The sequence below is a fragment of the Adiantum capillus-veneris genome, chromosome 18 (assembly GCF_014529385.1).
Source record: "Adiantum capillus-veneris isolate H3 chromosome 18, ASM1452938v2, whole genome shotgun sequence".
NCBI classification, from domain to species: Eukaryota; Viridiplantae; Streptophyta; class Polypodiopsida; order Polypodiales; family Pteridaceae; genus Adiantum; species Adiantum capillus-veneris.
In genome coordinates this window covers 110,830,936-110,903,024 of record NC_140948.1, presented here as the reverse complement: position 1 = coordinate 110,903,024, position 72,089 = coordinate 110,830,936, and the positions used below count along the sequence as shown (strand labels likewise).

General features: G+C 44.0%; 1 protein-coding gene across 1 annotated transcript; it reads left to right on the top strand.

Annotated features, from left to right (window-relative positions):
• The first annotated feature begins 31,040 nt into the window (after nt 1–31,040).
• LOC147436209 (uncharacterized) lies at nt 31,041–71,498 on the top strand. Its single transcript, XM_086488116.1, has 4 exons — nt 31,041–31,499; nt 31,994–32,343; nt 70,317–70,477; nt 70,858–71,498. Exons 1-4 carry the CDS (start codon nt 31,083–31,085, stop codon nt 70,869–70,871), a joined length of 942 nt encoding a protein of 313 aa, XP_086344242.1. The 5' UTR covers nt 31,041–31,082; the 3' UTR covers nt 70,872–71,498.
• Nucleotides 71,499–72,089: the final 591 nt, after the last annotated feature.

Sequence of the window (72,089 nt, the reverse complement as noted above, 5' to 3'; positions counted from 1 at the left end):
CGTTGTCGATTAATCTTTCTACATTGTTAGCTCGCATGGAAAGTTTGATGTACTTCGGTTTGGTCTCATATGTCGTATTTGCCTTTTGAAGACGCATCTCCCCCCCCCCCCTCTCTCTCTCTCTCTCTCTCTCTCTCTCTCTCTCTCTCTCTCTCTCTCTCTCTGCCTTTGAGGTCTTGAGATAGTTTCCACGATGTTAAAACTTCTCTTCCCATGTGTGTGTGTGTGTGTGTGTGTGTGTGTGTGTGTGTGTGTGTGTGTGTGTGTGTGTGTGTGTGTGTGTGTGTGTGTGTGTGTGTGTGTGTGTTTCCCCCTTTTTTTTGGGGGGGGGGGGGGGGGGGGGGGGGGGGATGCACGTGCGCATGCGTGAGTGACTAAGAGGAGGATATCTGAATAACCTTTCTATCACCCAAGTGTGGTACTTTGGTTATCATAATTCCCTCTTCAATAAGAGGTGTTGAGTTCAAGACTTGTCAAATAGATATTTGAGTGTTATATGTCAATTTGGCCTTTTGAAGATGTTTAATATAACATTTCATCTCTCTCTCTCTCTCTCTCTCTCTCTCTCTCTCTCTCTCTCTCTCTCTCTCTCTCTCTCTCTCTCTCACACACACACACACACACACACACACATTAGTACTTATCTTTTTGTTTGTTTCCTAAAAAAACTATAGTACCCCTTACTGCTGTCATCTTTGCTATATATTTCCACTTAAACTATGGCTTAACTTTTGCCTAGCTACACTAGGTTTGTATCCACCGTGGGATGGAACCCCTAATGGGTTATGATGGCTGGGGGTCTTTTAGCTGGCAGCTATTAACTTGGCTTAAATTTTACTCTACAATTGTGCCTCACTTACCCTACCATGCTAATGGCGCGAGGGCTGCTCTACTCTATTGAGCCAGACCTCATCACAGGTGCTACATTTTTGTTTCCCCAGGCGGAACGGCACCTGGCCTACTCAATGCTTGGTGTGATATAGATTCTGCGTGCTACACACCATGGGTGATCGTGATCTACCTTCTTCTATTTAAAGAGGTGAGGGCGCATTCCGCCTCTCACTTAGACTTGTGTGTGTTCTAGTTGCGTAAAAGTGAGGACTGTGTGTGTTCACTCTCTGTTGTACCAATTATAGAGCTTGCAGCGCAACCTACACAGGTCGGTTATTGTTTATTGCGCTTGGTATTTTGGTTTTCTCTCATTTTAACATATTGGTCTAGGGGTGATATAAGCACCCGGGCTTAAAGGTTGGTGTACCTTATCGCTTAGCTTGGTGAGGCCCATTGTGTGGGTGACTATGCTTGACAATTGTGGCATTAATGGTTGTATGGTATAACACTTATGGTTAGGCTGTGGTATTTGATCCCGCTATTGTTTTTCGGTTCTAAGTAGCTCTACGTAAACAGTTCACTGGTTTTGTTTAAAAAAATAGGTAGCACCTAAGGTATTGGGGTATTTTGTATTTGTTGATGCTGCCTGGCTAGTTAAAACACTTTTCTGAAGATTCATAAAGTGGTGATATGTCCCATTGAGAATGCATACTGTTCATCAAAAAATTGGGGGATATATATCGCTCACCTCATGAGCATGAGAGAGAGAGAGGGGGTATATATATAGATATACACACACACACACGTATTTTATATATATATATATATATATATATATTATATATATATATATATATATATTATATATATATATATATATATATATATATATATATATATATATATATATATATATACCCTCTCCCTCTCTCTCTCCCCCCCCCCCCCCCCCATCATGCTCATGAGGTGAGTGATATATATTTAGAACATCTACATCTCTCCTCCTATCTACACACACACATTAGTACTTATCTTTTTGTTTGTTGCCTCTAAAAACTATACTACCCCTTACTACTGTCATCTTTGCTGTATATTTCCACTTAAACTATGGCTTAAAATTTTGCCTAGCTACACTAGGTTTGTATCCTCCATGGGATGGAACCCCTTGTGGGTTATGATGGTTGGGGGTCTTTTAGCTAACAGCCATTAACTTGGCTTAAATTTTTACTCTACAAATGTGACTCACTTACCCTGCCATGCTAATGGCATGTGGGCTGCTTTTGCTCTACAGAGTTGGACCTCATCAGAGGCAGCTACGTTTTTGTTTCCCCAAGAGGAACGGCACCTGGCCTACTCAATGCTTGGTGTGATATGGATTCTGCGTGCTACACGCCATGAGTGATCGTGATCTACTTTCTTCTATTTAAAGAGGTGAGGGCGCATTCCGCCTCTCACTTAGCCTTGTGTGTGTGTGTTCTATTTGCATAAAAGTGAGGACTGTGTGTGTTCACTCTCTATTGTACCAATTATGGAGCTTGCAGTGCAACCTACACAGGTCGGTTATTGTTTACTGGGCTTGGTATTTTGGTTTTCTCTCCTTTTTACATATTGGTCTAGGGGTGATATAAGCACCCGGGCTTACAGGTTGGTGTACCTTGTTGCTTAGCCTGCTGAGGCCCACAATGTGGGTGGATATGCTTGACAGTGTGTGGCATTAATGGTTGTATGGTATAACACTTATGGTTACGCTATGGTATTTGATCCCGCTATTGTTTTTCGGTTCTGAGTAGCTCTGCGTAAACAATTCACTAATTTTTTTTTTTAAGGTAGCACCTAAGGTTTTGGGGTGTTTTGTATTTGTTGATGCCGCCTGGCTTGTTAAAATATTATCTCGGAGATTCATAAAGTGGTGAGATGTCCTGCCGCGAATGCATACTTCTCATTAAAAAATTGGGGGATAGGGGGTTCTGCCCCGGTTTCTTAATGTTGTTGGATTTTTTGATGTTACTAGTTGTCTACATAGTGTTGTTTCCTCTAACATGATATAGGTCCCGTAGTGTTAAACTGGCTCTCCCAAAATGGAGTACCATATCAGGAAGGTTTTTTTTTTGGGCTAATAAATCATGATGGTAAAAATGTATTACTCTTTGGTTTGAGAACCCATGCGTTAACATTCTTTCTGAAAAAACTTGTTGAATGACAGCAACTTTGACGCATGATGATACATGTTAGAACTCTGCCAATAAAGCTCTACAATGCTTGTATACGTTGTTTTGATAGGGTGTTACATTACACCTTTTGGCATTCACAAGTTAGGGTATAGTTTATGAAAATAGCCCCAAAGGGAAACTGTTCTTTATGCTTCATGGTTTGACCTTCGTTCTAGCTAAATAACGTGTTTATACTAGGGGGTTGCCACTTGGTATGCTAATTAGTAAGGCACCATAATTTTTTTGAAACTAAGAGGAGTGTAATTAGTTTATTATTCCCATTTGGCATACAAGCATAGGGAGGTTGGATTCCATAAACCTTAAATGAGCATATACTATTCAAAGTTTGTCTTGATAACAGAAACAAGTTTGATACTCTTAAACTATCAATGGAAGTTTTTAGATATCTAAAGTTTTTTGTTACTTTATGGCTTCATGTACTTAAAAAGCAAGAGGAAGTGGAGCTTGACTAATCTGGCAAAGTAAAACTCAAAAGACTGATGAGTTGTTATAGGGGATAAGACACTTGGATCAAAAGGGGTAGTGGCCTTCTGATCAGAATAATATGTATGCTATTATGATGATAAGGATATTGAGAAATATAATCTTTGGGATAAGAAAACATTTTTACATAAAATCTGGAACACGTGAGTACTTTGGATAGTGCTTTTAAGTTAAAAAAGTTGTAAGATGGACATGGATAACAACTGGTATACTCCATTGATACCTGTAAAACCCATCCAAGGCTAACGTGTTTGTTATCTTTTTTGGATAAATGCAGGTAAGGACTCTATCTTATCTTGGAATTTTTTTGGCTTAAAGCAATCGTCTACACATGATTACACTTACACCTACTACTGGGGAAGTACGTGTGATATCTGTATATTGGAATGAGGCTTCATTCTTATAAGCATTGTACAAAGATAATTCTAAGACTGAGTTGTTTTTTTACTTATCATTACTCTTTCTTTGAAGCCAGTTGTCTTTTGAATGTTAAAGTTCAATTATGTCTTATTATTTAAGTAAAAACAACTACACATACATACATACATATATATAAATATATATTTTCACAGACACCCACACAGTGTATTACTTAAAACCCCTAGTATATTGGGCACATATCTAAGTTTCACTAGGTTGGGTCTCCACCGTGAGACTTGGCCCTTCTGAGATACTAGCATGTTTTAATGAGGGGCAGTTTTACTACCTGGGGTAATAATGGCCGTGAAGGTGCTAGGTAATTCTCTCATACCACTTCATAGGCGGCCTAGCTATCGCAGGAAGGGGTCTCTCCACTCATGGTGCTCTGCTCATTACACAGGATTGGTGGCCTTCCCCCCTCCTCTATTTAATGAGGTGAGGGTGCAACTTTGCCCCTCACTTAGCTTTGGTTGTTGTTTTGCTTGCATTAAGTAGAACTGTGTGTATTTTTTACAATGAAGTATGGAGCTCGCAACACAAGTTACTTAGGTTTGCCACTCTGCCCATGCATATTTCTTTGCGGACCCACTTTTTAAAGGGCAGTTTCACTGTGAGAATGATGTTGTAGCTAATTTTGATAATATGGTTCTTTATATGAATTTTGCTATGTATTAGCAAAACCTGGTTGAGGCCCTTATTGGTCGATAAGTATATATGGTGATGGTATTTTGGCATGGCTTTGACCCTTCCACTGGTTTTTGGGTTGCTATTAACACTACGTAGTTACTGATTTGAGGTAGTTTCATGGTAAATAATTGAACTTTTTACACTCAAAAGAACTTTTTGGTGGTTTGGCATGGCTTTGACCCCTCCATTGGATCGTGGGTGGCTGTTAACACTGCACGGTTACTATTTATGGTGTTTTTGTTGTACAATGTACCAGCTCTTGCCGTTTAAGATCTCGATACAAACTAGGTTTTTTTGGGGGTGGCTGCTCTACGACAGCATTGGTTTCTTTAAGGTTTTTTCTGCCGCTTTGCTTAGCATGGCAGTACTCTGACCGGACATAATATGGGGGCTGACTAAGCATCAATAAGCCTTGTGATTTACTTGATACTGTTGCGTTTGCATAGGTTTTTTTAGAACTTTCATAAGAAGCCTTGTATAGGCCCTGTATATTGCTTGGCTATGGGTACTTACATGGGTGATGGTGTTTTCTATCCTACTGCGCAGTGATATAAAATGGTTTTTAGGGGTGTTGGGCCCTGTTGCACACCGTTACAGTACTTGGTCTTTACTTTATTTATTGAGTTAGGATATACATTACAATATCTACATTCACTTGGGCAGATGTTGCTCCTTTTGTAGCTTTGGGTATTGAGGTGGTACTAGCATTTTTAAGCATGGTATATTTTTACCTTAAAACTTCATGGTTCGACTCAAGGCATGGCTTTTATTAGGGCTCCTTGTTACTTGGATTGCTAAAGAGAAGTATATGGTTAGTAATATACAAATAGTGAGATGATTTAGAGTCCATTTACCATGATGGGAGTTTGACCTAAAAACAAACTTAAAAAAGCTTGATACTTTATGAGAAATGTAAATGGAATTTTTTGAAGAAAAATTCTTGTATAAACTTCATTTTGGTAGAGCTTTCATAACTGATAAAACTGATGAAAATAAGAAAAGGGGTGGATTCAGACACTTGGATTAGAAGGGGTGATGGTCTTCTAATCAAAATGATATTCTTTTACTTGAAACTTTGGGATTTTTATAAGAAAGAGAAAACATCTTTACATAAATACTATGGACTAAGCTTGTAAGGTTAAAAAAAGTTTGTAAGATGGACATGGATAACAACTGGTATAGTCCATTGATGCTTGTAAAACACATCCAAAGCTAACATATTTGTTGTCTTGTTTGGATGGATGCAGGTAAGGATCTATCTTATCTTGGGAAGTTTTTTTGGTTGTAGCGAGCTGTCCAACACTGGGTTACCCATTCACCTACTGCTTGGGAAGTTCTTCTGTTGATTATATATTGGAATGAGGCTTCATTCTTACAATCATTGTACAAAGATAATTCTAAGACTGAGTTATTTTTGTACTTATCATTTCCTTTCTTCTAAAGCCTGCTGTCTTTTGAATGTAAAAAGTTCAGTATGTCATATTATTTATGATAAAACAGATACGTATATATATATTTTTTTTAATATGTATATATGTATGTATATGTGTATATGTATGTATATGTGTGTGTGTGTGTGTACACACACACACACACCCACATTAGTCACTGACAAATAACTATTTTAGCTATTTTTTGCTATGAGCTGGGAACATGGACATACATGCACACAGTTTAGACAGACTAAATGAATTTAAATTCCTCTCTTTGAGAGATTTACTCAAATCACAGCTCGTATGTTTCACAAGGTAAACATCGAATACCTGTCTTTTAAACTTCAAACAGACATTGACTGTTAAAAGTTTTCCTAACTCCCATAGAGGATAGAAAACATCTATGACTACAAGCGTTAAGTGCAACTCCCCTCGTTGGACATATTAACTTGATCTCTAGGATCGAAATATATAATTAAAAAAAGGTCATCTTGCGGTTGTGTCTACAGCATAACTATCAGTGCTCGGGGAAAATCACTCTTCCATACATGATAATTCATATCCTTGAAATTACCAATAGGAACTTTTAGGGAAGGCATACACTAATTTGAAGTGGTATTTCTTCGGTTCCCCTTATCCTCTCTGGCAGTCTGTAGAATACGACACAATATTAGACTGATTTTTTTTTAATAAGAAAATGAAGTGAGAACGCATTCTTAAGGTTCTTTCATACTGCACCGCTTTGGTAAAAAATGTGTACATGCACACACTACAGGTTACGGGTACAACCTGGCATTAGCTTGCGTCGTTCTGCACATAACCGGACAGTAGGAGGAAACTGCCTACATTAGATCTTCTACTGCAAAGTAAACCAAATAAGAAAACGGCCTTCGTCGTTCTCTCTCTCTCTCTCTCTCTCTCTCTCTCTCTCTCTCTCTCTCTCTCTCTCTCTCTCTCTCTCTCTCTCTCTCTCTCTCTCTCTCTCTCTCTCTCTCTCTCTCTCTCTCTCTCTCTCTCTCTCTCTCTCTCTCTCTCTCTCTCTCTCTCTCACAGACGCATACAGGTTGTGATAGCGTTTTTTAGCTATTTAAGGATCATTCCACTGTGCCGAATACTCCACTACTACATTGCCTTTGCGCACCTTGGCTCAAGATTGCTCACAGCAAACCTTTGCCTTACCTTATTCTTCCTGCCTATTCGCATTCCCGGTCTAGCTTCAAACTGATTATACACTCCCAATTAACCTTTATAAGCTCTCTATAGCCTTTATAAGCTTTTCGATACTCAGATAAGGTTTGAGTTTTAAAAAAAAGAGGGCTAGCCTTCTTTCTAAAGTCAAATCACTTAGCAAACAGTACGTATTGATTTAGTTTGCTCAACCAATTGTGGGTTTCATACATATCTGGGGGGCTCAAAGTCATGGAAGCGTACAACTATATTTTACGCTTTCCCTCATGGTGGAAATACGAGTGGATGCCGATGGTGTGATGTCTTCCTCCTCTAATCAGGTGGACAAATGTTCAAATTTTGCATCAATTTAGGTTTTGCTCAGGATTGAGAAAATAAGTTTTGAAACTTAAATGTATCAAACTACACTACTCCGAGAAATATTTAGTATGTTTGGACATAAAATACAAAGTGTTTTTATAAAAAAAAGGGGGGGTTTATTTTGGTCATAACTGTTTGTTTGGACATGGTAAAACTTTTTACTTACATGATATTTTTAAATACTCTACATATTGTTGGGGTATAAAGCCCAATGTGGTCGCCCAGGTAAGTGGGCGGGCCGCCAGGTATGTACACATATTCTTTTGTAAAAACCTAATAAGAAGTCACTATGCTCTACACATTACAATAGATCAAGTTCACCATATCGTCGTGCTCTTCTTCTCGCACTCTCTCTCGCGTCGCACTTCCGCTCGTACTCCTTCAACTGGTATCAGAGCTCAGATCGAGGCTCGGGGCAGCATTGCAAGAAGCTAGAGTCACCTACTCAGATTGGAGTGAGATTCGACAGGGGAAGACATGGCCCCAAATCCTGTGGTAAGCCCGAAGGGCTTGGTGTTCTCAGAATTTCATTCTAAGGTCATCTCGGCCACCATTCGGCTTCAACAAAGTTCTGCCCAGGCCATTTTCGACTACGTGGTCTAGGGGGGTGCGGATCCGACTCTGCAAATTTGGGGTTTCGGCCTACGACTGTAGGTGTTGAGGATATCGGCACTCCCAGAATGCTGATTTGTGGCTGTCTACACATCGAAGGACGGCTCACAGTTCTTGGAGGCGTGTCACATACGACACGGGCGCATCTACACACAGACTATAGGCGACATCCACTAGTTCATCAAGTAGCTTGTGTTTGCTGCTTGATATTCCAGATTTCATCCTGCATTGCAGGTACTTCCACATGGGATGTATTGTCAGAGATGATGTATGTTTGTTGAGGGTTTGCTGGCTGTGAGTCACGCAGCAAACAACCGCCGCAGCGATTATAGCATACAGTGGGAAATTTGTGGATGTATGACTTTGTGAGAAGTCTATGTATTGTCAGATTTACTGCAGCCTTTGTTGAGGGTCGAGTGAGGTTTTATTGAGCTCGGGGATTCTCGAATGTTGAGATCCTTTCGGTGATACAGGTCTTGGAGTGATCCCTCGAGCACCCTTAGCTAGGCAGCTAGGATGTATTGACTGCGAGTTAGACAGTTGGGATTGCATCTTTGCTTTACTGCCGTTGAGGCATTGTCAAAGTCTATGCTTACAAAACAGTGACATGACAGTGAGAGACAGTACAGGTGCAGGACAGGTTTACCCACAGCTTACAGTGTTAGAGAGACAGTGGGTTTTTGAGCTGTTTTTTGGTCTGTTTTTTGAATACACCAGAGCCATTTTACAAAGGAGACTCTGCCAAAATTTCTGCAGAATCTAAAGCTTTCTTGGTTCATTTGATAGGTTGATATTGGTTCAGAGGTCAGTTTACAGGGGAAACTCTGCCGAATTTTTTCCCAGGAAAGTAAACTACTGTGAAGCGTAGCTATGGCCGGATCACAGGACACTGCTCTTTACAATATCAAGAAGCTAGATGGAACCAATTTCCCATTGTGGAAGAAGCAGATTTGGCACGTGTTGGTACAAAAGAAGCAGATAAAACCTATAAAGCTCAAGGGGATAAAACCAGAAGATATGGACGAAGATGAATGGAGCGAAATGGATGAATTGGCACTTTCTACCATTATGCTTACTTTGGCAGAAAGCGTTTACTTCAATGTAGCAGATGAGATGTCGGCTTATGAAGCATGGACAAAGCTGAGTGATCTTTATGAGAAGCAGAGTGCAGCTTCACAGGTATACTGGCTTAAGAAGCTTGTTGATTTGAAGATGAAAGAAGGGACATCTATGTCCAATATCTGAATGAATTCAACACCATTTACAGTTAGTTGTCAGCTCAAGGTGTCAAGTTTGATGAACCTGTTAGAGCTATGTTCCTATTGATCACATTGCCAGAAAGTTGGGACACTTTTTGCACAGCTTTGAGTAATTCTGCACCTCCGGATGGTTTGACCATAGCAAGTGTAGAAGGCAGTCTGCTTACTGAAGAAACCAACAAAAAGACAATGGACAAAGGCAAAGGAACAGCCTTAGTTGTCAGGGGAAGGACCAAAGAAAAGTACAAAGGTGGAAAGAGGAATCAGTCTCGTAGCAAGTCCCGCAGTGCTAAAGGCAAGAGTGACATAGAATGCTACCATTGTGGCAAGAAGGGCCACATGAAAAGAGACTGCAGAGAATGGAAAGAAGAAAAAGGCAAAGAGAAAGTTGAAGACCATGGTGAGAAGAACAAGTCCTCGATGAAGATTCAAGAAATAAATGTGACAAACACTGTTGCAGAGGATGACAGTCTAGTGTCAGGAGACATCTACTTCTTGAAGAATACAATGGACTCAGCTCTTCTTACAACATCTGATGGACATGCACTGAGTGACTGGATTATAGACTCAGGGGCATCACTTCATGTGTCTCCAAACAAGGAGTGGTTTACCTTTTATGTGACCACTAAAGATCATGTTCGACTATGCAATGAGCAGACATGTGAGATCTTAGGTGTTGGAGATGTTCAATTGAAGTTTCAGAATGGCTCTTCTTTCACGCTGAAGAATGTGAGACATGTTCCCACAATTACAAAGAGCTTGATCAACACAGGTTTACTTGATGATGCTGGCTACGTCACCACTTTTGGACAGAACATGTGGAAGATATCCAAGGGTTCTATGACAGTAGCACATGGAGTAAAATCTGGAGGACTTTACATGATTTATGTATCAAATGTCTCTAAAAATGTAATCAATGTAACCGAGCAACCGAACGTTTCCTTGTGGCATAGCCAGTTATGATATATGTCCAAGAAGGGAATGGAAATCTTGTCTCGTTTTGGTTATTTTCCTGGATTTTCATTTAATGATTTTGAATTCTGTGAACATTGTCTGTATGGTAAGCAAACACAGCAGCCACATAAGCATAGAAGCATTAGAAGAGATACACAGTTGGCACTTGTTCATAGTGATTTGTGTGGACCTATGCCTAACCTATCTCTAGGGGGAGCTTCTTACTTTATGACATTTATAGATGATTACTCGAGGAAAGTATGGGTTTACTTTCTCAAGCACAGGGATGAAGCGTTTAGTGTTTTCAAAACGTTTGTGACACTTGTGGAGAATCAAAGTGGCAAGAAGCTTAAATGCTTACGCACTGACAATGGTGGAGAGTATGTTTCAAAGGCCTTTCAGGACTTTTGTGAGTCAAAAGGTATAAAACGTGAACTTACTGCTCCTTACAATCCTCCTCAAAATGGTGTTGCTGAGAGGATGAATATGACCATACAAAAGAAGGTCAGAAGTATGTTGTCTAATGCACAGCTGCCAAATGGGTTTTGGGCTGAAGCTGTATCAACAGATGTTCATCTTATAAATAGATCTCCTAGCAAGGTTTTGTAGAAGGATTCAGTGGTAGAGATGGTATGGTCAGGCAAGGTGCCCTCATACAAGCATCTCAAAGTCTTTGGCTGTGAGGCATATACTCACGTTCCAAAGGAATTTAGGAACAAACTTGAGCCAAAGAGTAGAAAGTGCATCTTTCTAAGCTATGGTAATTCTGGTGAGATGGGGTACAGACTTTGGGATCCCGAATCCAGAAAGGTTATCCGCAACAATGATGTTCACTTTAATGAAGCCAAATATCATTCTAAACCAGAGAGGGTTGAGGAGATTAGAAGAGTTGTCTTCCAAGAAGATGGACCTGCACATGCAAGACAAAATGTCAGGGCTCAAGAGGAGCAAGGACAGGATAGAGTGGAACCACAGGTTGTGGTTGTGGCTGAGCCTGAGCCACCTATTTTGCGTAAATCTGGACGTATCATGCGACCTCCTGATCGGTTTTTTCCATCTATGAACTATGTCATGTTGACTGATTGCAATGAGCCTTCATGTTACAAGGAAGCAGTGCAAATGAAGGACTCCGGGAATTGGCAATTGGCCATGCAGTTAGAGATGACAGCTCTGCATAAAAACCAGACATGGAAGCTAGTTAAATTACCACAGGGCAAAAAGGCTCTACCTTGTAAATGGGTTTACAGGTATAAGATCACCGCTCATGATAGTCAGCCAAAGTACAAAGCAAGGCTTGTTGCCAAGGGCTTTAAGCAAGAACAAGGCATTGACTTTGATGAAGTCTTCTCTTCGGTGGTCAAGATGACTACATTGAGATGCTTTCTTGCATTGGTTGCCATATTAGATTTGGTGTTGCACCAAATGGATGTCAAGACAGCGTTCTTGCATGGTGATTTAGATGTGGAAATTCACATGCAGCAGCCAGAAGGGTTTGTTGAGAAAGGCAAGGAAGATTTGGTATGCCAGTTGTTAAAGAGTCTTTATGGCTTAAAACAATCACCAAGGGCATGGTACCATAAGGTCCACAAGTTTATGCTTTCTCAAGGCTACAAACGTAGTGAGTTCGATCACTGTCTATATACAAAGAAGGCTAAGGATGGCAATTGGCTGATCCTTATTTTGTATGTGGATGACATGTTGATTGCTGGCAAGCACTTGGAAGAAATTTCAGCTTTGAAGTCAAAGATGGCAAAATCGTTTGACATGAAAGACATGGGTGAGGCAAGTCATATACTTGGTATGCGCATTGAGAGAGACAGATCAAAGAAGTTGATTTGGTTATCTCAAACAGAGTATATTGACAAGGTTTTGCAATGTTTCAATATGGAGAAGGGAAAGGCATTGAGTGTTCCATTGCCACCATATGTGAAACTTAGCAAACAAGATTGTCCTGTGTCTGAGGAAGAACAGGCTGAAATGGATAAGATTCCATATGCATCTGCAATGGGTAGTTTGCATTTGCAGTGGGAGTAGTAAGTCAATACATGTCAAACCCAGGCAAGAAACATTGGGAGGCAGTGAAAGGAATATTGAGATACCTGAAAGCTACAAAGAGTATGCGTATATGCTATGGGAGTCAGGAGCTAAGTGTAAAGGGTTTTACAGACTCAGATTATGCAGGTGACTTAGACAACCGAAGGTCTACATCAGGGTATGTCTTTACATTGGCTGGTGGAGCAGTATCATGGCGTTCTAGATTACAAGATTGTGTTACTCAGTCTACTACAGAGGCTGAATATGTTGCAGCATCAGAGGCATGCAAAGAATCAATTTGGCTTAATCGACTAGTAACAGATTTGGGAATCAAAGAAGAGATGCATGTGTTATATTGTGATAGTCAGAGTGCTATACAATTGGCTCACAATCCAGTTTATCACTCAAAGACAAAGCATGTGGATGTGAAGTATCATTTCATCAGGGAAATGCTCGATGATAAGCAAATTCAGCTTGTCAAAGTTCACACCACAAAAAATCATGCTGATCTACTTACAAAAGGACTTCCCTCAGAGAGCTTTGCGCAAGCAGTTAGGTGTAGGGTAGTACATCACTTCTCTACATCTCTTGTATATTAGCTTGTATAGTAGCTTCTCTCACACTTAAAGTACCACATTGGACTTTAAGTGGGAGGTTGTTGGGGTATAAAGCCCAATATGGTCGCGCAGGTAAGTGGGCGGGCCACCAGGTATGTACACAAATTCTTTTGTAAAAACCTAGTAAGAACTCACTATGCTCTACACATTACAATAGAGCGAGTTCACCATATCGTCGTGCTCTTATTCTTGCACTCTCTCTCGCGTCGCACTTCCGCTCATACTCCTTCACATATAGAGTAAAATAAAGCATATTTTTCTATAAAATGATGCATAAACAGATGTAACCCTTGAAAAAATCATTAACCTTACATTAATGTGGCTTTTTAAGAGTTGTTATTAATTCTAAATTATTTGTGCTAATAGGGTTTTTTTTTTAAATACTCTGCTAGACACTACGTTACAAATAATTTTCTTTTGGGATGGGAGGGATGGGTACTTTCTTTATCCTACACTTTGCTATACTGTGAGTGGTAAATTATTTACTTTACTTCTTGAAGTACTTTAAGATTCCTCTCTTTTACATTTTATTCGAACTTGAGAATATTGTCCCTGTTGACATAAGCAAACACTGCTCTAGATAGAAATTTGAACAATCATGAATACTTATATAAAGGGGACATGGATGACAATTGTCGGGTCCGTTCTATACCTATTCCATGACCAAACAAAAATACTGATGATTTTTTTGTTTGCATGATGGCTCCAGGTAAGGATTCCGACTTCTTTTATCTTTGAATTCAAGTATTGTTCGATCAACATTGGGCAGGGAGATCTCTTCTACTGCTGTTACTTCATTTTTATCTCGTAGATGTAATAAAACATCAAACTCCATTTTAAATGTACAAGTTTTTTTTTGGGTAAAAAGTTGTATGTGATCACTTTTATTAAATCTCTGTCATATCTCTTTTTGAATATACTGTTCAAATTGTGAATAAAGTATATAGATTAATACTCCAACACACACACATGTGTATATATATAGGTGTGTGTGTGTGTATACACACACACGTGTATATATGTGTGTGTGTGTGTGTGTACACACACATGCACACACACACACACATACGAGAGAGAGGGAGATATAGAGAGAGAAAGACATGGAGATAGATAGATAGATACACACACAGAGAGAGAGAGAGAGAGAGAGAGAGAGAGAGAAGGGAGAAAGCTCTCCCCACGAGGGAGCTTTTTTGGATTTTTGCTACTACAAGTAAAAATCTGTAAAAAAGCTCCCTCAAAAATCTTTTTCGGTTCCCATCCTCCAGTGATTTCTCTCAAACATAGATCCTTTCATTTATGTTAAAGACAAAAAAGAGTGATGAATGTGTACGCTAATGCCACAACATGAGCCTGCATAATTGGATAATAAGCCTGAAATAACTTCAGATAAGTATTGTGAACAGTGACCTATGCAAATGTATATGGTGTGTGTAGAAAGCAAACCCCTTTCAAGAGACCATACTTAATGGCAAAATAAATTAAAAACCTACGACAAACATCAAATTAGAAAGCATGGAAGACATACATTCCACAGCCATTAGTTTATTAGTTCACATCGAACATTGAGCGTCACATTTTTTGTTCATCAAAAGCCATTCAAAATTTGGTTTTGATGATTTCCCTTCAATGTTAAAACCACCTTTACCAACCACAATTTCTCGTTTGTGCACTCTCTCTCTCTCTCTCTCTCTCTCTCTCTCTCTCTCTCTCTCTCTCTCTCTCTCTCTCTCTCTCTCTCTCTCTCTCTCTCTCTCTCCCTCTCTCTCTCTCTCTCTCTCTCACACACACACACACACACACACACACACACACACACACACACAGGCTACCAATCGTATCTAAAGTACAAATTCAATTTACCATGGGGTGACAAAAGTAGGAGGTACTAGCTGGGATTTATTCAAAAAAGGGAAAGCATCTTTGTTGATGCCTGGCATCAGTGAGGCGAGGGATAGTAGACTGGGAAGGGAGGGGGTGACATGGCGGGCGCCAATAAGGCGACAGACAACACACAAAGAAGGGAGGGATCAATGTGGTGACGCACAATGATGTGGCACAACACATGTGGAAGGGAGGGATCAACGTGGCAATGCGTATCGACGTGGCTACTATTGGCGAAAGTCTAAACCATTTTATGTGTGTGGTTCATACTTTATAATAGCATTGGTTGATTGGTGGGTTGGTTACGCAAATCATAGTCAGATCACTAAAGTCTTCTGTGCTTGCGCGTGTTCAAGTCCTGCCTGCTACCTCTCTCTCTCTCTCTCTCTCTCTCTCTCTCTCTCTCTCTCTCTCTCTCTCTCTCTCTCTCTCTCTCTCTCTCTCTCTCTCTCTCTCTCTCTCTCTCTCTCTCTCTCTGTGCGTCTGTGCACGTGTCAATGCAAGCAACTTGCCGATACACTGTGTGCGAGCCACAAATGGCTCCAAGCACGCAACTAGCCTAAACTAGTAAGCTCAAAGATGGCGATGGTGTGTCACTCACCGCTCTATGCTTGCTGTCATGGAGGATTCCTCGCCACGAAGAAGAGGAAGCCGCCACTACACCGCGCTCAACCGCTTTGCCGCCGTCGTGCCTTCATTGCAATGCTCTCTCTCTCTCTCTCTCTCTCTCTCTCTCTCTCTCTCTCTCTCTCTCTCTCTCTCTCTCTCTCTCTCTCTCTCTCTCTCTCTCTCTCTCTCGCTCGCATACACACACACACACACACACACACACAAAGAGGTGAAGAAGAAGAAGATGGAGATGGAGCAAGAGCACTCTTCAATTGCACAAATGAAAGAATGAGTGAATTTTAGGTTTAGTTGACTTTTATATGAGCTCGCCCCATTCACACTTGGGCGCCCATGCTTAGCCAACTAATCCCTTGAATGTTCCAGTTAGAGTGCGTCTCTCATTGGCGATCACTCTTACCCTTTTCCTATTGGACCAACAAGCCCCGTACCTGACTCTACCAAATAAATAATACAGCACCCATTGTAGGTGATAGGAATGTGCATGAGGGTTAACATGCCCCCCTTCTTGATGTAGATTCCGTCCTCGGAAGCTTTTGAGTTGAAGCTCGTTCGTTAAGGTGGAAGAGCATTTGAGATGAATGTCCTTAGCCTTCTTCAGTCACTACAAAATCAAACAACATTGGCAAAGTAATTGTATTCTCATATACAATTAAAAAGAATATGCAGTTTTCGGCAGACAAATTGATTGGTAGCAAAATTCTAAGCCATTTGTCAGCAATAAACATTAAATTGTAATATAATCAAACGCATAAACAGTTGTAAAGGTAAAAAATTGATTGGTAGCAAAATTCTAAACCATTTGTCAGCAATAAACATTAAATTGTAATATAATCAAACGCATAAACAGTTGTAAAGGTAAAAAATTAAACAAGTCTGGGGTCGCTAATTTAACGGTCGAAAGGCACTAAAGATTGACTATTAATACCATGGGCAAGCTTCTCAATTTTCTCTGGTCAATTAAGTTGTTTAATCGCGAGAGCCAAGTATTTCATGTCCAAGGGCTAACTAGAGGCTATACCTAGAAGACCTTGTAGTTAAGCTACGATAAAAGGAATTGCTCATGAAATCATTGCCTGACTTATTCCTTTTCTTTGACCCCCTAAAGTCTTTTCACAGTGATCCAATTTTGATGTGCGTGCTTATTTTGTATGCCTTGGGTTTTTTGATTTTCAAGGAAAAGCACCCACACTGGGAGCCTCTAGGGCTCTAGTACCATAGGCGATACATGTGAGTGGAGTACCAAATCAAGCTGAGGTTTCTCTTCCAGCTTAAGATTTTACATTGTGGCACTTTGATTTTTTTCTTTGTTCGTTTTCAACATTTTAATTTTGTAACTTTGGGGGGTCATATAACACTGTTACCCTCCCTAGGCTCATCACACTAGTAAATTCCCTTTATAATACTTAAGCTAAAGGTCAATAGGGACTAAGCCCACTAGAAAGCCCTAGTACATTGCACACAATGCTGCCTAAATTGCATTAAGAACCTAAGTAACCATAGATTATTAGGAAGGCATTCCCCATAGTATTAAGAGAAGATCTCTAACACCTAGCTTGGTCAAACCAGCTTAGTCGGACTGCTTGATTTTTAAACCTAGACAAGTGATTATGACAAAAGTTACATTGAATTTAATGTTTGATACTAAGCAAATGCGTTGAATATTATGCTACCAATCACAATTAAAGCAGACAAACATGGATGCAAAAAGATAAGGGACAATGCTAATGGACAAGAAACACTTGTTTGTGTTGATGGTCGTGCTTGATTTGAAGTGTGAACGAGAGAAAGATTCCATGAAGGTCCAAATCCTAACAATAGCAACACGTTCCTGTACACACTAGGAAACACAAAGAATACCTCTAAGAGGCACATCAGTGGAAAAAGGTACCAACACTTATTAAACACAATTAAAAAACATAAGGAGCCCTAACTTAATTATTTGCACTCCCCCTAGAGAGTCAAGGGAATAGGATATTGTAGAGATTGGGGGGAAACCCTAAGGCCAAACCCCTATCCTCGTCGTCGAGAAAAACAAAGTCATCATCCGTGAGACGATATGTGCCATCCGTATAATCATCTTCTTCATCATCAGAGGCACCAATGTTTACTAAGAAGGTCACTAGACGCCTATAGTCATCTTGGTCAAAAGGATAGGCTTGTGCAATGGGAGATACACTCTCTACTAAGTATGGATCAGTCGTGGTCAAGAGACGTATCAGCCATTCTAACTCCTCGAAATTCCTCTCACGTGCTAGCGTACCTACCAAATCCCATTCACAGGCAAGCATCGGAAAGACCATGTGAAACATTTGTGAAAAGTAACGAGGGTACCTCTCACCCAAGGCAGGAGTGGATGACTCTAGAGTACTAGCCATATCTGTACACGCAAATAGATGATGGTTAGAGTGCAAATATTACAAGGGTCGTGTTCTTGTGCATAATGTGTTTTTATGATTTTGTGTTATGGCTCTTGGTCGTTTACTTTTTTATCTTGTTTTTGTGAGTATAAGGCTTTATATATACATTCCCTAAGATTGGAGATTGAGAGGTCGAGGAGGAAGGTTGAGAGGGAAGCAAGTGAAGGATGGATGTCATCAAACACTCCCCCCTTCCTTGGGTAGATCATACCTTTTGGAATGATGTCGTCACCTTTTGAAACCAATTGTTCCAAGTCGTTATGGGTGAAGCTTTAACCAATAGTTTTCAACCCCCTATGCGTTTCATCTAGTTGCAAGGGTGGTAATGTACTCTCCCATGATTTTATTTGCAACATTGTTGTAGGTGGTGAACTTACAACGGTAGGTGCAAACTCTTTCTTGCTTGTATGGGTATGTACAATGGTAGGTGGAGGTTGCGTCGAAGCTTCTATTTCCGTATAATAACTACACGAAGAGCAAGAAGCTTCATTTGATTTCCATGTTCCTGAGCTAGGTGGAACAAACCGTTCTTTCTTTGATACCCAAACTAGCTCTGGAGCAGGTGTGTAGTATTCCGTGATTGTTTTCTTTCCGCGATCTTCAAATTGTTTTGGAGCTACAGGATTGGGCGCACATGGGTCAAGTGACAGGTAAGAACACAATCTACGTTTTGGCACCCAGATTTGATCATTTCCTTGATAGTAGCCTTGGGCTTCCAATAGCTTTTTAGGAATCCAACGCAATGTTTCCTTATATTTCTTGGGGCTAATGGGACGTCTCTTACTAGGCTCCTGTCTTTTAGCACTGGCTATGGTTGCTAAAGAAGCTTTAGGGACCCACTTGTATGTTTTCTTTGTTATAATTGGATGGGTCTCGTGTGTCTCAAGCTTTATTTCAACTACATCGGTTGAAGCTCTAGAGAGTTGGGCTATGGGGACATATGGTTCAACCTCTTGGACATGCAATGTTTTGGGTTTTATTTCCTTAAGAGGCAATATCTTAGGGACTATGGCTTGAGTGGCAGGGCTAAGAGTTAGTTTCTGTGTTGTGACACCCTCTGTCCCCCAATCAATAGTACATTTGGTCGTTATCATCCACGTGCGTCCTAGGTTTATATTACCCTCCATAGTTCCAACAGGCATGACCAAAAAGTCTTGAGCTACAACTCCATTGTCATAACTGACAGAAGTGTGCCAGGCTCCAAAAATAGAAGTTTTTTTCTTGTTGACACCCTTGACTTGGATAATACTCTCAGATAGAGGTGGCTTCCCTAACTGACACCACACCCCATATGATAGTAGCTTATATTTAGCACCCATGTCCAATAAGGCATTATATAACACTTTTCCATAGGTGCTATTTAGCTCAATAGGGTATTGTAGAGGCGTGTCAAAGTCCAACCAATCCTCGTCGATTTCAACGTGGAATGCATGTGTAACTCCAAGGTTAGCCTCTCGTTGGCGACTTATGCGTTGTTGTCGCTCCTTAGCCTCAGCTTGAGCTTGTATCTTATTCAATTTTGTTTGTGCCTTGGCTGCCTTTTTTGTATGGATGGCACGTAGCTCCTCTTGGCTTAAAGGATCATAGTATCTTTTCAATTTGCTCTCATTGAGGAATCCAATGGTTTCAACTCCATCAAGAGTCTCCACACGAATGGTTCCTTGTGGGGTGATCTCACATACTCTATATGGTCCTTTTCCCGCATATTTCAACCTTTTATTTTCGTTACGCACTCCATCCATATGGACTTTATCACCAACATTGATATGTTTGTTCTTTAGATGACGGTCAAACCATTTCTTCCTCCTATCTTTCTTCACAAGTGCATTTTACACAGCTAATTGCCTCTCTTCATCTAGCCTTTCAAGGATATATAATCGCTCAACTAAGGGGTTACCATCCCAACCTTCTTGAGAAGCTACTCGAAGACTAGGAACGACAAACTCCCATGGCATAACCGCTTCTTGTCCATACACTATCTTAAATAATATGCAGTTGATGGCAACTTTGTGCGCAGTAAGATAAGCCCATAGAGTTGATGTAAGATTTAAATCCCAATCTGTGCGATGAGCTTCCACCGTTTTGGTCAAGATAGAGATTAAGGTCTTGTTGGTGCTCTCAGCTTGTCCATTTGCTTGTGGATAATAAGGTGTGGACTTATGGTGAGCTATCATAAAGTTGGTAGTGAGTTCTTTTATTACTCCATTTATAAAATGAGTACCATTGTCACTCACAATATCAAAGGGACAACCAAATCTTGTAATAATGTTCTCAAAGAGAAACTTGGCAGTTGACCTCGCATCGGCCTTACGTGTCGCCCTGGCTTCCGCCCACTTTGTCACATAGTCAGTGGCAACGATAATATATCGAGATTGAGTGCTACGAGCTGCCGGAATAATTGGGCCTACAAAGTCCAAACCTCATTTTTCAAATGGTTGAGTCACTTTAACAGGATGTAAGGGCATCCTATCCTTTCATTGTGTGATCTTGTAACATTGGCCATCACATCCTTTTGCAAAAAGTGATGCATCCTTAAATAAGGTAGGCCACCACTAGCCTGATTGCAACACCTTTCTAGCTGTTAGTTCCTCTGAGAAATGTCCTCCGGCTATACCCATGTGGGCTTCTTGCAGTATGTATAAATACTCATCCTCACGGGCACAACGTCTAAGAATATCATCCTTCCCTAGCCTGTAGAGAGTTCTTGCAATGAGAGAGTAAGGTTCACATTCTTTTAACATTTTTTGAGCTATGTCCTAGCTCTTTGGGTGGAAAACGATTAACTAGAAAGTTCACAATCCTCTCACTCCATTCAGGTATGGTTTTGACTAGGAATAGAGAAGTATCGGGCAACTCATCATCGACTCCAGTAGGGGCTTCACCATTGGGTATGCGAGACAAATGATTCACCATGACATGTCTTTTATCAGGTCTCACCACAACGGTAAAATCAAACTCAAGGAGAATTAACAACATCGTGTAATTCTTCACATGGAACAAGGTTTATTTACTAGATACAACAAGGCTTGATGATCAACATAGAACACAAACTTGTTGACCAGAAGGAAGTATCGAAATTTCTTCACTGCATAAATCATACCTAAACCTTCTTGCTCTGTACTGGTGTAGTTTCTCTCGGCATCATTCAATTGACGACTTGCAAAGCTAATGGGGTAGTCCAGTTTATGTTCTCCTGGTTGAGCTAGAACACACCCAATAGCAAAGTTCGATGCATCAATATGCACATGGAAAATTACATTCCAATCGGACACTCGTAGAATAGGAGCTCTAGTCAAGGTCTTTTTCAATGGCTCATAAGCATGGTCACACTCCTCGGTCCATTGAAACTCAATAAGAAGCTTGTACAAAGGACGAGCTATCTCGGCAAAGTTTAAAATAAACCGTCGGTAATAACCAACATGGCCCATGAACCTTTGAACTCCTTTATAGTTTGTTGGAGGTGGCAATTCAGCAATGGCTTTAATTTTGCTCTCATCTGTGGAAATTCCATTTTTGGACACTAAATGCCCTAAAATGACTCCATGTTTAACCCAAATTTGGCATTTGAAAGGGTTTAAGGAGATGCGATACAATTTGCACTTCTCAAACACTTTTCGTAAGCATGATAGATGTTCTTTCCAAGAGGAATAAACACAAAGGTTATCTAAGAAAGCTTCACAAAACTCCCTCAAATATTCTCTAAAAGCAGTGCTTATTAATCTTTGAAAGGTAGCAGGGCCATTGGTTAAGCCAAAAGCCATAACACGAAATGCGAACACTCCAAATTTGGTTATAAAGGTTGTTTTAGCTTGGTCCTCCAACGCAATTGTGATTTGATTGTAGCCAAAGTACCCATCTAAAAAGCTATAAGCTTCCTTCCTTGCAACTCTTTCAAGCACATGTTCTGAATATGGCAAGGGGTAATGGTCCCTCCTAGTGGCGGCATTGACCTTCTTGAGATCCACGCACACTATGAGTTTCCCATTCTTTTTTGGTACAATCACTATTGGAGACACCCATTCTAAGTGCTCAATGGGGTATTTGAATCCGCATTTCACAAGCTTGTCAATCTCTTCTTGAACGATTTTTGCATATTTAGGATTCATTGGGTAGGGTCGTCGCTGAACTGGTTTAGCCATGCTATTCATGGGGATTGTGTGTTGCACCACAGAAGGTGGAACACCTTTCATATCATGATATGTCCAAGCAAATATATCCCTGAATTCTTTGAGAAGTTCCTTAAGTACACACTCCTCAGTCTCTGTCATATCTTGGGCAATGAAAACATGTTTGGACTCTTCTCTTGGGTCTGCTACTCTATTTCCTTAACTATTGTTGGATCGTCATAGACTCCATTGCTCCCATCGATAGGTTTTCTTTGAGCCTTTGTATACACAACCTTACGTTCCTTTGAAATGTTCAGGTGCAGGGTGTAAGTTTGTGGGTCTTGTTGTTCTGTGGATTGTGATTTCACTTCCGATTCCTTTTGTTGTTGAGCTAACTCTCGATTTTGTCGTCTCCTTATGATACAACCCAACTTTGGCTTCTCTGTAGCCTGTAGTTGTGCGATGTCAATGGGTTGTGGACTACACCACATAACGCTTTGAAGGTATTCACCCTAGTTATCTACCAACTTCCAATGAGCATCACATGCCCCTATATAATTAATCCATTCTGCGGTAGATTTCTTTTCATTTATTCTAGCACGCACATTTTCTCGATACCGTCGCTTCTTATATCTCTTACTCCTCTTGTCTAATTTTTTATTACGGCTGATCTCTAGTGAAGAGTCACTAGATGAATCGCTTCTTGTGTCTTCTGCTCCCTTGGATAGATTGTCTGGTGTACCACTAGGCCCTGAATGGTTTGTCCCCACATTTACACTAAGATTTTAACTCAGATTCTTCGTCCTCAGAGTCAATTTTAATTGATGATTCTGACCCCAAATTGTGTGGGCTATAGTCTTGTGAGGCGCTACTGGTTCCAATGCCAGTCAAACCTTCATCGTGTAGGTCATCAGAAGCTATATGCATTGCTTCTAGCATATTTAAGGGTACGAGTGGTGGCATTTCATCCCCCTCAGGTGTTACCCAGGTCATCCCCCTATTTCCCCAAGTATCTATGGTTGCTGCTAGGTGGACCCAATCCACATTGTCTGACTCAGTCATCCCAGGTAGTACATCCATATAAGGAGAATCTTCCCCAACATCAGTGTCCGCTTTACACGTGTAACAATACTGCAATGGGGCCGAGTGAACTGTGGTGTCAGATATATGATCAATTATAAACCTGTTTCCTAGAGGATGTGCTCGACCAGTTACAAGATCCACTCGAATGACAGAATCTTGGAACTTCAAGTAGACATGGTTTTTAGACCAGTCAAGCACAGGACGTCCTAAGATTATCTCCGATGCCATAGTGTGTTTGGAGAAATCCATAACAATGAAGGTAATCCTTATTTTATGTCCAAAGACCTTGATCTTGAGATCTTCTAGCATCCCAATAGGTTTAACAATACACATTGGCCATCTTCACTACTATGGTTGTGGTCGCAAGGTGAGGTCTTCCCATAGTTTCCCAGCAATTTTTAGTCACAATGCTAACCCCAACGCCACCATCAAGGATTCCCTTCACAGTTAATCCCTTAATAGTGATTGGTATGTTCGCATTGGATTCATCACCCTCAAAGTATTGTCCCAACTTGTTAACATGTATTTCTATAACAAGGTTCTCATCTAGATTGGGTTGTGGATCTAAGAGTTCCTCCTCTATTGGCATCTCCCCAACTCCATCCATCTGTGCAAATTGTGGTAGCCCAAACTTCAGTTCTCCATTGAGGAAGGCTCGAAGAGCTGAGACTAGCTCAGGGTCTTTATATAGTTTGGACATGATGGTGGTTCTAACTTCTGAAGACATGAAATCCATCAATTTGGCAATGTTTAACGGCACGTTTTGGACTTCAGTCCCTTGACGTGGGGAAGATGGGATCTCCATTTCTTCAATAGGATCAGGTAGTCCCTCTGTAAACATTATTTCCATCAAGAAGTGAGTACGCCCACTTTCCCATGACTTTAAGTCACTTTCTTCTTGGATGACACTAGGTATGGCTAAGGGTCTATGGACTTGGTGAGGTTGTTGTTGCGTAGGGAACACGGTGTCTGTAATCTGGATCTGCCTGGGTGCTGGTTCTAGATCCCTTTGGGTATCTTCTACCAAACTTGCTCAAGCTCCTCTGTAGGGTTTGGATAAGTTCCTATCTTCTTCTTGGATCTTGGCCATTGTGGCTCATGAAGATCTTCCTTGTTGATTTCTATCTTAGTGGTCGTTTTGGTCTCCATGGTTTCACCGGAATCAGAACCTCTTCAGCGTCGTTCATATATACGGGGTTGTCACCAGTCCCTATGTTGGTCTTTGAACTGGGGTCTGACTTCGTTGGTTTTTGCAATCTATTCCTTTGTGTTTTCTTCTTTTTCAGAGATTGGGCAATTATTACCGTGTCTCTTTTCTCAAGAATATAATTTTGTTTTTGGAGCATCGATCATGTGAGTACGCTTACTGGTACCATAGATGTACTTTGTGATGGCTCCTCGGTAACCTCAATCAAGTTTAATCGCGTGATCTTTGGTGCATTTGGATTATTTGGACATTGGGCAATCAAATGATCTATGCCACATCGATTACACATGAGTATCGGCATTGTAGACGTGCTCGTTTGATTGGTTTGCATTAGTGTGGCGTTCTTTTGTAGCCTAATAGGACACTCGGCTACACGATGTGGACCTCCACACTCAGAGCATTGAAGAGGTGGTCTCTTAGTAGTGTAATTGATATTTTGGCCTCTTGCCACAAGAGCAGCTACTTGATATACAGGTTTGACTTGTCCCCAATAGTCCTCCATGTAGTATTGTGGACTTTCTTCAAGCACATCCATCCCATAGGCAATATTAGGGTCCATATCTTCTTCACAGCCTTCCAAACAAGCAATAGATGACTCACAACCCACTTGATTCACAGAAGTGATTCTCGGTTGTGGTGGTTGCGGTCCTAGCATTGGAGGTGGTAAGGGTGTTGTTTGAATAACATTTTTGGCCCTAGGGACCATGTGTTGTGCTATTTGTTCAAGAGGTGGGGCCGGCATCAATGCAGGCACTCGAGGTGTGTCAGTCCATGCTAAGGTTGGTCTATTGGCCATCGCGCGCTTAAATACTATGCAATCCTTAGCTTGATGACCATACCTTCCACAGGCATTGCAATTCCCATTGAATTTTACTCTAAAAGTAGGGCATTCACTGGTACTATGCGGTCCATAGCATACTGAGAACCATTGTTGCTCCCTTCTTGGATACATATGATTGTTTTGCAGAGCACGATTGTCTCTAAGACTCTCTTGAATAGCTTTGGTGAGATTTGCTAAAGTCATCTCATATATCTTTGGCTCCTTAGCAATAGGCTTTAGGGTCATTGGCTGATGTCTTGATGCTTGCGAGCTAATAGATTTAGGCTCAACAGACACTCTTTCTCCTTGAATCATTAAATTATCCTCCAATTGGATCACATTGGTGGTGACTGCTTCCCAAGTGGTGATACCTCTAATGACTAGGCCATTGTAGATATCCTCATGTCGTAATCCCCTAATGAATCTATCAAGGAATTGATTATTATTGAAGCGCTCATTTGGATTACAACGAGAATTCAAATGCTTCAAGCGACTCATAAAGTCTCTCACCGACTCTCCTTCCTCTCTTTGGGCTTTCTGGAGCTGAGAGGCTACACCCCAACGCACTCCCTCTCGTATGTATTCTTTCAAGAATAGTCTCCTAAGAGTAGGGTAAATCATTTTTTCTTCCACCCTTAGGGTTCTATACCAATCCCCAGCCTTTCCACTTAAGGTTAGGCTTAAAGCATTACTCTTATGCAGGTCATTGTGTTCTCATAGAGAATCGCATATTTGTTCAAACACTTCGATATGCTTTCTCACATCCCCGTCTCCACTAAATTTTTGTGTGAGCTTGGCTATTTGTACTGCCTTACTTCTAGGCTCTCTATCGGCGTGTTACACATATTCTCAGCAATAGATCGACCAATAGCTTGAGCAAATGTTGTCAAGTCACCTAAGTGAGCAGGCATCGTGGGTGAAGGCGCTCCAGAGACTACATGTGGAGTAGGTATTGGCATTGGGCTTGGCGCATAGAAAGCCCTTGGGTTCCACGTTGGGTACGATGTTGTGCCATGTGGTGGCCCAAGGTTCATATGGGTGGCCCTAGGCATAACCGACGTCGGATGTGACATGCTAATGCTAGCCGGTATAGTCCCATGGAAATAAGAGCTTGGGTCTTGTGGTTGTGGAGCATAGATAGTTTAAACAATGGGAGGGACAGGGACTACATGAGTGCGATGACCCATAGGTGCATACGATAGGTACACACTTGTAGGTACTGTTGCAGGCATTGAGCTACCATGTAGTAGTGCTTTACTAACAAATGAGGTCCATGGCGTGTTTCTCTGCATGCCCATCATTGGGGTAGGCATGGCAGCCGTGGCGTTATCAAGGGAAAGATGAGCTAGACTTGGAAAGGTAAAGCTATCACTTGTGGGCTCAGATTGCACCGAGACCCCTGGCGAAACAACATAAGGGGGATCCATCGGACTTACCGAGGGAGTCTCCATTTGCGATAAGGTCGCTTGTTTAGCCTTTCCTGTATCCAAGAATCTCATGAGACCCGTTGAAGGCATGTTGATCCCCTTGTTCTGTCTCTCTAACTCAATGACCCTATGGATGACCTCACAAACTCTTTGTTGTTGATCCTCCACACTAGTAGCACCCATTGTGGTTTGTAGGACATCTAACCAACCCATGTGATAGGTGTGACTTGTGTATAGGTCGGTTAGAGTTTCCTTTTGTAGTTCATACTCTCAGTTCTCATTTAGGAACGTTCCATCTAAGCTTGAGGTGCTAGGGGTGTCCTTTGAACTAGATGCAATGTTGCTTTCTAGGGGTTTGCCCTTAGCGGTTGCTAAGTCAGGAGCATTCGATTGCTCTCCTAGCAAGGATATTGACATAGGGACTTTCGCTTTTAACTCTCTTCGTTGCTCCGCCTTGCGTAAGCTCTCGATTGCCTTTTCCCTTGTTGCAAGGATATACTGCTCAACCTCTTGCACTTCGGCAAGGCTTCTATCATCAAGTAATATAACCTCAGAGGGGAACAATTCTGAAGAGTCAGGGGGTGCAGTGAATGGAATATTTCACATGCACATTCTCTAAGGGAATAGGGTCTATGTTGTTCATGAATGGAGAATTTACTTCCCCACCCCCCTCATTTACATCATTAGCTCCATGTTCGGAGTGAGTGGCTCTACTAAAGGTTTCCTTCAAGCGGCTAAGCATGCTCGGCCCGGATCGCGGACCCATGGCATGCATGTCTTGGCTTGATCTATTGGGATTAGGCATTGGGAAACCCTCCATGACGTCGTAGTCAGAGGAAGAGTCACTAGCCGCTATGTTCAGGTCTTGGTTTGTACTACCTTGGGTCCCCGCCGTGGGCCCGGAACCTAAGGTAGGTGGATATTGAGAATTCGCTTAATTCGAAATTCTCTCTAGTTGCTCCGTCTCTAGCACACGACCAGAGCACGGATGCATGTGCCTTTGGCACCCTACAAGTGTCGGTGAATAACCTCAAAGGTTAACCGCTTACTTTTTTTGGCGTCCGTTTTCACTCGTTTTTTAATGTTTTTTAATGATCGGTTTTTTGATTAAAGTGTGTGATAGCTCAAAACGAACGTATCACTTAGAGGGTCATGGTGTGCTTTACAGCATAACGTTTGGTCACCTGAAGCTCCGTTGGTCCTCAAAAAAGTCGATTTTTAGCTACGTGTGAGGCTAAAATACGTAAATTTAAGGACGACTGAGGCCTGAGCTTGAGCGCGAGCTTGGGCTTGGGTCTGGGAGACATTCTCGATCCCGGTCCTACCTTTATTATTATTTTTAAATTTTTTTTGGGATAAGGTCGCCGCGGTTGCGCTGTGCGCGTGAGCACACACACACACACACACACACACTCTACCTACCTATTTACAACTAATACACCTACTGTTATACACTAACACACTTCATTAGCTCTAACATATCTACTTCCTACTTACTGTACTTTACACAAAACTAACATTATGGATCTACAACTTTAATACTAACACTTATCACAGAGAAAACAAAACACAGTACCTTTCAACACCTCATTAACAAAGAAATACACAGCATCAAAACAAACTCCCTCTTCTCAACACACACACCTTCCTTCTCTACCTTTTCTACAATTCAAAATGCAACACAAAGAAGCACAGAGTGCCATTCAAGCTTAGTGTATGGCATTTCCCCGGCAGTGGTGCCAAAAATGTGCGCGTCTGTCGCACGTGTCAATGCAAGGAACTTGCCGATACACTGTGTGCGAGCCACAAATGGCTCCAAGCACGCAACTACCCTAAACTAGTAAGCTCAAAGATGGCGATGGTGTGTCCCTCACCGCTCTATGCTTGCTATCGTGGAGGATTCCTCGCCGCGAAGAAGAAGGAGCCGCCGTTGCGCAGTGCTTAACCGCTTCGCCGTCGTCATGCCGTCGTCGCAATGCTCGATCGCACACACTCTCTCTCTCTCACGTATACACACACACACACACAAACAAGTGAAGAAGAAGAAGATGGAGATGGAGCAAGAGCACTCTTCAATTGCACAAATGAAAGAATGAGTGAATTTTAGGTTTAGTTGACTTTTATATGAGCTTGCCCCATTCACACTTGGGCGCCCATGCTTAGCCAACTAATCCCTTGAATGTTCTAGTTAGAGTGCACCTCTCATCAGTGATCACTCTTACCCTTTTCCTATTGGACCGACAAGCCCGGTACCTGACTCTACCAAATAAATAATACAACGCCCTTGTAGGTGATAGGAATGCGCGTGAGGGTTAACACTCTCTCTCTCTCTCTCTCTCTCTTCATTCCCAACTCTTGAGTGATTGACGCAAGGATTCTCTCTCTCTCTCTCTCTCTCTCTCTCTCTCTGTGGCACTACTCTCCGAGACTATTCATCTTCTCAGCTCTCGCAGATTGGAGGTCTCCTATCCACCACCCCATGCATGCCTGCATTCTCTTTCTTGGCCACGTGGCACGCCTGCATGTCGTCCTCCATAATAGAGTAGTAGGATATTTTGGGATGAGCTAGCATGAAAAACCAGCCAATTTCAAACAAGGTGCAACAAAATATCAAGTAATGCATCAGTCCTCTAACTACACCGGTTTGTTTTACTATTTCTATCCGAAGACAAAATTACTTATTGTCTGTTTGATACCACAATCCTAAAATCTAAAGAGTATCCAATTCTAAAACATTCCTCTATATTTTCTTCCTTTGTTCTACTTTCAAATATCTCAATTCTACGATACTCACTATCATGTTTTTCCTATTTAAAAAATCTTGCCGGTGAATTCTTCTCAACTATGCATATTCACATGTACAAATTCAATAAAGCCATACAAAGCCCGAAATGTATATTGCCCCCCAAAACACAAATAAAGATTCTCAAAGTGTACATGTGGAAATGGCCATAGAAATGGTTTCACCATTTACATGAGGATGATTGGCTACCAACTTATAATACCTACAACTTCTTGGATATCTCATTACACAAAATGGAACGACAAGAACACTCGACATTGATGTAAAGTTCCAAATACCTGTCATATCAAGTGCTACCTTGTGATATTCATTCAAACCTTGGATAAACTCAATCTTCTTCTTGTAATCAATTTCAGTTTCATAAACATTCAGTCCTCTTTTTCTAGGGAACAAACCTTGTCTTACATATTCTATCCTATTGTCATTACCTTCAAATCAGCACTATGGTGAAAGAAATTGCAACCCTTTTGCCAACTACTACTATGACAGAAAATCGATCAGACATACTTGTTCATCTTTTAAAAAAACATTTTATTAGGGAGATTTTCCCCCCCAACCAAAACCAATGAAATCCACATTGGCTCGCACGACAGACGAAGGAGAGAGAGAGAGAGAGAGAGAGAGAGAGAGAGAGAGAGAGAGAGAGAGAGAGAGAGAGAGAGATTGTCGTGGGGCGAGCCCTCAGTTGATGTCCGCCTTGCATGCGCGCAGAGAGAGAGAGAGAGAGAGAGAGAGAGAGAGAGAGAGAGAGAGAGAGAGAGAGAGAGAGAGAGAGAGAGAGAGAGAGAACTATCACTGTCGTTTCCTATTTCTAGCAGGACTATTACATCTAGATTCTATTTCATGCAGAACAAACTAGCCAATCGACAGTTTTGGCTTGGAGAATCTTGAATTATTCTCCATTGACTTGTTTTTTTTGAAATTGTACGCCTATAATACATACTACTACTGGCTCTACTTTAAAGAAATTCATTTGTTTTGAATATTCCTCCCTTTATCTTCCAAGATTTTGCTCCAACAATAGCAGCCTCTGTGAACCCCCCCACCCCCTTTCCCAACAAACCAGCATCGCCAAGATTTCTCGAATAGCCCTTGCCAACATCTTTCCTTCCCATGAAGTAAATCGATAACTTGCAGGCTTGCGATGCCACAAACGAGACAGAGAGAGAGAGAGAGAGAGAGAGAGAGAGAGGTAGTATGAGAGAGAGAGAGAGAGAGAGAGAGAGAGAGAGAGAGAGAGAGAGGCGATGACACTGCTCTCGCTGCTCAAGAAGGGAGAGAGAGAGAGAGAGAGAAAGAATTTTGATATTATTCTGAGAGAGAGAGAGAGGCCACGTCTCCTCTTATTTCTTCCACCTCCTATTCGCAACAGTACATTGCCGCCACTGCTTTAACGTTTTATTTTTGAAGACAACATCTCCGCGATTCTCCTCTTTCTTTCTTTTATGAAAATCGTGACCCCTACTACTATGACAGAAAAATAACCAGCAATTTCAATTTTTAATTGGAGGCAGTGCCCTGGTCACCGACCCTTGTTTCTCTCGACACATTTCACATAAAGTAAATTTTTTTGCTTCAAAACCCTGAACCTCGAGCATGGCTGCTCACGCACGAAGCCTCTTGCTGCGTATTGGCAGACTTCCGTGTCACAATGTCTATCGCCACACCTCTTCACAGGAACTCATCGATGCAGGCGTATTCTCTTCATCGTCAGCGTTTTGGAATGCACAGTTCTACTCTTCCGCTCCTGCAAAGATGCAAATGGAACAGCGAAAAGGAGCCACCAACTCTTCCGCTCCTGCAAAGATGAAAATGGAACAGCGGAAAACAGCCTTGGCGGCTCCAAAGTCCGAACCTGATCCTGATTCTAAGCGCAGCAAGAGGTTAAAAACACTAGCTCGCATTCTGGGTCAAGATGACCAGGACCTTGCCTCTCTCAACCCCGACGAGTTCCTCCTTAAAGTCCTCAAGAAAGAATATAAGAAAGCAGACAAGTCCATTGAAAAATACAAGGTGCAGTTTTTTGGGAAATTGCTGTCCACATGCATGCATTTGTTGCCAACATTTGTGGGCGTTCGCCCGCGTGCGTGCGTGCGCGCACACACACACACACACACACACACACACACACACACACACACACACACACACACACACATGTAAACACGTGGTGTCATTGAGCAAGTCCATTTACTTAATAGAAAGTCAGGCTATTTTGAAAACCTGGTCACTACTTGTGAGCTTTCAGGGTAAGCAAGCCAGTGAAGAAACAAATTATTCTCAATTGGGCCGAGTGCATACACTAGTAGAGATTTTTTTAATGGCGTTGGCATCTCATTTCTTAAATTCAACCTCTTTTAGATTGAAGAGGTTCCATTTTTTAGGGTTGCACTTTTTAGAAGAGTGGAAATTCTCGAGGTCTTGTTTCACTTGAGTTGAATATGGGCCATTTTGTAACGAGCCCATAAATCAGCTAAAGTAGTGTCTTTTTCTTTATCTATTGATAGGTTGATATCAAAGGCTCATTTGATCCCTTCGAGATTGTTCCCACAGAGGGTACCAGCCAATTGACCCTTAGAAGGAAAACAGAAGATGAGGAGATTATTGTCAACTGTCTGCTAGAGCTTGAAGAACCAGATGATGAAGAGTATCTAATGGAGGATGATGAGCATGAGCTGAATATACTTCCAAACTTGAAGATGAACATTGAAATAAGGAAAACATCTATGGGTGATGGAGCACGTTTCCAGCTTTTCTGCCATTATTTGACCGAATCCATTACTATTGAAGAGATTGTATACCTTGACAAATCAGCGTACGTTGAGAACGATTATCCATATGCAGGTCCATTTTTCGGGTAGGTATCAATATCAACACAGAGTTTCCACATTTCAAGTTTGTAATGGTAGCAAAGCTTGTGTCATAATAGAATGTGTGTATTGAAAGGAGGGGGGGGGGGGGGGGGGGGGGGGGGGGAGAGGGAGGGAATGCATGTATTTGAACGTTAGCAATATGTCAAAAGGAACTGAGACCAAAGGCTAGAAGCGTTTGATTTGTGAAGCTGAAGCTGGTTGACTGAGCTAAGATGGTCTACCAGTAGGTCTGATATGCTGTGCTGGGTGGTCAATAACGTTGATCAAGGTCAAATTGGCCTTCTCGGCTGGTCTATCAGTGCAAATCACTCTGTTGGGGCTTATGTATGACCCATACTAGGCAGTCTAAGGCCTCCGAGGTGAATATACCGCATTAGGCTTCATCCCTTCATTACTTCATCCTTGCTCAAACAAACCCCCCCCCCCCCCCCCCCCCCCCCCCCCCCCCCCCCCCCCCCCCCCCCCCCCCCCCCCCCCCCCCCCCCCCCCCCCCCCCTCCCTTGTACATTTTCCTCTTACAGCCTATATATTGTTTCCTTCGTAAACACTTTGTGTCACAAGGTGATGATGTGGCACTGCCTGTACGGCAGACGGGCAGAAAGAGAGGGTTGATACAGTGAGCAGACTGATGATATGGAAGTCTATGCAGTTTGTATGAATACAGATGTTGGTGAGTGTATGGGATATGCTGATGTGTTGTATGTATGGATGTTGACATGGCTTGAGCATTTAGATTAATGGCGGGGGCAGCTAGGCACGCAGATGCTCTTCTCAAGAGAATTCTTATTTAGCTTTTTAGTTAGGATGAGGATGTTTTAGACATTGCCTTCGAACCCGTTTTTAGCAGGTTAAGGCCTTATAAATTGGAGGCCTACATGCCATTTGTATCGAGATAAAGTGAGTGGATTCATAGAGCAGTTGCACACGTTTTTCTCATCAATATATTAAAGGAATGTCGCCAAGGGCGCTTATTCAGAGGCTAGTGCTTCTAAGAGGGGAACTCATAAAGCAGTTGTACACACGTTTGCTCACCAATAAACAACAAATATCGATATAATTAAATATCGCTATCAATAAACAACAAATGTCGCTATAATTAAAACAAAGCGGCACCTATTCAGGGGCCAGTACTGAGTAGGGGAGGAACTCCGCCTCTCCATATCTCCCTATCCCACCTCTTATCTCACAGTTTCCTAATTTTTCTGTCTAGTAACTCTTGTTTTGCTGCCCCGCACCGCCTGGATAGTAGGCCACCCGGTAGTTCTTCTTGTGCAAAAGAATTTGGATTGTGGAGAATGTGCATTGATTACAGGGCACACAACACGATTACAATCAAGAATTGATTTCCTATTCCAAGGATTGACGACATTCTTGATAGGCTGCAAGTATCTTCTTGTTTTAGCAGGATTGGTTTAAAGAGTGGTTACTTCCAGATACAGATTGCATGTGTCAATGTCCACAAATCGCTTTTCAAACCACTTTTGGATTATATGAGTTCTTAGTGATACGAAGCATGCTTCGGTTACATTCAACGGAATGATGGATCGCATATTTAAGACACACAAGAAGTTCATGGGGACGTTCTTCGATGACATTGTTGTTTTCTCTCAAGTCGGGAAGCGACCATAGGGAACATTTGGCTCAGGTATTTTTAGCCTTAAAGGACCATTTGCTTGTTCTCAATGCAAAGAAAAGTGAGTTCTTCATGCGAGAGATTCATTTTCTTTGCCATATAATATCTCGATTGTGACGTATTCTTTGTCTTTGTATTACCTTCTTCACTTGATTCTTTTGCAGATACAAAGATGCACTAGATCTGAGACCCCGATTCTTCAAAGGATGTGTCTCTTTGTCCAAGAGTTGCACCTGTTTGGCGAAAGCTGCACCTTTACGCCGAAGGGTCACGACTCTACAGCAGAAGGACACGACTCTACAGCAGAAGGATGTGTCTCTTTGTCCAAGAGTTGCACCTGTTTGGCGAAAGCTGCACCTTTACGCCGAAGGGTCACGACTCTACAGCAGAAGGACACGACTATTGGCCTAGAGTCATGTCTTTTGACCTATGGTCATGTCTCTTCAGTTTCTATATAAGAACACCCTTGTAACACATTTCAATCAATCAAGACACATTCAGTCTCTAGGTCTCTTGTCATCAACTCTGTTAAAAGTTTAGTTTTTCATCTAAGTTTAAGTATGAATACACACACATAGTAAGCGTGTTCTTCACAGTGGTATCATAGCAATTTTTTTTCCTGGGACCTAAAGGTTGTGAGCCTCTCACCCTCGCTGCTACACGCCACGTCTCAACGTTGTATAGAAGCAGAAGAAAGATGGTACTCACACATCACATATTTCCAATTCTATATAAAAGACAGAAGAGAGATGTGGTGTGCGGCATACCCGGAGAACCTTGCGTACCCTACGTATCCCTTCATTGGATTGCACTCCTTCGTACCCGTGTGCTCGCACCCTTTCATGTGAAAGGCCATTGACTTGGTAGAGAGCCCTCTTCCAGAACTGGTTCCGCACACTCCTCTTTCCCAGTAGCTAATGCAACACATAATCAGCAATGGAGGCCTTTCGTCTACTTTTGAAGCCTTCTTCTTCTGTTCTCTCATGCACATCAATCAATGCTCATGTGAAGATTCTTAAACGATAATCTACTGGTGTCCAACACCCTCAACCAGCTTCCCGACAGGAAGTTTCTCAACCAGAAGTTTCTTGTTCTCAGCACAGTTCTTCAGAGATAGCTAAGTATAGATTGTTTTCATTTGAGCATCAATATGTTCGTCAAATTTTTTCTCAAAAGCACGATTCTCTGAACACGATTCATCTCGGAACCATAATCAGCATAATACAAAGCAACAATATGAAGCTTTCAGAAGTTCTCCCCTTGAAGAATCCTCAATCTCTTAAAGTGGGCTCATTTAGTGACACCTTTTTCCGACCCAAGTCAAGTACTGGGTCGTGAATGGCGCGACGTTGGACAGTTTCCAGTCGCGAGCCATGCAATGCACTTTCTCCCATGGAAGCCTTAATACCCGTTGAGAAAGCTGAAGATCCGAGAGATGATTGTTTTTTTTTCCGAGAAAAAGATCCTTCTATTAGTTAATGAAACTGCCCATAGGGCTACAACCACCTCTACAAGAGAGGACTACAACAAACATGATGGGGAGACTCTCCCAATGAAAAGACGTATATGTACAATGAGGCTAAATCAAGAGATGGGAGGAGGGAAGAGCCACACAGGTGGGCGGTAGTGCCATCTGAGCACACCCTGAACCATGGTGAAGAAAGGCCCAAGGCGCCAGAGTCGAAGAAAAGCCTCTCTGAGCTCCCGCATGTGGTCGCAGCTGCCCTGGAGTCTCTCGAACTATCCTCGAGTATGGATCAGCTCTAGCCAAAGATCGCGAACAGCCTCTGCTGGTGGTATAGGGCGAGCCTCAAAGATGCGGAAGCAGCGGGCTCGCCAGATGAACCAGAGTGTCAGGCCACTGATGAGCTCCCAACACTCCTCTCTCTCATTGCACCACTCCTGTGGAGTAAGCTCTGTGGCAGGCTGGAGTGTAGGTCGACCCCCCTGCATCACTATCATCCTGCTAGTGGAAGATAGCTTAAACTGAAGTGCTGGGCCCGTGAGAGTGGACCAAGCAGCTGCCCCCCAAGTGTACTGCTGAGCGGTGGAAAGAGCTGGCATCAGCCGAAGAACACGAAGCCTCACCTGCTGTGCCAAAGGACAGTCCCAAAGAAAGTAGCGCTAACTCTCCACAAGATGGTCGTAAGCTGCACATGCGGCCGAGAGACCACAATGTACAAGCCAACTCCCAAATGCTGTAGCTCTGTGTGCAACCAACCACTGGAACAAAGTGACTCGTCTTGGCTGTCTGGAGTCCCACAACCTCTCCCAAAAAGTTGCAAAGAACTCAGTTGTGAGACCCTCCTCCTGCCAATGAGGTGCTGCAGCAAGACGAGCCTCTCTCTGTGCTGCCAGTATGTGACGTCCCAGTCGAACAATGTACTGAAAGAAAGGGACACCTGGGTGGTATGCAGAGGAGAAAGGGTCCCTCCAAAGTCACTCTTGACGATCCCACTTTACTCGTACCAGTGGACAGCTCTCCCAAGCCCATAGTTTCCAGTGGCCAGACTCAAAGAGCTGTTAGGTCGAGATCTATGACACAAGTCCTCCCACAGATGCCCACCACTCGGATCCTCTGAAAACAACACTGCCACCTGCGGGGCCTCTATTGCAACTCGGTGTAAGTGTCCCTCACCTTGTAGCTCGAAAAATAGGGAGGGTACAATCTCTGAGCAAGCCTGAACTGAGATGAGAACCTCCAGTCGCGTGAAGGCTCCCATCCATCCGGGTGCTGCTGACTCAAGAGGTGTGAGCCACTCGGCTGGTACTACCTCTGAGATGTCCTGACACATGCTTTGCACCCCTCTCATGCCCTGTAGTAAGCTGAAAGCCATGAAGCTCCTCTGACAAGCCTGAAAATTGTAACCAATCACCTAAAGAGCGTGCTGGACCCTCTGCCATGGGACCCCTGGAAACATGAGGCCGACTACCAACCAAGTGGTCTCTCTGAGTGCTAACCATGGGGTTCCAAAAAGGGGCTGTCTTAGGCGCTCCCCCATGCAAGTAGGCTGACGCTGCTCCAGGCCTTGCCGCAGTTGCTCCCAAGATCGGAGCAAACTCACAGCAAAGCGGTCCTCTAGTTTCCTGCTTAAGCCAACTCTGTGCATCTCTGTGAAAATCCATCTGGTCGAAGGTCGCCAAGGGCCTCTAGGCTGAGGCACCCTAGCACGAAGCCGCTGCAACAAGAACTCCTTCCCGGGCTCCTCACCTGGAAGAAGTCCTTTGACAATGAACTTCCCAAGAAGGGCTTTGCTATGCTGTGTTGGGTCTATGATCCCAAGCCCTCCCTGAGAAGTTAGAACAAGGAAGAGTGATGACCTGCCAAGCCACTTTGGCCCAGGCTATCTGAGTGTCAACGCCCTGACCAAAGGAAGTTCCTCATCAGCCTCTCTACCTGGCTGATACAAGAACTCAAGAAGATCCAGCAAGAAGTGATGTACCACATAGTAGCCAACAACACTTGGTTGGCCACTACAACTCTGCCTGCCAGAGAAAGTCGTGCGGAGCTCCAATGTAACAACTTCCTCCTGATAGACAGGAGGAGGGGAGCAATCTGCTGCTCGGGAGACAAGTCCAGACCAACCTGATAGCCCAAGTACCGAACTGCAGTCTGTGGGGGAATCCACTTGAAACCTTCACCTGGTATCCAATCGGGTATAGGAGCACTACCAACCGAGAAAGCCACTGTCTTTCTCCAGTCGATCAATGCGCCAGATGCACAACGAAAGGTCTCAAGAGCTTGCTCACACCTCTGAAGGTTGGCCTCCTGGCCATCCAAGTACAAGGCTGAGTCGTCTGCAAACTTAGCGTCCAGTAGCTCATCTACCCGAATAGGAAGTGCTAAGCCACGTAAACCAACCTGCTGCGACGCCAAAAACCTGCTCATCACCTCAGCATAGAACAGAAAGAGGAAGGGGGCAAGAGAGCAGCCCTATTTGACCAAACGTGTGAGCATGAAGCGATCACCTCTACCTTCTGACAGAAGTACGTGACTGTGTGTCCGTTTGTACAAAGCTGACACCCCTCTGATCCAAGCATCTGAGAAGCCCATCCTGCTTAGAGTGCCCTCTAGAAAGTTCCAATCAACTCTGTCGTAGGCCTTCTCAAAATCAAGAAGAAGAATCACCAGATCCTCGCCACGGAGCCGCGCAAGTGTAGAAGCCTCCCAAAAAGTAAAGATGTTGTCAAGGATACTACGCTCCTTGACAAAACCTGTCCGAGTCCTCGTATAATGCTCTCTAGAAGTGACTGAATCCTCAAACTCAGAGCCTTGGCAAGAATTTTGTAGGCTGAGTTGAGGATGGTGGTGGGGCGCCACTGTCGAATCTCATCCAAGGAGCCACCCTCCTTGGGAATGAGGTAGATTAGACCCTCACTCATGTTGTCAGGCATCTCCTGTGTGCAGGATGTACTGAAAAGCACTACATAGATATGGGCCAAGCAAGTCCCAGTACTCCAAGAAAAAACTGGGAGTCAAGCCATCCTCACGTGGATAGCTACCACAGGGGAGTGCACTACGAGCCGTGTGCAACTCTTCTAGCTGAAGAGGCAGCTCAAGCCTCTGGCGCATCTCCTTAGTCACAAGACAAGGCATCTGTGCCCACATCTGCTCTCTGCATGCATCCTGATGCTCCGATTGAGGCTCTGCACACAGTAAAGTGCGGAAGAAGTCAGTAGCAACTGCACGCATGTCCTTTGGCTCTAAAGCAATTGACCCGTCGGGCCTCCTCAACTGATTGACCTTGGCATGCGAATGCCGAGGTCTCACTGTCTCAAAGAAAGCACCTGTTACCTGGGTCCTCTGAGATGCCTGTCGATGGAAAGCAAACTCATGGCGCCTCTCCTCTGTGCTAACAAGCTCTTGGCGAGCCTGCTGAACTGCTCCTCCAACCAAGGACTGTTTGGATGTTGCTCCTGCATCCTCTGCAAGGAAGCAACGCCTCGTTAGAGACGCTGCTCCTCCTCTCTCGTTGCACCCAGGTGAGCCAAAGACTCCTGAAGAAAGAATTGACTAAGCTGAGCTAGTCCTGAGGCCACTCTGTCAGCAGGAGAGTCCTTCATGTCTAAGCTCTCTGTTCAAAGAGCCTCCACTCGCTCTCTGTGTCACGTGACACATCCAACCCTATGTGTCCGTGGACAAGCTATAGCATGACCAGGGTTCAATTCAGTCAAGTCAGTCTAGAATAGGAAGTGATCTAGCACTTTTGTGAGTCTGTTCACAGACCGTGCATGCCCAGACACTTAGAATAGATGCATATCCTCTGGTTGCACACAACATGATCATCAGATTTCCATCAGAACCCATCAGGAGCATTTTTACAGTGCATAGACCTATTTTCCCTATTTTTGACATTTTTCACTAATTATGTTTTAAGTGACTTTTGTTGGAAAGTACGTAGGGCAATCTTGCTAAGTTTGTATAAATAGAAACCTAGCGCTAGCACTTTCTGGTAGAAGAGGCAACAGGAACTCAATTCAATAGGCACCTTCTCAGCAGGACCCAGCAAGCCTAGCGTTTTTGCATCATAGCAGAAGGCTAGCGTTTTTGGACCATATCAGCCAGCGTTTTTGCATTGGCAACAACTTGGCGACAACAAGAAGCAGAAGACTCCTAGTGTTAGTAGATTTGCACAGCAGAAGACAGATCAGCCCTAGCGTTAGCAGATTTCCACCGCAGAACCCCAAATCAGCCTAGCGATTTTGGATCAGCCAGAGACCTAGCGTTTTTGCAGATCTTCGCGACAGAAGCAACAGTAGCACCAGCGTTTTCAGTTTTCAGCAGTCAAACTCCACAGTAGAACCCCCGAACCTCGCAGATCTCACCTTCCCGCAGCAGATCCTCGCCGCACGGTCAGATCTCGCAAAGTTTGCAGTTTCAGCCCAGAAAACGCAGATTTCAGCATCTGCGTTTTCAGCGCGTCGTCGTCATACCGTTGTCATCGACATCGGCATCGACATAGAGTCATAATTCAGCAGATAGAAGATTTGCAGATTTCAGCCATTAGCACTTTCAGATTTCAGCTCGCCGTCTCGTTGTCGTCACCATCGTCGTCGACATCGTCGGCAAGTCCAAGCATTGTAGAGATTTGTGCAATCATAAGTAGACCGCTCTCACCATAGAGAGTGGGGCCTTCGGAGGAGGGTTTGACAAATTTTCTGGTGTCGTATTCTTCTCTCTCTATCTCTCAGTCTTAGCACCTTCATTCACAGTGTTCATCCACTTTGTTTGTGTCCATTGCACTCTCACACTAAAGGAACGGAAGGTTCTTCCTTCCGTAAGTAAAGGAACCCTTGAGCACAGTTCGGAGCACTCATCTTGAGCAAAGTTCAACATTCACTTCCGCTGCACCTTACATTGGTATCAGAGCTTTGACAGTGTTCTGTATCATCAAGGAAAGAACCACATTTTTTTTCTTTGGCTTGTTGAGGTCACACGAACCCAAGTTCACTTGGGCGTGTCGATTCCTAATCGCGTTTTTGAAGAGTGACAGGAAACCCAAGAAAGAAGGGCTTGTCCAGCCTCCCCTTGTGCCTCTTTTCACTCATTGAGAGCGGACTGTGCACTTAGCGGCCGGCCAATCGATGTGAGGTGGGAAAAAGAAACCTTGGTGTGAGCGCAAGGCCGCCAAGGGGTGCGCCCGCAGAAAAGAGCAGAACTCGGGTGAAGAGAAGATCCTTCTCTAACACAGATTGCAAGCGAAAGAAGAACCTCAAGACCCTCAAGAACTCAAGACCCCCAAGAACCCAAGCTAAGAACTTAAGAACCCAAGACCACAAGAACCCAAGACTTCAATGGATGATCATCACTCGAAGAAGAATGGATACTTCGCTTGGAGGTGATGAGCATGAGAGAGGCAAAGAAGAATTTTCCCCACCAGGAGGTTTTTCTGACCCTCCCTCTTTCCCATCTACGCCACGGATTGCACTTACTCCTATGAAGGAGTTGACGTAGTTGTTTATGGACAACAAATTCAAACGCGAAGCAAGAGAAGCAGAAAGAAAGGCCTACGAAGAAAGTATGGCAATCACAGATCGTGAATACGATGCAAAAATGAAAGCCATAGAGCGTGAGCACGAGCGCGAGAACAAAGAAAGACAAGCAAGAATTGATCGCGAGAACAGAGCAAGAATGCAAGAGATGTTGCGACTCTTTTATCAAGTGCAAGCGCACTTTGCACAGAATCAGGAAAAGGAGACTCTCTCAGTCTCTACTTCTCCCATGGTCCGAAAAGGAAGTCCCTGCCAGAATGTCAACTGTCCTACCCAAATCACAGAAGTGGTCACTAGTGTAGAAGCGATCTATCCGCGATAAACTCACTCCGTCCACTCTGCGGTTCGAACAAGAGAAGGCCAGGCTGTCTGGGGTTCTCACAAAGCTAGAATGCTGCCACACATCCAAAACCCTCAGTCATATAAAACCTCTCCTAAGCTGCCAGCTCAACTCCGTGCACAGTAGCATGGCTACCACCAATCCTGTCAGAGAGGTCCTCCAACATGTTGAAGTCACCCCCTATGCACCATTGCTCCGCCTGCGACAGAGACTCAACAATCTGTGACCAAAACTCTGCTCGTGCACTCGCCACATTGGGCGCATAGATGTTCAGGAAGCCCACAAGACAGCCCTGAACCTGCATAGTGATCCACTGAGCCCTGCCTGGCACAATAATCCCTCTGCCCACAATGGCCTGCTGCAAAGAATCCGCAATAGTCATACATAGCTCGCTCTGGATGCCTCCAGGTCCAAAAGCAGTTGATTCAAAAAGTATCATATCGTCCAGCAAAAGCTGACCACAACGTCTAATGCGGCTCTCACACAGATGATGCTCCTGTAGCATCAGAATGTCAATCTCTCCTTCCACAAGGCATCGCTGAAGCTCTTGACGCAGTCGGCCCCTCTGACGTTGAAACTGGGGCCCACCTAATCCGTGTTCGTTCAATGAGACGATCCTCATGGGGAGCAAGAGAGAACAGCTGCTGCAGCAGCAGGTAAACGTGCTATCTTCGAGCTTGGCTTGGATGGAGAGTAATCCGCATCCGAGCATCCTCGAGATAAGCGTGACTACAAAGATTGCCTAGTCCAAGCCCTAGTAGACCAAGCCGTGCGTAGAGCAACCTCCTCTGTCCGGGAGTCCTCATGTATGTGTACATAGCAAGGTGGGCACTCCATATCAGCAAAAAAGTGAACCACAATGTGTCGACATCCTGCTGCGTTTGGAGGTGTCACAGCAAACTTGGCCAATGGCCAAAGAGTCTGAAGCATGTCTGTAACCCCTAGATCTCCCATGCAATGAGAGAACTCTAGGGCCTGTGTCTGTAGCCACTCCAACACTGAGTCAAAAGTCCACTCAGTCTGGTCCCTACCGCAAAGGGGAAAAGAGAAGCCTCGGAGTTTTTACAACTACCTTAGGTTTTATTTAAATGGGAGGGAATGTTACGATTGTGACGTATTCTTTGTCTTTGCATTACCTTCTTCACTTGATTCTTTTGCAGATACGAAGATGCACCAGATCCAGACCCCATTCTCCAAAGGATGCGTCTCTTTGTCCAAGAGTTGCACCTGTTCGGCGAATAGCCATGCCTCTTCAGTGAATGGCTGCACTTTTACACCGAAGGGTTACGACTCTACAGCAGAACGACACGACTATTGGCCTAGAGTCATGTCTTTTGACCTATGGTCATGTCTCTTCATCGTGTCTCTTCAGTTTCTATATAAGAACGCCCTTGTAACACATTTCAATCAATTAAGACGCATTCAGTCTTTGAGTCTCTTGTCATCAAGTTCTATTAAAAGTTTAGTTTTCATTTAAGTTTAAGTATGAATAAAACACATAGTAAGCGTTCTCTTCACATATAATCTCTTCTTAAAGTGTACAAATGGATCCTACAAAGGTGGCGGCCTTCTACAATTGGCCACCTCTTCGACATATGCATGATGTAGGCAGTTTCTTGGGTTTGTGCTCCTATTATCGATGCTTTATCAAGTCCTTTGCTAAAATTGCAGCTCCACTTCATGCCCTTACCCGCAAAGGAGTTAATTTTACTAGGAGGTCGGTGCCTTTGAACGTGCCAAAGGAGAAGCTTACTTCTGGGCCCATTTTGGTATTACCGGATCTATAAAGTCTTTTGAAGTTCACTGTGATGCTTGTGGGAGTAGTATTTGTCACGAGTCTGTGGCAACTAACTTTACTTGTTGATTTCTTTTTGGGGGAATTTTATTTGACTTGTTTTAAGCACCTCTTTGGAAATGCCAATGCCCGAGTTGCTTGGTGTGAGGCAGACAGTGAGAGTCTAGGCCGGATGGCTAGTGACCACTAAAGTTGGACAAATGGACTAAGGTTAGCTACGGTGGGGCTACGAGTGTAAATCACCTGATAGCTGGCCGACATTGCATTTTTCGATGTGGTTCCTGTGGTGATTGATGGTCACACAACCCGTGTGAGTGCCATGGAAGCATCTCCTAAAATTTAGGGAACTACTATTTTGGACCAGAAAAAGTGTTCGCGTCATTAGCTCTGGAATGTGAAGGGGAACATTTTATTACTCTGCCGCGAAGTCAACTGGGCAATCGATCGGGAGATTTTTAGGCGGCAACCCCGAAACGGGAAAATGCGTGTAATTGTGCCAAGTGGCACATTTCTGTGCACTTTCCTCATGCAAGAGAAGGTAGCGCTGAATTTATAGCTGGGAGGCTCATTTTGGAGTTCTTTGTCACAGGTTAACAGCTATGGAGTGCTTTTTTTCCCTCTTATGTACAGTACGGTGCTAGGAGTGATGCCCTGCACGCTACGCACTGCACTCTCTTCCACCTACGAGCAGTTATGTTATGCCCCTTAAGTGGGCTTCTCATTTGACGAATGTACAGCTGTGGGAATTTTAGCTTTTGTGCCGAGGCAAGAGCCTCACTCAACAGGAACGGGTGTAGCTAACTACTACACCAAAGCAGGCACCGGTGAGGGTGATAACCTCACCACATAGGTGCGTTTTCAGCGCTGCGTATTCGTTGAAATTGGACTATTTTGCAGCCATCATGATGCCGGGAGCATTGGGAACAGTGCCCCACTGATAGACGACAGTTCGGGGGCTGTTTAGGGCTGAAAACACGCTGTAATTACTGTTTTTGGGTACGAAACAAGGGGATCTATGCTATTGGAAACGAGGCGGAGCTTGGGAAACTGTCCAGGGCAAGTTTTGGGGTCGTTATGCTGCCAAAATTTGGCCTGCACAGGTGCCATCTAGCTGGATGCACATGAAAGTCTCAAGGACTTGGGTATTGTAGCTTATTCCTCATTCCTGAAGAGTAATAAAGAAATACCAAAAGGGGCGCCAACCTTTGGGGCCTACAGGTGTCACTGTTTGCTTGGGAGCATTCTAGCTTCTTGGCCGTGCTTTTGTTTTGAAGTGTAATTTTAGTCTTAGTTACAGGTTCCTTTTAAGTCATTGCTTTGTGTCGTAAAGTCCCAAGTGTTAAAGATCGGGTGAAAGCTAAAGTCCACCGCCCCACGGGCCGGTTTCATGGTTCCGTCGTTGGGACAAGATTACTTTTTCCTCAAGAAGTGAGCCTTGGTTGGTTTGCGGCGAAGACACAAAGCACAGGAACTTGGGATTACACTATGGCCAACAAAGGGAAGGGCATTATGGAAGAGGGTTCCTTTTTGAAGGACAAGCAAGAAACTCCTATGGTCTTCGAGATTGGGGAGAGCTCACGGCCACGTTAGTCTGTACGTATTGTTGATATGAATGTCCCTCCAGTAGTACAGGGCTTTATGACTAGGCAACTTGAGGATGATGCGTTCAGAACTCAGTTAGTTGCTGCGGTGAATGTGGTTTCGCAGCTGGTGTAGAACCCTAGGTTTATGGAGTTCTTGCAAGTGCCACTAGTGCAACAGCAAAATAGGCAAACCTACACCGCGTACGGAGCTTGTTGAGGCTCAAGCCCAAGTACTTCATGCGACTCAACAGGATAGGGAACACTCGCATGTTGCGGAGTTGGGCGCTTCAAAACAGGTTCCTCTCGTGCTTGAACAGGTGGCTAGAACGCCTATTCTACAGGTTATGCCAGTTTAGCCCGCCACCTTTTAGAGCCCGCATGTTGTCTTGAATGGACAGGGAACTGGTTACTAGGCAATGCATCCAGTTTTTCCACCACCCACGGTACATCCTGGGTATTTCGGGGGTGGATCCGTGTTCCAAAGCATGGCTGGTTATGTGCCGGGAAGGCAGTCGTACATGCCAGGAACAATGTTTGGGGGTATGCAAGGTATGATGCCCAACCCCATGTATGGTAGTATCGGCATGCAGCAGGGTTTTTAGTGCAACCAGGGCCAGTTTGGGATGCCACAGGGTCATTTTGGCATGGCTGGTTTTTCTGGACAGCAGCCAGATATTGCACCTTTGACGCAAAATGTTAATGGCCAAGATGTGCCGATCATGCCTACTACAGTGCCCATGTTGCAGACCATTCCTTATGACAACTTGGGGGCACTGGAAAAGCCGAAAGCTTACAAAGAAGGTGGTGCAGCTGTAAAGTTTAGCACTTTTAGTGGCTTCGAGGATAAAGCAAAGGCTCTCGCTTTCCTCCAGCAGTTTGATACAGCTTATGCAGGAGGGAATTTTACAGAGGCCTCTAAAGTAAAAAAGTTAAAGGACAATGCGCTTACATGGTGGACGACACTACTAATGCAAGGACAGGCACCCGCCACTTGGGTTTACTTCAAGCAAATGTTTGCATCTGCTTGGCTGTCAAATGAATTTGAAGCCGACGTCATGACAGATTGGCACCAGCTTACTTCGGCTACATGCAAGAGCTTGCTGGAGTACGATAGGAGGTTTTGTAAAGCGTTACTCTCAGTGACCTCCTATAGATTTGTGCCATTGACAGAGCAGATAAGAGTAATGTTGTGGGCTGCCTAAAGGGCTTCGTGATTACTGTACCAAGAACAGAGTGGCTACCCTCACTCAGCTTGTGGAAGTTGCTAACACTGGTCTTGCCTTGTTGAAAGGAGAGGACAATGGGTTTCCGAGCAACGAGAAAGGAGGGCAGCAAAAGAAAAATTCAGCAAAGCAGCCCTTTACCAAAGCGGCTCCTGAAGCGTCTTAGGGGCTAGCGAAGTTTAATAAAGGCAAGGGTTCAGCCGAGACGTCTGGAGCGTAGGCAAAGAAGCAGAAAAGGAAGCCTTTTATGCGTAAGACGCCCGAGGAAAAGAAGGTCTTGATAGCTGAAAACAAGTGCTTTATATGCGAGCAGACTAGTCATTTTGTAGCTGACTATCCACTATCCACAAAAGAAAAGGCCAGTTGACTCAGATGACAAAGAGGACAGGAAAGGAAAGAAGCCTATGCCCTCGGCAGGTTTAGTGCCAGACATGTTGGGCGACAGGCCTAGTACAGATGCCAGTGAGTTATGGAGAGCGTGGGGTAAAGTTAGAGACCAGATGGCACTCATCTTCTTTGATCTAGGTGCCAAAGCGAACTTTATCACGCCAGGATTGGCATGTCCTGGCCACTCAGAGTGCGTCACTCCCATCATTGGAAAGCTGCGTCTGCATATTCAGTCGTATGTGGACATAGAAGAGTTCTACATCATGCCGCTGGAAGGATGTGATGTCTTGTTGGGGATCCCGTGGATGTTCCGAGTGCATGGAGTCTTGGATGCCTACAACAAAAAGATCACTGTATAGCATAGGGGCAAAACTCACATCTTGGATGTAAAGCTAAAAGGAGAGTCAGTCCCTATTGTATCTGCTTCTGCTATCACTTCTGTAATAAAAAATCATCTTTCTGCGTACTTGGTTTTTGTACGTGATGTTTCAGATAGTCGTCAGTCAAATTTATCTGTGTTAGATAAAGACATGTTAGCATTTTTGCAAAAGTTTATTGGCTGTTTTTTTGATTCATTACCGTCTCAACTACCGCCGGAGAGGCCCGAGGATCATGAGATTGATTTGGTGCCAGGTTGTAGCCCACCAAATAGGCCACCGTATAGGGTTAGTGAGGTACAACGGAAAGAGATTATGAGCCAAGTGGAGGAGCTCTTAGGGGAAGGGTTGATTCAGCCTAACTCGTCACCTATTGCTCTCCAGTGCTCTTAGTACAGAAAAAGGATGGCTTGTGGCGCATGTGTATTGACTACTGTGCGCTGAATAAGAATACCATCAAGAATAGGTTTCCTATTCCAAGGATTGATGATATTCTTGACTGCCTAGAGGGCGCAACGATTTTCAACAGGATTGACCTTAAAAGTGGGTACGATCAGATTCGAATTAGGCATGAGGATGTGCACAAGACTGCATTTAGAACGACATTTGGTCTCTACTAGTTCTTAGTGATGCCATTTGGTCTTACGAATGCTCTTGCTACGTTCAATAGTATGATGGATAGGATCTTCCGTCCATATCAAAACTTTGTTGGCACATTCTTTGATGACATGATGACTTCAGTTCCAGTCATTGTTTTGCCAGATCTCAGGAAGTCATTTGTGGTCCAGTGTGACGCTTGTGGCAGTAGCATTGGTGCAGTGCTAATGCAAGATGGCAGGGTAGTAGCCTATGAAAGCAAAATCTTGCAAGGGCCAGAGATGACCATGCAGGTCTATGAAAAAGAGTTACTGGCTGTGAGTCATGCGCTCTTAAGTTGGAAACACTACCTGCTAGGTGCTGATTTTGTTGTCCAAAGGGATCATCAGACCTTGCGATACTTTCTGACACAGTCAAAGCTATCGGAAAAGCATATGCGATGGGCAAACATTCTTTCCATGTTTCACTTCTAGATTGTGCAAGAAGAGCTGATGCGTTATAAAGAAAGCCACAAATTTCAGCCGTGTCAATTTCTTATCATCATGAGCTTGATGACATGAAGGAACAATATGCGAATGACAAAGATTTTGCAAGGATCTTCGAATAGTTACAGGAAGGACAACGTCATGAGCACTACCTCCTCTGAGATGGTTTTATGATGATGCATGGCCGACTCTGTCACTAGGCCATTGTGACATAAGGTCATGGTAGAGAGTCATGTCCCACCGTATGCAGGGCATCGTGGTATAGATGCTACAGTGAAAGCGGTTGAGACATTCTTTTATTGGCCTACCTTGAGGAGAGATGTGGATGCCTTTGTGCGAGCATGCGTGATTTGCCAAAAGGTCAAGTTTGACAAGCAAAAGGCACCAGGGCTGTTATAGCCATTGCCGGTTCCAGATAAACCATGGGAAAGCATAGCTATGGATTTTATCTTTGATCTTCCAAGAACAAAGAATGATGGAATCTGGACCATTATTTGCAAATTCAGCAAGCAAGCTCATTTCATTCCTGTTAGGAAGAAGATAAAACCAGATCATATGGGACGCCTTTTTATGTGCAATGTCTTTAAGTACCATGGTATGCCACAGTCGATTGTCAGTGACCGTGACCCACGGATGACAAGTCTATTCTGGAGAGACATATTTGAGAATATGGGCACTACGCTTAAGTTCTCATCGTAGTTTCATCCACAGACAGATGGGCAATCAAAAGAGGCAAATTCTACTGTCTTGGATCTGCTTAAGTGCTATGTGTCGGCACAAGGCGAAGTGGGAGCAGTATTTGCCGTTGGTTGAGTATGCGTACAATAATACAGTGCATTCTTCAACGGGCAAAGCACCTTTTGAATTTGTCGAAGGTCATGTGAAAGTTCCTCTCATTTTGCATACCAAGGAAAAGATCTTTCAGGCAGATCAATATGTACAGAATATGGATGAAATGACTAGAAGATAAATTTCTGGTAAAGCATGCCCTTGAAAGGACACAAACAAAGCAAAAGAAAGCTGCTTATCTCCACCGTCGTGAATTGCTGTTTTCACTTGGTGATTGGGTAGTGTTGCGGTTTGAAAAGGCACGCTTAAACAAGCGAAAAGGTAAAGAAAGTCTCTTTACAAAGCTTAGTATGCGTTACTATGGACCTTTTTAAGTAACAAAGAAGATCAGTGACGTCAGTTATAGGCTGAAATTGCCTGAGAACTGGAAGATTCACAATGCCTTTCACGTGAGTCTTCTCAGACCATTTATTGGTGATGTGCTAGAGGATATGCCAGTTGAAGAGTAGCCAGAAGTTGAAGAGCTTGATGAAATTTTGTTCCCAAAACAGATCATGGCACACAAGGAAAGAAAAGTCAAAGGCAAGGTTACAAGGCGATATTTGGTGAAGTTCAAGAACCATCCACCTATGGATGCAAAGTGGATGGAAGAGAGTGAACTGTTGGAGTCACCAAATGTATTGCAACTTTACCTTGAAGCCTTTGGTTTACCACCTACGTATTCTCCAACTCAAGAATAGCAAAGGTCAAAAGGAAAGAGACCTACGCTAGAGGGGGGTGATCCAGGAGCTAACACTTCTCATGTATCTATGGATTTAGTGCAATAGCAGTGTACCCTGCTTGGCAATTGCCCTTGGGGAATAAAAGTTTTGTCCAAAAGTTTGTTCAGTGCTATAGAAGTAAGTATGTCTTGTCAGTTGTCAAGAGTACAATAATTGCTTCTAATGAGTACATGTTGCCGCATTTTTAAACTGTTGGTTTATTATGCTTGAAAGGATTCGAAGTGTACTAAAAGTTATGGACTCTATTAAAGCCAGTGACACAGTGTGAAAGCTATCCACTATGTCAATGGAACAGTTTCACAGGTAGACCATACATTAGTTAATAAGTGTTGAATACACAAGAGTGTTAACTATGAGCATTTATGTCTCGTACCATGTTGACCAGGTGTGTACACACGAAAAGGTTGACAACCGTGATACGATGTCCACAAAGTGCTGTACACACTAATAGATTGATATTCATGCAAACGAGGACGTTCGCGATTTCAAGAGGGGGTTATGTCACGAGTCTGTGGCAACTAACTTTACTTGTTGATTTCTTTTTGGGGGAATTTTATTTGACTTGTTTTAAGCACCCCTCTGGAAATGCCAATGCCCGAGTTGCATGGTGTGAGGCGGACAGTGAGAGTCTAGGCCAGATGGCCAGTGAGCACTAAAGTTGGACAAATGGACTAAGGTTAGCCACGGTGGGGCTACGAGTGTAAATCACCTGATAGCTGGCCGACATTGCATTTTTCGATGTGGTTCCAGTGGTGATTGATGATTAGACGACCCGTGTGAGTGCCATGGAAGCATCTCCTAAAATTTGGGGAACTGCAATTTTGGACCAGAAGAAGTGTTTGCGTCATTAGCTCTGGAATGTCAAGGGGAACATTTTATTACTCTTCCACGAAGTCAACTGGGCAACCGATGGGGAGATTTTTAGACGGCAACCCCGAAACAGGGAAATGCGTGTAATTGTGCCAAGTGGCACATTCTATGCACTTTCCTCATGCAAGAGAAGGTAGCGCTGAATTTATAGCTGGGAGGCTCATTTTGGAGTTCTCTGTCACAGGTTAAGAGCTATGGAGTGCTTTCTTTCCCTCTTATGTACAGTACGGTGCCAGGAGTGATGCCCTGCACGCTACGCACTGCTCTCTCTCTCTCTCTGTCCCCCCTACGAGTAGTTATGTTATGCCCCTTAAGTGGGCTTCTCATTTGACCAATGTACAGCTGTGGGGATTTATGCTTTTGTGCCGAGGCAAGAGCCTCTCTGAACAGGAACGGGTGTAGCTAAATGCTACACCAAAGCAGGCATCGGTGAGGGTGATAACCTCACCACACGTGCGTTTTCAGCGCTGCGTATTCGTTGAAGTTGGATTGTTTTGCAGCCGTCATGATGACACTGCTAGACGACAGTTCAGGGGCTGTTTAGGGCTGAGAACAGAGGAAAAACTAGTAATTACAACGTGCTGTAATTACTGTTTTTGTGTAGGAAACAAGGGGTCTATGCTATTGGAAACGAGTCAGAGCTTGGGAAACTGTCTAGAACAAGTTTTGGGGCTGTTATGCTGCCAAAATTTTGCGTGCACAGGTGCCATCTAGCTGGATGCACATGAAAGTCTCAAGGACTTGGGTTTTGTAGCTTATTCCTCATTCCCGAAGAGTAATAAAGAAATACCGAAAGGGGCGCCAACCTTTGGGGCCTACAGGTGTTACTGTCTGCTTGGGAGCATTCTAGCTTCCTGGCCATGCTTTTGTTTTGAAGTGTAATTCTAGTCTCAGTTACAGGTTCCTGTTAAGTCATTGCTTTGTGTCGTAAAGTCCAAGTGTTAAAGATCGGGTAAAAGCTAAAGTCCACCGCCTAGGGCCGGTTTCAGTATGGGGGCTGTTCCCCCCCCCCCCCCCAAAAAAAAAAAAAAAAGATCCTTCTATTAGTTAATGAAACTGCCCATAGGGCTACAACCACCTCTTCAAGAGAGGGCTACAACAACCATGATGGGGAGGCCCTGTCGGAGACACGGCTGCTCCTCTCTCGCTGCAACCAGACGAGCCAAAGACTCCTGGAAACAGAAACGACTAAGCTGAGCTAGTCCTGAGGCCACTCTGTCAGCCGGAGAATCGTGCATGCTCAATCTCTTTGTCCAAAGAGCCTCCACTCGCTCTTTGAGTGTAGAGCCAACAAGACCCTCTTAGGCATCGTGCTCTCCCTCCTTTGCCTATCTGCCACTGTGAGGATCACTAGTGCATGGTCCGAGAAGGAAGTCCCTGCCAGAATGCCAACTGTCCCACCCAAGTTACAGAAGTGGTCACTAGTGTACAAGCGATCTATCCTCAATAGATTCAGTCCTCGCACTCTGTGGTCCGAACGAGAGAAGGCCAGGCTGTCTGGGGGCCTCACAAAGCTAGAGTGCTACCACATATCCGAAACCCTCAGTGTCATACAAAACCTCTCCAAGCTGCCAACTCAACTCCATGCACAGTAGCATGGCTACCACCAATCCTGTCAGAGGGGTCCTCCAACATGTTGAAGTCACCCCCTATGCACCACTGCTCTGCCTGCGGCAGAGACTCAACAATCTGTGACCAAAACTCTGCTCGTGCACTTGCCACATTGGGCACATAGATGTTCAGGAAGCCCACAAGGCAACCTTGAACCTGCATAGTGATCCACTGAGCCCTGCTTGGCACAATAATCCCTCTGCCCACAATGGCCTGCTGCAAAGAATCCGCAATAGTCATACATATCCCACCCTGGATGTCTCCAGGTCCAAAAGCAACTGACCAAAAAGTATCATATCGCCCACGTAAAAGCTGACCAGTCTAATGCGGCTCTCACATAGATGATGCTCCTGTAGCATAAGGAGGTCAATCTCTCCTTCCACAAGGTATCGCTGAAGCTCCTGACGCAGTCGGCCCCTCTAATGCTGAAGCTGGGGCCCACCTAATCTCTGCACGTTCCATGAGACGATTCTCATGGGGAGCGAGAGAGAACAGATGCTGCCGCAACAGCTAAACGTGCTATCTTTGAGGCTGGCTTGGTGTTGCTAAATAGACTATTTTCTTATTTTCTCGAGTAATTTCTTTTATTGAAATTAGGATATTTAAAGATGTGCACTTGAACCGTAATCTACTGGAATTATTAAAAGCCATCAGGAACGGAAAACTCTGATGCGTCATATGATAGGTGACATTAAGCATCGCGAAGGGGTTTTACCGTTAGTTCGGTGGGAGAGACCGGGAAACGAATATTCTTGATGCGTCACGTGATGGGGTGACGGGAGCATCAGAAAAGGGAATATCTCGTTGGTTTGGCAGGAATCCCGAACTGGAAAGAGGAATATGCGTAAAGACGCAAGCACAAGAATAAAGATTGGTTCTTAGAAGCTTTTCTTAGAAAGCGGAAAATTTGAGCGAGTTTTCCGGGAAGAGCAAACGCTTTCCCGCGAGGAATCTATGTCTGCATTGCATTTGTGCTTGTGGTTGCATCCAGGGACGCCTGGGAAGTGTTGTGAAAAGCATTGTTTTAAACTTATAAGGCTTTATTGAGTTTTTGGGCAGGTTCAAACCAATTTTAAAATATGGTCAGCCGCCCACTTAATAAGTGGGCAACAAAATAAAGCAACAAAACTAGCCAGCGAATGCAGCGTTAAAAAAAAAAAAAAAAAAACCGGCCGCGATCTCTACGCGAGCAGCTATTCGTGCCGTGGCCAAGGAGCTATAAAAGCACCACATGCCCTCATTGAAAGGGAGTTACCAACACCAACAAGAGAAGACTCTGCCGCCCGATAACACAAGAGATTGCGAGACTACGAAGCACGGAAGTTGCTTTTCCCGCGTAAGAGTGTCACAAAACGGGAGCGTACACGAGCACTTGAAAATCTGAAAATTAAAATACTTTGCAAAGGTGAGAGAAGGGAGAAGATCGACACAGTATTGGGGACCAGAAGATGGGCCGGTCCCCCCCCCGTTAAGAGTATTCTTTTATTCAGGGAGAATTCGCATACAAGCACGAGAACCCGAGGAAACCCCTCCGTTCTGTAATCTTAGACCCGAAGGTCCTGCTTTCCCGTAAAGGGCTTGGGCACAAGGCCGTTCCTTCCCGTAAGGGACTTAGGCGCGAAGCCGTACTTTCTCGTAAGGGACTTAGGCGTGAAGTCGTACTTCCCGTGAAGGGCCTTCCCGTAAGACGGGAGATTCCTGCAAAACAAACCACACAAACACGCGACAACAATTCGTATGGCGAATCCACAATAGATACCTGTCGTTCTTGCGCGGGAAAAGCGACTTCCGTGCTTCGTAGTCTCGCGATCTCTTGCGGCAGAGTCTTCTCTTGCTGATGTTGGTACCTCCCGTGAGTGAGGGCATGTGGTGCTTTTATAGCTCCCTGGCCACGGCACGAATAACTGCTCGCGTAGAGATCGCGGCCGTTTTTTTTTTTTTTTTTTTTGCGCTGTTCTACCCGAAATAGGGAGAGAGAATTCGCTGGCTGGTTTTGTTGCTTTATCTTCTAAGTGGCTGCCCACTTATTAAGTGGGTGGCCGGCATATTTTAAAATTGGTCTGAACCTGCCCGAAAACTGAATAAAACCTTATAAGTTAAAACCAATGCATTTAACAACACTTCCCAGGCGTCCCTGGATGCAACCACATGCACGAATGCAATGCAAACATAGATTCCTTACGGGAAAGCGTCTGCCTTCCCGCGATTGTTCCTGCTTTTCGTAAAAAGCTTCATTGAACCCATCTTTATTCTTGTGCTTGCGTTCTTACGCGTATTTTCTTACTCAGTTCCGATTTCCTCCTTAGCCTACGGGATGCCCCCTTACTGATGCACCCGTCACCCATCATGTGACGCATCAGGGGCACTCGTAACCCGGCCCTTTCCACCGAACTTCCTGAAACTCCTTCGCGATGTTTACCGTCACCCATCAAATGACACATCAGAGTTGTCCGTTCTTGATGGCAGTTCCTGTAGCTACAATCTTTTAACAGTTCTTAGTGCACACAATAAAATATCCTAAAAAAGAGATTAATCATTAAAAATAAGAAAATAGTCCAATTAGCAACATCCCTCTGGCTTCTAAACAGTTGACCTCAACTGTAGTGCTTGGACATATACCTCCAGTATCTCGGGATTAGCTGCTAATTCCTCCTACGTCATCCACTGAGCATCTAGATTCGAATAGTTCTTAAAACTTAACCAAATACTTCCGTGTTATCTTTCCGGATTTGAGAGACCGCTCCTGATGACTTACTATCTGCTCCGGTTGGAGTATTTCTTCCGTTTCCTCAACCTCAGGAGGTTCCTCAGCACTAGGCTGGCTTGGAGGCGGTCCCACATACGGCCGGAGTAAACTAACATGGAAAGCATTATGGATCTTCCAATCAGGCGATAGCTCTAATCGGAAAGTGACATCATTCACTTGCTCAGTGATCTTAAACGGCCCATAATAACGGGTAGAAAGTTTTACCACTTTCCCCTTATGAGACGCTTGTTTCTTAAGTCTTGCCTTCTCAAACTTGAGTAAGACTAACTGTCCGACTGTTAAGTCTAGATTCCTTCTGTGCTTGTCTGCAGCTTTCTTATGCTTTTCCTGAGAGCGTAGAATAGCTCTCCTAACTTGCCCGTAGGCTGTGTCCAAGTCCCGGACAAATTCATCTGCTGCAAAGATCTTATCCTTAGTTAAAAGGATGGGTGGAAGCAAAGGCTTACCATAGAGAATCTCAAAAGGTGCTTTCCCCGTCGATGAGTGTATGGTATTGTTATACGCATACTCGACAAGAGGCAAATAGTTCTCCCAGTCAGATTGCCGGTCTGACACATAAGCTTTTAACATATCCAATACTGTGGAATTGGCTATCTCACTTTGCCGATCCGTTTGAGGATGGTAGGCATATGAAAAATTCAGCTTTGTACCAAGATTATCCATCAAGGCACGCCAAAAATTTCCTGTCATGCGAGGATCTCGATTGCTCACAATAGACTTAGGCATTCCGTGATGCTTAAAGATCTATGCTAGAAAGACCCTAGCTATATGATCTGCTTTGATCGTTTTCTTGACTGGTATGAAGTTTGCTTGCTTGCTAAACCTGTCCACAATGGTCCAGATCGCGTCATTTCCAATATGAGTTCTAGGGAGGTCCATGATGAAGTCCATGGCAATACTTTCCCAAGGTTCATTAGGCACAGGCAAAGGTTGTAGCAACCCAGGCGTCTTATGCCGACCATACTTCACTTTTTGGCAAACCAAACATTCCCTGACATACTTATCAATGTCTGCTTTAAGGCTAGGCCAAAAAAAATATCTTTCCATTGCTAAGGTTGTAGGGAGAATACCCCGATGACCCGCATAAGGCGAAGCGTGTGCTTCATCCATGATCTTCTTTCTTAATGGTTCCGCCACACATAGCCTGATGGTGGTAGAGATAACCGTCCCGAATGGAATAGGAAACTCATTCTCTCCACGATGTAGCTTTTCCCAAACGGTGGAGAAGTCTGGATCATTCGGATACAAATCCGGTAGTGCTTCTAATTCTTGATGATACACCGAAGTGATAGCGTTCACCCTTAGCCGCCTAGACAATGCGTCCGCGACCACATTCTTACTCCCAGCCGTGTGAAGGATCTGGAAGTGAAACATAGACAAAAAGTTTGCCCATCTCATCTGCTTCTCAGATAGTTTCCTTTGCGTAAGAAAAGACCGCAAACTCTGGTGATCAGTCTTGATCACAAAATCCGCTCCTAGAAGATAGTGCTTCCAGTTGGATAAGGCGTGAATCACAGCCGTGAGTTCCTTTTCGTAGATTGATGCATGCAACTCTGCATCCTTAAGCCGCCTGCTTTCATAAGCCACTGCATGGCCTTCTTGGTTTAACACTGCTCCGATGCAATCACCTGAAGCATCGCAGTGAACCTCAAATGGTTTCCTTAAGTCAGGCACTATCAAAATAGGTCCATGGCTTAGCAAGTACTTGAGCCGATCAAAAGCTCCTTGTTGTCTCGATCCCCATCTGAAGGGAATCTTCTTCTTTGTCAAATCATGAAGTGGTCCTGCTACATGAGCAAATCCTCGGACAAACCTTCGATAATATGAACATAATCCCAGAAAGCTACGTACATCATGTACCGTAGTGGGAATAGGCCAATCTTCGACCACTCGGATCTTGGCAAGATCCATACTCACTCGATTGTGAGAGACTATATGGCTGAGATAGTGTATCTCAGAGAGAAATAACTCTCTCTTCTTTGCATTCACATGCAACTCATGCTTTCATAATTCTTGAAACACTAAGTCCAAGTGCTTCCGATGTTCCTCTTCTGACTTAGAGAAGATGAGTATGTCGTCAAAGAATACTCCCGTAAAAGCTCGATACGGGCTGAAAATGCGGTCCATCATGCGATTGAACGTCGCAGGAGCATTTGTCAAGCCGAAAGGCATTACCAAGAATTCATATAGTCCAAAGGTTGTGCGGAAAGCAGTCTTATGGACATCCTCAAGGGCGATCCGTATCTGATGATACCCACTCTTTAAGTCTATGCGACTAAAGACACTTGCACCCTGCAACTTATCAAGTATATCATCAATCCGGGGGATCGGAAAGCGATTCTTGATTGTGATCTTGTTTAAAGACCGATAGTCTATGCACATTCGAAAGGTGCCATCTTTCTTCTGCACCAGTAGAACTGGAGAGCAGTAGGGTGAAGCACTGGGCCGTACTAACCCTTTCTCTAGAAGCTCGTTGACTTGCTTCAAAATTTCCTCTTGCTGAGCAAGACTTACCCGGTAAGGGGGTTGATTGGGAGGCGAGCTACCCGGTATGAGATCTATGCGGTGATCTTCCGGGCGTACCGGAGGGAGTTCATCAGGAAGTGTTTCTGTGAAACAATCCTTGTACTTTTCAATAAATTGAAGACGCTTAATTTCCAAACTAGAGAGAGAGTCCCTACTAGTTTTATCCTTTGCAAAAATCAAGTAAGCAGAAACACACTTCTTCATTTCTTTCTTAATGGAGATATGGCTTACAATTGGGAACTGCCAATCTCCTGCATCAGCTTGAATCTTTATTTTCTTACCCCCATGATCAAAAGTGAGGGTCTTTTCCACATAATTGGGAATAGGTGTCATGTGAAAGTGCCATGGCATACCCAAGATGATATCACATCCTTCGATGGGTGCCATCAAAAATGATTCGCGGTCCTTGTACTCGCCAATCCGAAGATTGAGCTGTCCTTGCACGGGAGTTGCATTGGTTGTCAACCCCTCGAATGCCGATCCGGATGTAACCGGTGTGCCAAGCTGAGCCGGTGTGAGGCACAAACGTTCCGCAGTATCCAGGGAGATGAAGTTATCCGTGGATCCTGGATCATAAAGAATCAATACTCGTTGGTTGTTCAAAGACCCCTAGCCCTTCAGAAGTTAACGCTTCCCTTTCTCAGATTCTGTGTTTCCTTGAACATCTGGAATTGAGTTCGAGCTTGGTGGTGCGGGTTCCTTCCTTGCTTTCTCTTGCCTCGTAGAGGCTTGTTCTTGCCGTTGCTGCTTTAGCGGGCAGTCCGGTTTCATATGTCCTTTCTCGCCACAATAGAAGCATCTTCCTTCCTCTCTGAAAGTTTGAAGTTGAGTAGGAGAAAGATACTTAGTTCGCTTGCCAGTGCCCTCTGGCTTCTTAGAATGATCATCGTCCCTCGATGGAGGACGTTTTCTTCCTTGGCCCCCTTGGTCATCGTAGACCCCTCTTTGTCTTGCACGGTAAGTGCTATGCTCCATCTTTTTGGGCGTCCCAATTGAGTGCAAATCCTTAGCAATGATTGCTGACTCCATCATCCTTTGAAGAGTATTATGCGGATACACCTTCATACTCTTTCGAAGCTGCAGTTGGAGACCCGCTTCGAACTTTCTTTTCTTTTCCTCGACGGCAATCTTCATGAAGGGAGTGACCTTCAGAAGAACCGACCAATACTTGTCCACATAAGTCGTTACTCTTTCATGTTCCTTCTGGGCAAGCCAGTCCCATTCCTTCCGTATGTCTTGTTCGAAGTCAGGTGGAAGAAATTGTTCATAAAATTCAGATTTGAAGCTCTCCCAAGTTCGGGCCTGAGAACCTTCCAGAATCTTGGCTAACCACCAATTACTTGCCGTTTCCTTGAGGTGCATCCCCACATGGCGTAATTTGGATTTTTCTGTGTAGTGCCCATTGGTAAAGGTGACTTCAAACTGTCTGATGAAGGACAGTGCTTTGGAGATGTCTCTCCGTTCGTTGTAGGTTTCGAACTTGATGTCCTTGTCGCCTGATTTGAAGACTCTCATGCGATGTTGAGACTTGCGACCTTGCTTCTTGAATCGAGGCTTATCTTTAGGTTGATGTATGGTAGTGGCGGTAGTAGCTGCTTCCTTCTTCTGACGAGATGATCGAGAAGTAGAAGTATAATCAGGAGAGTAAGATGGAGACGAGATAGAGATGTCCTTGCTCTCGTCTAGCAGAGAGAGCGCTTTTTCCTGGCCTTTCCTTGAAGTAGGCCGTTCATTCCGATTCGAAGATCCTTTGTGCACCTCGGCACGTTCTTCTTCTCTTGCCTCCTGTGGTCTCACGCCAACAGTGTTGTCTGGATGCTTGGCTGCATCAGTTCCATTCGTTTTCTTCATTCCGCCCAAAAGCTTTTGGACGTCTGGCAACAGTAAGATTTGTTGCAACTCCGCAAGCTGAGCTTGCACTTGTTGAAGCTCCTCTTCAACGCTTCTCCCTTGGCTCGACATGGTTCTTCCCGTTCTTCCTGGAATCGTCCTTCTTTGCAGAGAAAGAGAGGAGTCCGAGCTCTGATACCACTGTCACAAAACGGGAGCGTACACGAGCACTTGAAAATCTGAAAATTAAAATACTTTGCAAAGGTGAGAGAAGGGAGAAGATCGACACAGTATTGGGGACCAGAAGATGGGCTGGTCCCCCCCCCCGTTAAGAGTATTCTTTTATTCTGGGAGAATTCGTATACAAGCACGAGAACCCGAGGAAACCCCTCCGTTCTGTAATCTTAGACCCGAAGGTCGTGCTTTCCCGTAAAGGGCTTGAGCACAAGGCCGTTCCTTCCCGTAAGGGACTTAGGCGCGAAGCCGTACTTTCCCGTAAGGGACTTAGGCGTGAAGCCGTACTTCCCGTGAAGGGCCTTCCTGTAAGACGGGAGATTCCTGCAAAACAAACCACACAAACACGCGACAACAATTCGTATGGCGAATCCACAATAGATACCTGTCGTTCTTGCGCGGGAAAAGCAACTTTCGTGCTTCGTAGTCTCGCGATCTCTTGCGGCAGAGTCTTCTCTTGCTGATGTTGGTACCTCCCGTGAGTGAGGGCATGTGGTGCTTTTATAGCTCCCTGGCCACGGCACGAATAACTGCTCGCGTAGAGATCGCAGCTGTTTTTTTTTTTTGCGCTGTTCTACCCGAAATAGGGAGAGAGAATTCGCTGGCTGGTTTTGTTGCTTTATCTCCTAAGTGGCTGCCCACTTATTAAGTGGGTGGCCGGCATATTTTAAAATTGGTCTGAACCTGCCCGAAAACTGAATAAAACCTTATAAGTTAAAACCAATGCATTTAACAACACTTCCCAGGTGTCCTTGGATGCAACCACATGCACGAATGCAATGCAAACATAGATTCCTTACGGGAAAGCGTTTGCCTTCCCGCGATTGTTCCTGCTTTTCGTAAAAAGCTTCATTGAACCCATCTTTATTCTTGTGCTTGCGTTCTTACGCGTATTTTCTTACTCAGTTCGGATTTCCTCCTTAGCCTACGGGATGCCCCCTTACTGATGCACCCGTCACCCATCATGTGACGCATCAGGGGCACTCGTAACCTGGCACTTTCCACCGAACTTATGGAAACTCCTTCGCGATGTTTACCGTCACCCATCAAATGACACATCAGAGTTGTCCGTTCTTGATGGCAGTTCCTGTAGCTACAATCTTTTAACAGTTCTTAGTGCACACAATAAAATATCCTAAAAAAGAGATTAATCATTAAAAATAAGAAAATAGTCCAATTAGCGACAAAGAGCGACAGGTATCTATTGTGGATTCGCCATACGAATTGTTGTCGCGTGTTTGTGTGTGTGTTTGGAGGTACTTCATCGCGAAGGAGAAGCGAGAAGGCTTCGGCCTACGCTTGGGAATTCGGGAACGGAATTCGGAAATTGTCTGTGGAGTCTCGACTCCGAGTACAGACGGAAAAAGGATTGAGAGCTCGTCTCTCGGATTTCCCTTACGGGAAGGAACGACCATCGAGTCAGAAATTTAGAACGGAGGGGTTTTCTCCGGTTCTTGTGCTTGTGAAAAGATTCTCCCAAATAAAGGATTCTCTTGAAGGGGGGGGACCAGCCCATCTTCTGGTCCCAAATACTGTGTCGAACTTCTCCCTCAACTCTATTTAGTTGAAAGATTATTTATTTTCATCTCCTTGATTATTCGTGTGCGCTCCAGTTTGTGACAGTGGTATCAGAGCTCGGATTCCTCTCTTTCTCTGCAAAGAAGGACGATTCCGGGAAGGAACGGGAAGAACCATGACAAGCCACGGAAGAACCGCTAAAGACGAACTTCAGCAACTGCGAGCCCAACTCGCAGAATTGCAACAACTCATTTCGTTGCCGGCTGTCCAAAAGGCCTTAGACGGAATCAAGAAGCCGCAAGGAACGGATGCCGATGGGCGTTAGGAAAATCCTGTTAATGGAAGTAACCCGTAGGTGGATGGTGCGGAAAAAGGTGCCGAAACGCACAAGGGATCTCCGGTTCAAGACAAACGGCCTTCCAAGAGCAAGGGCCAGGAAAAAGAACTTTCTCTGCTTAATGAAAGCAAGGATGTCTCTATCTCTTCTCCATCATACTCTCCTGATTATACTACTACATCTACTTCTCATACAGTATCTAAATCTTCTCCCAAGAAGAAAACTCCTAGTACTTCCCTACATGCTACTAAAGAGAAGCCCCAGTTCAAGAGGGATAACTGCAGACGTCACCGCAAGATGCGGATTTTCAAATCCGGTGACAAGGATGTGAAGTTTGATAACTACACAGGACGAAGAGATATCTCCAAGGCACTGTCTTTCATCAGCCAGTTTGAAGTTGCTTTTGCCAACGGTAACTTCACTGAAAAATCCATGTTGGGATGCATCTTAAGGAGACTGCAAGCAACTGGTGTTAGCCAAAATTCTGTAAGGTACTCAAGCCAAAACCTGGGCTCAATTCAAAGCTGAATTCTATGAACAATTTCTTCCACTTGATTTTGAGAAGGATATTCGGAAGGAATGGGACTGGCTCGCCCAGAAGGAACATGAGAAAGTCACCACTTATGTTGATAAGTATTGGTCGGTTCTTCTAAAGGTTACTCCTTTCATGAAGATCTCGACGAGGAAAAGATGCGAAAATTCAAAGCGGGTCTCCTACCACAGCTTCGAAAGAGCGTGAAGGTGTATCCTCATAATACCCTTCAGAGGATGATGGAGTCAGCAATCATTGCGGAGGACCTACATTCTAACTACAGAAGAGATACTCCAACCGGAGCAGACTATCCATCATCTGGACCGAACACTTAAGTCTGGAAAGATTTCACTCTAGATGCTCAGTGGATGACCGAGGAGGAATTAGCATCCTATCCCAAGATTCTGGAAGGATATGTACAAGCACTACAGTTGAGGACAATTGTTTAGAAGCCAGAGGGATGTTGCTAAATAGACTATTTTCTTATTTTCTTATTTTCTCGAGTAATTTCTTTTTATTGAAATTAGGATATTTAAAGATGTATACTTGAATCGTAAGGTTAGGAACTGTAGATTTACTTGAATTATTAAAAGCCATCAGGAACGGAAAACTCTGTTGCGTCATATGATGGGTGACATTAAGCATCGCGAAGGGGTTATACCGTTAGTTCGGTAGGAGAGACCGGGAAACGAATATTCCTGATGCGTCACGTGATGTGGTGACGGGAGCATCGGAAAAGGGAATATCTCGTTGGTCTGGTAGGAAACTCGAACTGGAAAGAGGAATACGCGTAAAGACGCAAGCACAAGAATAAAGATGGGTTCTGAGAAGCTTTTCTTAAAAAGCGGAAAATTTGAACGAGTTTTCGAGGAAGAGCAAACGCTTTCCCGTGAGGACTCTATGTCTGCATTGCATTTGTGCATGTGGTTGCATCCAAGGACGTCTGGGAAGTGTTGTGAAAAGCATTGTTTTTAACTTATAAGGTTTTATTGAGTTTTTGGGTAGGTTCAGACCAATTTTAAAATATGGCCGGCCGTCCACTTAATAAGTGGGTAGCCACTTAGAAAATAAAGTAACAAAACGAATTCTCTCTCCCTATTTCGGGCAGATCAACGCAAAAAAAAAAAAAAAAAAAAAAAAAAAAAACTAGCTGCGATCTCTACGCGAGCAGCTATTCGTGCTGTGGCCAAGGAGCTATAAAAGCACCACATGCCCTCATTGAAAGGGAGTTACCAACATCAGCAAGAGAAGACTCTGTCGCCAGATAACGCAAGAGATCGTGAGACTACGAAGCACGAAAGTCGCTTTTCCCGCGCAAGAGCGACAGGTATCTATTGTGGATTTGCCATACGAATTGTTGTTGCGTGTTTGTGTGTGTGTTTGCAGGTACTTCATCGTGAAGGAGAAGCAAGAAGGCTTCGGCCTACGCTTTGGAATTCTGAGAACGGAATTCGGAAATTGTTTGTGGAGTCTCTGACGTAGGGCCTCCTCTGTGGATAGGCCTTTGCAAGATGGCCGATCTGTCGACAAATGAAGCACTGATTCGGAAGGCCCGAATACTCCACGCTCTGTCTAAACCAACCCCCACTCACCCGAGGAAGTAGGATGACCTTCGGGAGAGTGTGAGTGTCCCTAACCAGAACGCAAACTGAGGGAATGCCGGCTGCCGTGCAAGGCGTCTCCAGGACAGTCCCAATCGCTGAGCCTATCCTGGACAAAAGTGGTAGGTACTCCCTCCGCAGACCAGGAAAGTTGACGGATATGGGAATGTCTGCCTCCTCTACCAAAACATCTGAAGCAGGGTCAAAACCATGTCTCCACTGTCGAAAGTGGGCTCGAACTGCTCGGATGGTCAAGGGGCTTGTAATGGGATTGGCCTATTTAACTTGAGAGTAGCGGAAATTAATGAGAGTACTTTTGAGAAATGACTTTGTGAGCATAGCGGGTGAACATAATTGAAGATAGCAACATAATCATAGAAATTAGTTAACTTGGCAAGAACAATACTTTTGCAAGAGAGAGAATTTAGAGAACATGACAACAGTTGAGGACCGGATTTATGTGGAGCCGGTCCCCCTCCAATAGGCATTTGTATTATGATTTCTCCCCTTAAGAGAGACTTGTTCCAATACAATCTTTGTGTTCCTTGTGACCTAGGTGATGCAATGAAGATGGAAAGCTTCATGCATCAAAAACATAACATAAACTTGAAGAAAGCTTTAACTATCCCAAGCCTCAGTCCCAAGACCTCAAACACCTTCGAAGGTGGAGAGAGCTAGCAGGGAATGAGGGTAGGGAAGAGGAAGAAGAAACATTTTGTAGGAGAAAGAATTAGTTCCTCACTTATCATAACTCTTGTTGCTAGCATACATAATAGCATAGTAATGAAGAAGAAGAAGGAGATGGCAAGCTAAAGCATTGAAGCATGGCTCTTGGTTGGATTTGCACTCCATAGCCAAGAGTGTTGGTGTAGGCTCTCAACTTCTACTTGCTTGGAGAAGGAGAGGGAGCTCTTGCACTTTGCACACAATGAGAGTGTTTGTGAGTGTGTGTGGGTGAGTGTACCCCCTAAGAAACCCCCTAGCTTGCTTGGGTCGAGCCCCCCTTGTAGCTCATGCTTGAAGCTCATTGGACCCCTCCAGGCCTAGCCAATCACAAGGAGGAGGCATTACAAGCAGCAAGGGCAGCCTTGAGACAAGTGTCCCCCTTTCCCCTTTGAGAGAGAGGACCTGATAAATGAAAAATCAATTAATTAAATATCCTAAATTATCATTTGACCCCTTGGGTAACAAACCAATAGGCTTCAGGCACACCATGAGGGCAACATGAGGAGAAACTTGACAAGTGTCTCTTTTGCTTTCTTTGTACCATGCATGCCTTGTGTGTGTGTGGGTGTTCTCTCTCATCCCCCCTCATGTAGGGCTCGCCCCCTCCTTGTAGGGATTGAATATTTGACTTTTTGACACCTCAAGCCCCTCATACATAGGCCCAGTTTCCACCACAAGCTTGGCCGTTAAGCACTTTAAGCTTGGGCTAGGTTCTCACCTCAAGTGCAACCCTAGTATCTCAAGCATGTGAAGCACCTCAAGCATCTCAATAATTAAGCACCTCAAGCATCTTAAGCACCTCAAGCACCTTAGTCATCAAGCATGACAAGCAGGAGAAGTACTCGAGTTGGGTCGGGTTCCTGCGCCTCAAGGTCAACCCTAGCTTACCTAAGGTCAAAGGACTTTTATACACATTATTGGAGGTCTTCAATGAAGCTAACCTTAAGGTCTTATGCTCCATTGGTTAGCCTTGTTCTTTGATAGACCATCTCTCATTTGGGCCCCTTTACCATTTGCCCCATGTTGAGATAGATCTATAAGCACATGTCTATATCTTAACCCTTGTTCTCGTTTATTCTCCCACATTAAGTGATCAATTTAATATGAGAGAATCATTTGGGTTGATTAGATATTAGATATTAGATTTTATGACATTACCTCTCTCTTGAAATCATAGTCGTCCTCGACTATGAGGTAGAAGAGATAAAGCCTTAGTCATTAGTCAATTTTACTTAGCGCGGGTAGAGGATCCCTTTTTACCCTATGACATCTTTCCAAGATGGATGACTAATCCATTTGGTGCTTGGGAGACATAGCTGCCGCAAGCATGTCTGCTCTTTAGTCCATTTCATTCTCCCAAAGTAGAGTGACAAATTCTACTTGGTATTTGAGAGGAGACGTCATCACAAACATGATTCTAAGCATGCATACTAGTTAAATTTGTGCACAATTAAAAAGAGGACTAGTCTTATAAGACAAAAACATGAGTCATTTAAGAGAAATTTGTACATTTGCTTACTCTAATGTAGCATTGTAAGCATTGACAAGGTTCATACTATCCTTAAGCTGTATTCCTTGCATCCATCTAGCATCTTCAAAAGGATAATTTTTGAACTTAATAAGATACCGTCGGATAATCTTACCATGTCGTAGTACCTTGTCTTCATGCCGAAGGACAGCTTCGGGTTTTAGCACCACTTCTTGGTCTTCAACTTCGGGAGGGTCTTCAATAATTGGTTCACTTGGTGGCTCGCCTTTGTAGGGCTTAAGTAGGCTTATATGAAAGGCATTGTGTATGAGCCAATGGTTGGGCAACTTGAGTTGATAAGCCGTCTCATTGATGGGCTTCAAGATTTGGAAAGGACCATAGTATCTTTTTGCTAGTTTAGCATAATACTTTTGATGGCCCGTAGGATTTTTGCCCGTCGTTTGCCTTAATCGAGCTTTAGGAAACTTGAGTAAGACCCAATCATTTTCTTTGAACATTAAGGCTCTTCTGTGCTTATCAACATAATTGGAGGTCTTCAATGAAGCTAACCCTAAGGTCTTATGCTCCATTGGTTAGCCTTGCTCTTTGATAGACCATCTCTTATTTGGGCCCCTTTACCATTTGCCCCGTGTTGAGATAGATCTATAAGCACATGTCTATATCTTAACCCTTGTTCTCGTTTATTCTCCCACATTAAGTGATCAATTTAATATGAGAGAATCATTTGGGTTGGTTAGATATTATATATTAGATTTTATGACAGGGCTCATGGCGATGACCTTGGACGCCATCTCGGAGGTCTCAAACACGATCTGATAGTAGCCTCGTCCGAGGATCTGAACGTCCAAGATCTTGCCCACCTCTGCGAGAAGGCGGGCCTGGAGAAGATCACGCAGCTCTCCTCTGTTGGGTCTGGTGCCGAGAATCTTGCAGATGACGGAGGTCGCTTGGAGGCGCTCCACCTCTGCTGCAAGGCTCGCTTGCTCTGTCGGTGAAAGAGCAAGTCGGATGGTGGGCTCTGCAGGGTCTGGCGAGGGGGCTTCTGGGAGTCCCTCTAGGGCGGAGCATGAGCCTCCATTTGTGTCTGCTGTTGTGTAGGAAAGGGGGGGGGGGGGGCGAAGACTTAACACCTGAGAACTCGGCGAGTAGAGTCCCAACGAGAACTCCACTGCACGGCTGAACAAAGAGAGGTCTTCCGCGGGGGGGGGGGGGGGGGGGGGGGGGGGGGGGGGGGCGAGTGGAGATGGAGGACAATGTGTGTGGGGGCAGCCAGCAGCGAACGAGGGGGGGGGGGGGATTCTGGCGAGCAGCGGGGGGGTGTGGGGGAGCGGGCTGGACAGCGCACTGGCTGGACGCAGGCCGAGCAGCGCGTGACTGGGACAGCGTGCAGGCAGGGGCAGGCGGGGGGCAGCGCGCAGCAAAGGCTGGTGTGCAGCGCGAGGGCGGAGGGGGGGAGAGGAGAATGATGGCGAGGGGGGGAGGCAGGAGCAGGTGAGGCGGGGGAGCGTGCTAGAGCAGCAGCGTATTGGGGCCGTTTTACAACAAGATCTGCATGTCATTGCATATGAAAGTCGGGGCCGAGCGTGTTTCACAATGTATGAGGAGGAACTCTTGGCGGTCATCCATGCCCTGACTTCTTGGAAGCATTACCTCTTGGGGGACTGATTTCACCATGCATACGGATCATCAAAGTTTGAGGTACTTTCTTACTCAGACCAAGTTGTTTCAGAAACAAATGCGGTGGGCAAATCTACTTTCTTTATTTGATTTTAAATAGTCCATGTAGTAGGTAAAAAGAATGTGGTTGTAGATGCTCTTTCTTGCAAACCACAAATAGCGGCCGTCTCCGCCATATACCATCGTGCATTGGATGAAATGCAATAGCAATACTCTGTAGACCCTTGATTTTGCTACTATTTATGAGAATCTATTGGCTGGTGAACCATTGATAGGCTGTTCTCTTAAGGATGATTCCTCATGCGACACACCAAATTATGTGTCATCCATCCTCTTTGCCAAAAGGTGTTGGCGGAATGTCATTAACCTCCTTATGCAAGACATTGAGGTATCGAAGCAACTCGTAAAGCAGTAGAGTCCTATTTCTTTTGGCCACAGTTGAAGGCTGATGTCAAAGCGCATGCTTGTACTTGTTTGGTATGACAAAAACCCAAGCATGAAAGACATAAAGCACCCAGTTTATTGCAACCATTGCCTATTCCAGATGGTCCATGGTAAAGTATGGCCATGGATTTCATTTTTGATTTACCAAGGACAAAGAGTGGTGATGATGGTATTTAGACTATTGTGGACCGCTTCAGCAAACAAGCTCATTATGTACTCATCCAGAAGATTATTAAAGCTGATCATATGGTGAAGCTTTTCTTGATACATATCTTCAAATATCATGGGATGCCCACATCTATTGTTTCTGACAGGGATCCCAGGATGACCAATTTATTTTGGTGAGGGACTTGCATTGTTGCTATGTATCAGATCATAAAGGTGAGTGGGAAAGGTATCTTCCGTTGGTGGAATTCGTGTACAACAACACAATACATTCTTCCATAGGTAAAGCTCCTTTTGAAATAGCAGTAGGAGGGAAGAAAATTCCACCTATTCTTTGTACAAAGGATAAAACATCCTAGGCTGATCATTTCGTGGAGGAGAAATAACTTCCCGAAGAAGACTCCACCATCCGCTGGTGGAGAGATACTTCATTACCGTGGTACGATAGGTACATTGCTTACGGAGGAGGATTCTCTTGATCTTGATCTATAGACTGGAGCTCCAAACCTCTAGGTCTTTGGACTTCTTTGACAGAGTTTATGTGCGAGATGCAGGGGATCACACAAGTTTGTATTGTAGTTTGCGGTTCAGCTGCTCTTCTACTTGGAGAAAAGAAGAAATTGCAATCCATCAAGGCCAAGCAACCGATCCACAAAAACTCCAGGAAGGTTAGACTGAGAAGTCTGCACCGCAAAACATGACTGTGTGCAACAACAGTCACTGATAGATTGCACGAACCACCACCAAACGATGCCCTGTCAGTACGTAGTTTGTCCTCCAAGCAAGACTAAGGAGTCTTTGCTGTGGCCATCCTCTGAGAAGAGGGATGGCCAGACAAAGGTGTCCATGCCGTAGGCGTTCTTTGAGAAGAGGGGTAGCCAGATTAAAGCAGCCTACATTGTCATCATTCTCATAGAAGAGGGGTAGGTCAGACAAAGATGTCTGCACCATTGTGCCTATACCTCCTGCCTCCGATCCTCCAGTCTCAACCGAAGCAAGATCCGCCACAAGACTGCAAGTAAGAGTGGCTTTCCACAAGCATGTACCTGCACAAGCTAGGAGATAGCATCTGCCTACAATTGAGGAATGTGATGTTGTAAGGTTACGGAGGGTAGGTGAAGGAAGTGATGTAGCTATAGGAGCAGATGAGTGACTGCAGATCTTCTTTGGCAAGATTGGACATTTGCAGACCTTTCGACACTCCTTCGAATGTTGACTCTATGACAAGAGTTGTTCTACACACAGTTCGAGATATCTTTCTTGGAGTGGTACACTTACTTTGAATCGGAGGAGTACAATAGTTCCCAACACTGCTTGTGACGGCATCTACCTAGAGATTTCTCGACAGGTGGAGTTCGCCATTGCTTCGTAGCAGACATCTTCATTCAAGGCCTCACATCTTTGGCTTGTGTTGGTTTGTTCAGCCTCAAGCGTTGAGAGGGGGTGTCAGAGTTACACCACTTTGTTGCTTCACGATGGTCTTAGGAATGCTTGTACGGCTAGTGTGCCTCTCGGGCTGGCCGCCCACTGCATATGCATTCAGGTTGCATTTGATCCATAACAAGGAATGGCATTCCATGCCCGTTTCACGTTCTCGGCTCCAATTTTCCAGTCTGGGTAACTATGGCCCCTTATGGTAGTTCTTTATTACTGACTTTCCTACATACAATTGTCGGGAGGAGCACTCGTCAACACCGAAAAAGGCCCCCTGAATTGCACCGGATTTCTGCTGCAATTCTTGAGTTGTTGGGCCCAGATTTGGGTCCAGCTTTTGGTTCCAACTCCAGCTAGGCTCTAATTGCTCTGTTCTGGTTGGGTTTCTAATGTGTATGTGTTGCCAACTCGTGTGTTACCATCAACCAGCTCTTTGTAATCTGTGTTTGACTGGGCTTGTGTCTAATGACACTGCTCATCTTTGAGAGGGTGGTTATCGACAGCTAGAAGAGAGGAGGATAATGGGGCAGCTGAGAAAAAATGATCTGCTCTTGGGTGGGCGATTGGGAAATGCAGCGGTGCAGCAAAAATGCAGGCTGTGCTTGGTGTACGTTGCTACCTTATAACATACTGCACCAGAAAACTTTTGCATCAGGCCTTCACTATAGCTGAAAATCACAGGGTACTACACGAGTGTAGGCATCTGAATGAAATGAGTTTGCTTTGTCACAGGAGTCTGAAAAAGCTAGCATAAAAAAGCATGCCTTAACTGGGGGAGAAATGTTGTGGAGCACAGGTGTGGTGTACCCAGCACAGGACGCTGCCTTGGCTCTACATGTAGACTTGGAGGGGAGGGCTGGGGGCAGGGGCTCCCAGAAGGGGAAGAGCAGCAGACAAAGCAGGGTAGGTGAGCAGGGCAAGGATACTCAAATGTAGGACAGGACAGAAGGGACGACCAAAAGTTGAGGGAGAGAGGGGGAAAGGATGCAGATGTAGCAAAATTGCAGGCTCATGCATTGGGTGTCCTTCAACGTGACACTTCTTTTGACATAGTGCACGAGATATGCACCACTATGATTTACAATTCTGGGTGGTATGCAAGGCTTAAAAAAGGGTAACTACTGAATGTTATGTAGTTGCATATGACCCGAATTTTTAGAATACTCTTTTAACTACTGCTGTGCATCTAAACATGTTCTGCTTTCTTTTCAGAGATTTGAATGCGCAGATGAAACAATCTTTTTATGACCTGATCAAGAATAGAGGTATTGATGCTCACCTAGCGGACCTTGCTTTGGACCATCTAACACGCAAGTATCAAGAAGAGTATCTGAATTGGTTGCGCAACATTCGAGGGTTTTTGAAACGGAAGGGTGAGTTATGATGCTTTCTTGCAGTTAAGTGAAAGATGATTTGGTCAGTATTTTTCTTGCGTGCTAATGATTACTCTTGCATTTATGGATCTCATCGAAAAGAGTGACTAAGAAGCTGAGAAGTAGTCTTGTCTTGTTCATGGTTGTGTGCTCCATATCCATGCATTGTTGGTGATTGATGTGTTTGTTTTCAAAGGTTCAGATTAGCATGTGCTCCCTAGTGCTAACGACCAGGCTATTACTCATGTTCCAGTTTTCAATTTTACAAAGAAGATCTGATGGTGTGTAGCTTTTTATCTGAGGTGTGAATGGGTGCAAAATTGCATAGCCACTCAAGAATACTTACCTAGCTGTTTCTCACATGCTTTTTCCCCTATTAGGGTTGAAGGATTAACTATTCCACCATATATAGAAGAAGATTTGTGCCTTCCATTTTGAACAAAGCTCAAATTGAGGAGCTCCTGTCGATGACAATTGGGGTCTCTATGCAGTATCTAGGCTCTTTATGGGCACTCCATCAGCGAACATGCAAATTAATTTGTGAGAGTATTGGGGTGAGCGTGCACGAATACATAAGAGTATCAGAACTTTGCGGGAGCACAAAAGAATGGAGTGCTGCACGCTGGTGACATGATAGCAGCTGAAGGTTGAGCATCCAGAGTTTCTCATGAATGATTCAACATGAGCACTATGCTTTGCTGTCCAGTTAGAAAATATAAGAAGGTTGTGTGAAGAGAGTGTAATTTTTCAATACAGGTAACTAGATGAGTTTTGGGCTTTGAACTAGCTCCTATTCTTTTTTGAGAGTCTTAGCATAAGAATCAGTTCTAAAGTTATACAGAGGCTGGTCCTGCTGGCTTGTCGATTCCTGAAAATTTGTAGGTCACACTCCTGGCTCTTGGTGCTTTTAGTGGGATGGATGCTGGCATGATTTTGGTTTATCTCATGTTTTAAAGCTTGGATTGTTGTAAAGGTGACTTGTCCGTAGGATTCAAGTATCAAGGTGAGTTTATGAGTCAAACTTGAGCTTTCTTCCCTGTAATATTGCCGCAAGAAACTGTGTTGACAATTTTTTCCATTATGATAGGTTAGTTCCAAAGCCGTCGGTTCTTGTGGGATGACACTTGCTCCTTAAAAAAGAAGCAGGCTTCTACATGAAAATACATCGCCTGTATTAGTCGTGATTATGGGACTAAATATTGTGTTATGCTTGAGCTTGAGGTGCCAGACCATATGCGTGCTTAGTAGTAATAAAATACTACTAAAGTACTTCTACTTGACACCTCCAAAATACAATAAACATACTTTCCTACTTTAGAAGTCACTTAACCTTGCAAGTTAACACAAGAAGAAGAATGTGAGGAGACACCAAAGAACATAAAGTTAAATTTGTAGTATTGGGTGTGCAAGAAGTTATGTTTGTTAAAATAAAATATTAAAACAGAGGTTTACTTAATGCCACAAAATTATTGCAATGTTTGCATAATCACCTTGACCACGAGAGACTCCAAAGAAAGGCCTACATGATTTTTGGTTTAAAATTACCAAGCAACATGTCCCATTGTCGTTGGTCTCTCGTGCTTTTGGTTTTTGGCTAGTTGGTATAGCTTTT

What these genes read in the sequence shown, in the direction of transcription:
- LOC147436209 (XM_086488116.1), top strand. Translation starts at nt 31,083, where the DNA reads ATGGCTGCTCACGCACGAAGCCTCTTGCTGCGTATTGGCAGACTTCCG. An exon ending in AGTCCATTGAAAAATACAAG is followed by an intron (nt 31,500 to 31,993) that starts GTGCAGTTTTTT and finishes ATCTATTGATAG; the next exon opens with GTTGATATCAAAGGCTCATT. An exon ending in TATGCAGGTCCATTTTTCGG is followed by an intron (nt 32,344 to 70,316) that starts GTAGGTATCAAT and finishes CTTTCTTTTCAG; the next exon opens with AGATTTGAATGCGCAGATGA.